Consider the following 72,089-nt stretch of genomic DNA (forward strand, 5'->3'; position numbering starts at 1 on the left):
AGTCTGTTTAGAAGACTGCATTTATTCGGTCCATTCGATCGGTTTCTATGTCAGAGTTTTTTTACGAGTCGAGCAACTTTTTAACGAGACAACGCGAATCCTGCGATTATGACCGGCTCGTGAAATTCACCATTGCATCAAGATTCGATTCGAAGAATCATCGAAATTGCTTTCGAAAGGTTCGATTAGTGGACGGAAAACATTTTCCATCTCGGGGAGTCGCCTTTCGAATAGATTTTCGAGCGATCCTTAGAGAGAATCGGATTAGGTCTTCCTCTGATTTTCCGAGATACTCCCATTGGCCGCGTTCGACGAGCGACCCTACGGATCCCGGCAGCGTCCGCAGAACCAACGGCGGGCCGAACGACCGTCGATGGTTTTCCTCGGCGAGATGGAGAACCTCGAAGCTCGGTCCGGCGACCGAACGATCGACTTCCGGTCTCCCGCAGGCTCCCCGGTTCCCGTAATGGCGACCAAAATTGGCCGGGGGACGCGGAACGATCGCGCGGTTGCAGCTTCAATTTCCTCAAGATCCGCTATCCGTGCGCTTGTTTCCCCAGTCAGCTAGCAGGATTAATGGAGCAACTTTAATGAAACGGGGCTCGCGGCTGCCACTGCGAAATTAGACTATCGCGTCCCCTGTCGTCGCAGTTAATCTTTAACGCCTGGCGAATTTGTAACCGACCACCCTCCCCGGCCGTCGAACGGGCCGGCCGGCCGCGCGTCCCGTCAAATATAAGTGCGCGCGAATTGCGAATTTCCCGAAAAGAACCGAGGCGAATGGAAACGAGACAAAGAAGCTGCGAAGCGGCGATCGCTGCGGCGTGAAACCACCGCGGCATGCCGACGCGCGTGGACGCGTCCGCGATGAAAAATGCCGACGGTTTTTTTCTTTTCTTTTTTTTCTCTAAATTTTATTAATCCGTCTCGCCGCGCTGTGGAAACGCCGCGGCTCTCCGAAATAAAACGATACGGCGATGGGAAAAGCAGCCGCAGAAATTCCGACACGCGAGGCCAGCTCTCGACTCTCCGGCGATTTCCTAGCGTGACCGGAAACGATCGATACTCCTTCTCTGGCAATCAATTGTCTACGCGCTCGGAAAGGCAACAATATCCATCGGATAAAAAGTGGAATATGTTCGAACCGGCGAACGACTCGATAAATTGTTTCATTTTGAATCGAGTCCAACGCTAGACCTACCGTAACTAACGCGTCTCACTTTCTAACGATAAAACATTCTATTTGCTGTACGGTAAACACCCCCATGACGCAGCTAAGCATCGTCCGTTCTTCCTGTCAATTTGACACACTCTTCACGGACACGGAAGAAATAAAGTGTTTTACAGATCGTTTTATTCCTTCCGAATATTGTCAACGAACTCGTGGCTTTTACGGCAGCTTCGACGAAAAGACGCGGCAAATTGAAACAGAAATATGTAAACGTTGTCCCTATTTTAAAACTTATTAGATCTCGAAGCATGCAATTAAGGAACGTCTGTCCGCGGCTTTATCTCGACCACGATCGCGACGCGCGGAAAGAAGACGCGCGCGTACGGCGGACCCGAGTGTTAATTATTCGCTGGAAGAATGGCCGGAGTGTCCGACCTTTCTGGGTCCACCACCGGAGACCCCATTAAAGTCGTATCAATCATTCACGGACACGGGAGGATTTCGAGACGATGGTTGCGCAGCACGGAGACTCGAAATTCAACGATCGTTGGGCGCCGGGCTTAATATCTGGTGGACCGATCGTTCCAGAGAACACTATGATCGATCGAGCCTCATCACCGTGCGACGAAATTCACGCGGCACGACCGCGTACAGGATTTCGCCAGGATTTCTCGGTCGTCCCTGTAAAATAAACGCGCGGGAGCATGTGGACCGCCGGGTCGGAGCAGAGCGGTGTACAGAGAGAGCCGGGTTTCATTGAAATTCCCGGTAATTTGGTTTGGTGCGCTGGTCATGGGAGCCCCGAAGACCGCTCGATCGTTCCGGCGACGGACGTGAACTGGGCATCGCGTCGACGCGAGCCAGCGATTTCCACGATACCACGATCCCCGATTCCCACGGCGCTGCGGCGCTGCGGCGCTCGAGGTCCGGCGAGCGCCTCGCCGAGGAAGCTCGGTCGATCTCTTCGCCGCCGAGCGAAGCAACGAGAACGAGGAACAACAGTTTTCTAGCCACCGAGAGCCGGTGTTCTCGAGACAGGGAGCTGGCGAGAGCGAGTCCGAATCGGCTGCCGGTTGTTCAGCGTATGCGCAGCAGCCGCCTGAAGGCTCTCCTGTAGTCGAGGTTGAAGATCGTGTAGATGAGCGGGTTCAGGGCGCTGTTCACGTAGCCGAGCCACGTGATGAAGTAGACGACGCGGTCGGACGGGCAGCAGGCCGGGCAGAACGGCACGATCACGTACATCAGGAAGAACGGCAGCCAGCAGACGACGAAGACACCCATGATCACCCCGAGGGTCCTCGCGGCGCGTCTCTCCTTCGACAGCGAGATCCTCTGTCTCTCCTCGATGAACTGGTAGACCGTGGTGGTGGTGGGTGGCGCTCGGCTGCTGCCGGCCGTCCGCCTCGACGAGGAGGTCGTCGCGTGTCTTCTCTCCTCGCCTATCGTCACCTCGGTCGGCTCGTCGTCGATCAGCGAGGGCTTCGCGTGGGCGCGCGGCGTCGACTTCTCGTTATGATTCGTCTCGGAGCTGACGGACTCCTCGTTGTCGTCCGCCTCCCGATGCCTGGTCGACTGGACGGCGCCCAGTCTGCTCTGCCTGGCCCGCTCTCGCAGCCTTCTCCTCGTCGCCAGGAAGATCTCGAGGTAGACCAGGCTCATCAGCAGCAACGGTATGAAGAACGAGCCCAGCGACGAGTAGATCACGTAGCCCTGCCTCCTCGTCAGCTGGCACGGCGTGCCGGGCTCGAGCTCCTCCGGCCAGTCGTTCCAGCCCGCCAACGGCGGCGAGCTGATCGCCCCCGACAGGATCCACACGCCCGCGATCGTCCCCAGCACCCGCTTCAAGGTGCGTTTCTGCGCGTAGTTGATCGGGTCCGTGATCGCCCAGTAACGGTCGAGCGCGATCGCGCACAGGTTCAGGATGCTCGCCGTGCAACAGAGAACGTCGCAGGTCAGCCACAGTTTGCACAGGTGGATCCCGAAGATCCACTTGCCGAGCAGCAGGTACGCGACGTTGAACGGCATCACCAGGATCGCCACCGCCAGGTCAGCCACCGCCAGAGACACGATGAAGAAGTTCTGCACGATCCTCAGCGGCCGGTACGTGAACACGCTCAGGATCACCAGAGCGTTGCCGAGGACGGTCGCCAGCACCAGGAACCCGAGGGTCAAAGAAGCCGCCGCGGCCTCCCACACTGGCAAGTTCGAGCCCGTCTCCTCTTCCGGAGGACCGCAGCCGGTCACCTCGTAGTCCTCGGTCATCGTGCCCCCGGACTCGCCGCTAGAATTCATGTTGTCCGACCCTGGAACAATAGCCGTTCGTTAGCGATCGATCCACCGCAGCCAACCTCCAGACGATCCCCGCTGAACGACGATGAATATCCTTGTAATTAAACGACCGCGACACTGCAACTTCTACCACCGAACGCGGGACGCGCGGCTAACGATCGCCACCGATATCTCGAACTCGAAGTTCGGGCTGCTCTTGATTAGCGAACGAGTGCCGCGCGTACCTTGGAAACGAAACAAAAAGCTTCGCCAGAATTTCAGGATATCGCGACATTCTTCTCGGCTGGAAATCGGCTATTATTCGGAAAGTAGCGCTCTGTCCGGTACATCTTTGGAAATTAGTATCGGCAAAGTGATTCCGCTACCGAGCTTCTTTCGATCGATTAGGTTTTACAGTAGCGAAGTATCGGTTAAAGAATCTAGGATTTTAAGCGACGAATTTCCCGCGAAGTTTGCCGATGTTATGCCAGGAGCATACAAAAAGAATTAACAAATGCACAGAAGAAACGCTTACGATGGTAAAACCTTTGCTTGCGAAAGGAACCGCGGCAGCTGACATCCCGAATCTCATGAATACAATAATGGTACCAAGAACATGTTGCATCGATCCAATTCCTTTTATCGAAATCACTCACAGGCCGACGCAGCCTTGGGCGAATCGATTGTAGGCGAAAAGAGTGACCAGAAAAGAGTGGCGTGGACTGTACTTTAATTAACAGCACGACAGACAATACAAGAGCAAAGAGATGAGAAGGGTGACTGCAAGACCTATCGACGGCGTTGTTTGCTGCAGTCTTCATAAATAAGTCATGCGGGAGTCACGTAAAAATCATGGAGACGTCGTCGAAATGCAGCTGGAAGGATCAAAGTATGTTTGTGCATCCTGGCTCTGTCATTTAATTGAAAGCAGGGTAGCGCTGATTAACCCTAGAACGACGCCCTTCTATTCTTTGGTATAAGTAACATTGAGCGATCGCGGCTCTAAATAAAATCTTAATAATTATTCCTATATGTTATACATATATCAACTCCTTGCACTATGATTCCTTTCACGCTGCGTTGGATGCCATTCATTCATCCTTAATAATTTTCATAATAGGGCCAGACAATTTTTCTTCATTTTATTGTTTTTGTGCACTTTCATTTCTATACTTTAATAACAAAAGAATCAAAGATTTCGATGAAAAGGAGATTAATAGTATCCATTAGGCAACCTAATGATAAATGTAAAAGTCTGAATGAAATCGTTGAGCCCGACTAAGGCTTTGCAGTTTCCTCGTCGAGCATCTTTTCCGGCATAATTGCGTGGATAACCTGATTCGGGACAGTGCTGGTAATTTATGAATGGTGTGGTTCACGTATTCATAGCGATCCGAAACATCTTGCGAATGGAGCAGACAGCGTGGAACTTACATGGTTGTAATATAGAGGAAGCGAATGCGGCAGAGAACGATTTACGAGTGCGCCACTCGCAGTAGCGACACGTTAAATGGCACCGGTGATGTAAACCGGACATAAATCCCGCGGCCGAGAGAGCGAGGGAGAGAGTGAGAGAGAGAGGGCGCGCGTGTTTGCACGTGTGTTCGAGAGAACGAGAGGGAGAGGGAGAGAGGGAGAGGGAGACGGAGAGAGCCGAAATTCTGATGTCACCCCGATCAAGGATTACGCGATTCGGGGCGGCTCGGCTCGGCTCGACTCCGCTTTGATCTCCGCGCGCGAGAAAGCCCGTGGCCTTGTACCCGGAAACCCGAGAACGGATGCGGCCGAGAGGGCTTCATGAAAGGAAAATATGCGGCCGGGACTTGCGTGGCACTTAAAACCCACCAGCCCCCCGTCCTATTTCCATTATTTTCCATGTAACTCCTCAAAGCCAGCGTCTGCTTTGCGGCAACGGAAAATAAAGGTTCCTTCCCGCTCGCGATCAACGCTGGAAATTAAACGCGTTCCTCGCGATTAAACGACAGAGCCTCGCCTTTCGTCGAGAAAAAGAGTCCCGCCGGCTATCCTGCTATTTTAACCCTCGACCGTGTCCCATCGATCTCTGCGCGATATCTCCTTCCATCGTCTTGATAATAAGCCGAAGGACAAGATTATGCTCGTCCCTCCGTTTAGGCGAATCGTCGTCCCACGCGGATTTATTTTACGCGAATGAAAATCACGTTAATGGGGATCTGTAAGTCCAAATTACCATTTATCGCTCGAAGTATCATTTGCGAGCTCGATTCCATTTTCATTGCCAACGCAAATATTTTCGAATGATCTTTTCTCGGTATATTTTTTTTTTTTCGAAGTTTCGATTTTGCTGATATTTGCTACGGCAACATTTAATTAAATTTCATCGAAATTTGAGTGCTTCATAAATGTTTGAGCCAATGCCTGTAATGGAATTTTCCAATTTTGTTTTTGCTAAAAGTTTCGCAAACATTTGCCGGGCCGCGCGCATTCGGATCGCGTATTAAAAATACTGTACAAAAAGGCGGCGGGGTTGTGCGTCGTTTCTTCGTTCATTTTCTTGTCAATCAGCCGGCTTTCGAACGCCGCGAAGAACGAGAGCGCGTATTTTTAATCGTCGGCAAATTATTAATGAGTCTGTTACAAGCGCGAGAAGATCGTTGACGGAAGGAAGACACGCATGGGTCAGATGTTCAAGAGATAAGAACAGGTCGGGGAAGAGACACTAAAAATGCATCAGCGTTAGTGCCTATTGTGTTCTAGAGGTGGAAAGAATCTCCAGTATTTTCGCACCCCTGCTGCCTCACGCTTCGCCGGAGACCTGTCATTTCTGAAGAAGGGGCGGTTTACGGGAAAATTGATGGCCGTTTCGAAGCAGGAGTTAAAATTCCATTTTATTCAATATATATATATGGGAGACGGGGACTTGGAGGGGAAACATGCGGAATTGATTGCGAAAAATCGATGGCGTACAGGATCGAATAATTCACCTCTTAAGTCGCTCGATCCCGAGTTAATGGAACGTCGAAAGACTGTCCTCCGCCGCCTAATTAGCCCGTAGGAATATAATCGCGCCGAGAATAGCTCACGGAAACCATGGTTAAATATTTGTTCTCGCTACAAACGAGCTTCTCCGGCAAGAAGCAGCTCGCGTCGCAATAGATTCTGTAGCTAATTCGTTGGACGAGCTCGAAATTCCTCGACGTTTTTCCATGGGGCACGCGGTAGCCGCGATGGCGATTCTACCAGGACAAAAGACGTCCGACGATACTTAAAATGCAATTATTAATTTTAGTCGCTAAATTAAATCCGCTAAATTAAAAGAGAAATTGACTTGGTAATAGTAACAGTGTAATCATTTATTACACGGAATAATCGGGTTACAACGTTAGCGCGTTATAAACGGAAGAGCGAATGAACACGGGTATCGATTAAACAAGAAGCGAACCAAAAAGAAACAGAATCGCCGCGCGGCGTAATTACCAATTACACCGGACAATATTAATCGAGTTTACTTTTATTTCCCCAACAATAAGATTATATCCTCCTTCTCGTTACAAATTTAAAGAAGATCGCGCTGCTGGGATCCTTAATTAAAAACTAATGCGGCTATCGACAGCCAGGTGACACCACCCAACGTTTCGCTAAAAAATAAAGTAACGTCAGCTGTAATAGAAATGACTGGGGGGGTGTCGACGCGAGACCGTGGGGTCCATCCCCAAGTTGAGAAACAGCTCGTGCAGTAAATGCAATAGAATTGATTTCGCGAGATTTGTGTCGCGATCGGTAGCACACGTAACCCAGAGGCCGAAGGATATTTTTGCCGTTGCTGCTTAAGCACGGCCTCGTGTAATGCGTCCGTTCGAGTGGGGCCGCTAATCCGGGGGTGCGCGGGTACAATTAACCGGGAGCCGAATAACCGGACTGCGAAATAATGCAGGCGAACGAGCGGAGAAGAAGAGAGAGAGAGAGAGAGAGCGCGGAGGAGGAGATGAGGAGGATCCGATGCAAAGGCATTCTCTCCCGCGGGGGATGCCGTTCGACCGGGAACAGTTCGCTGGAATAATCAGCTTTGAAAAACAAAAGATTCGAAAGCGCTGCGCGGTGTTCAAGGGGGATTAAACGATTGTCGGGGCCGTTTCAGCGTGCGACTGCTCCCTGTGGTCTCGCGCGCGGCGTAACACACAGTGGCGCGGCGCAACCGCCAAGCGGTTACCATGAAATTCGTGAGCGCCTTATCGAATGCCTCTCCCTCTCTTTTCCTCTCTCACATTTCTTTCCTACTTTCCCACTTTCTCTCTCTCTCTCTCTCTACAAACCGGCGTTTTTTCCACTCCCGTTTCGCCTGCAACGCGGTCTGCTAATGCTGCGGGCAAACATCAACTTATTTTCTTTAATAAGAAATTCACGCGCAGAGAGAAGATTTACAAAAACGAGATTGTTCGCGGCTCTCGCAGAAGAGGGAGAAAATTCAATTGAGTCAAGTATTTTTAATAATATAATTTTCTTTTTTTACTTCCGCGTATCGGAATATTTGTCATAACGATTAACGTGAAAAACCGTGCGTCCATATTTTGATGTTTGCGAGCGCAGTTTGATTTTTCCGGAAAATTGAATTCGGTGCCGTGAAAATTCCGCGACTACTCGGCACCGAGGCTCCGCTCCGCGCCGCTCCGCGCCGCGCGAATTGCTACTCGCTCACACACGCCCCCTTTAGTTATGCAATCTCTCCGCGTGCGCGATACTCCCTCGACCGCCGGTCATTAGAAATTTAAATCAACGCCGCGGAACGATAGAAATTTCTGGATAAACCCGCTCGCGCCCCGAGCATTCCGTGTTCCGTGCTTGTTCTTATCCGCCGCTTGTAAAAAGAAGAATTTACCGTTTCCACCGATTAAGCGGGCGCCCCTCGAAGCGTGTCCGACCGCCCTTCGATTCGCCCCGTTTTCACCCCCGTGAATATGTTAACGTCGCCTTCACTCGCGGGAACGCTCCACGCACCGGCAACCCAAGTGTTAAAAATGAAATTTTATTCGTACGGCGAATTTCATCAATATTTTACACTAATTCGACCGTGCGCCAAAGATGCGCGACACGTGTTGCTTTGAAACAATTACAAAACTGAATTTAATAGAAACATCTTGCTGATTTATTTAACTGTGAAAGATACTCCAGAAAATACAATAATTTAATTATAGGAAATTCCGAACAGATCATTCTGATCGGCGTGCAATATTCTTTTCCGTTTAAGGAAATATCGTAATCGGAAAAGTCTAATCAACGAAACCGGGAAGAGAATGGCGAGAGGTTAATTAAGGCTTTAGATATGTAATCTAGTTCTTCGAGGAAAATACTGTTATCGCTTCGAAGAAAGCACGTTCGCAAACGTTTGCGACTGTTCTCTATCGTGTTTAGAACGGTTTGATTAATAATGTATAAAGATAAGAACGAGTTTGTGGACGTTCGTCGAGAGCGCCGTATAGCCCGGCAGCATTATAGCATCGATCGAAATGTAACGCGGCACCGTAGTCCATTAATGTTTCCCACGCGATATCGTATTCTCGATCTTAAAGCCAGATTGAATTCCCCGCGTTTCAACGAGCCCCCGGCATCTCCATTTCGATGGAAATTATCGCCGCTAGTTGTTCTCGCCCTCGATAACCCGTTCTCGGGGATCGCTGCACACCATTTCAAATCGAGAATAATCCGTTCCCCACCTTCCGGGCTTTGAGCGGCGTCGGGCGGCGCGGCGCGTCACGGCGCGGCGGACGACTTTCGAAAAATAAAATATATTTCATTCGATTCGCGAGCCTCCTCTAAAACAGTATTTCTGCGCGTCCAGCTCCGATAACAAAATCTATTTTATTCGGCGAACGCGAAGCTTGAAAATAGTATTTCTACGGGTCGCGCTTCGAATGTAAAATATTCCATTCGACGTATAAGCTTTTCGAATATTTCATTCGATAGAAAAACGCGCTTTTGAAATAAAGCTTACCCGCGGGGAGCTCCGAATGGGTAATCAGGGTGTTGTACGTTCTGAAAAATCTTTCGAGCAGCGCTTTATCCGGCGAATACGAAGGGTTTTCGCCGCGAAATCTTTCACAATTAATTATAATATTATAATAATAATGACAACAAGAACAGCAACGATACTATTACCAATAGATACTCTTTGCTACCTGAAGTAAGTTAGCAAGTTGAAATGACGGAGTATACGGATGCGCTTTACTATAATTCAGTAGATCGATCCGATTTCGTCCTCTATATGGACACTATTTCACCGGTATACATACGCGGGCGTTTTCATCGATGTTCTTATTTCACTGGCAACAGTTGTCGTCGACATTCCATTTTCCTCGATTATTGCGCTCTACAATACATTATAATATACGATACGTTGCATTGTACGTCCAATAATCGTATTTATATACCGATAAGATATAATAAATGCCGAGTCTTACAAATAACGTCGAACATAATGGTAACGCGTGAAAATATAATAAACCGAGAATCGATAACCAACGTTTCTACATGAAAAAATATATTAACAGCGGAACGAACCATTTGGAGCCACTCGCCCTCTTTCCCGTTCTACACATTCGTACGCGCATCAGCCGCGTTTACATTAAACAATTATACGGGATAATTCGGAGCTAAATTGTACAAAAATGTACAAAATTGTTCCAGAAAAACGGTAACAATGGAATCGAACATGTCGTTGGCATATATTAAACGTGTATTATAATATATCGTGTATCACCGTAACCGACTACGACAGAACGTCGGCGAAAGCGGATACTCTCCGACCGAGCATCGTTGGAGTAAACATTATCGAGGAACTCGTTGTCCGTCAGGTGGCACGAACCCGGTCTAAATAACCCCGGGCTTTTCCAGCGGTACAGGAGTTCAGCGAATGCCCGAACTAGAAGGAAATTCTGTTCGATCGTTCCCAAACGCAGAAATAGAGTTTCAGGACGGAAGATCAATCGGACAACGGAAGCCACTTCCGGTTGACTGATAAGACGGGAGAGGGTAATCCTCGGATATCACCGTCAGCAGCTGCGTCCGCTCGGAAGAAGAGATCCATCTTCGAGGATCGCATAAACACCGGGCGCCGCGCGATCCGCCCGAGGAAAGTGAATTTTTCGAGGAACCTCCGGAAGATGGGCGAAAAACGAAGTTTACGGCCGCGGTTGCGGGAAAATTAATCGGACGCTTGGAGCGGTCGGGGGTGGCCGTGGATCCCGCGGTTCCGAGATAAATCGACGCGAGTAATCCCTGGACAACTCCGAATGCATCTCCATTTCGATGGAATTTATCGGCGGCAGTTGCGAACCTGCTTTCGAATCGATCGATCGGCCGGCCGGCCGGCCGGCACCTTGCTCTCAGCAAGGACCGGGGATCAACGGCCAAACGAAGACAGGGACGGAACGGGAACTTTCGCCGCGCGGAGGTCTCGCTTTCTAACAAAGTTCTCGATTAGAGAACGATAAGGGGCGGCGCCGAAACAATCGGACACTCGGAATCGCTTCGTTAACCGTGCGTTATCTCGCCGAGAATAAATCGCCGGCCTTAATCGCCGGATAACGCCGCGGCAAGCATTCCGCCGTAGATCTTGTCGGTTATTAGAAACTGTACATTAGGTTGTAGCGAACCCAGTCGCTGCGAGCTAACCTTATTAAATGGAACTCGTTAGAAGCCGAATAAAGGGCAGCGTAGTCGGCAAAATAATATCGCAGCGTTAATTAATTAGTCGCGTCGTGAACGTGTTATAAAAGAGCCGTCAGCTACGACGGAGGTATTGTGGCAAACGAATTCGTAGTCTACGAATTCAGTAGTCTAAATTATTGCTAGCTCAACAAGATTGAGAAGTCCTGCTCGTTTCGGAAGAAGTGGTTTTTCGCCGGGGCCCGACTTGCTCGAGACAGAGGCGCGAAAGAATAAGGAAATCCCTTTGCTCCCGGGAATTTCACATTTAAATCCATTCCTCTGCGAGCTTCTGCCGGAAAACCGACTGACTTTGGGTGGTTGCGGTACTGACGAAATCCATCGAGCTCGATGAATAATCGATTTTATTCCCGTTCCCGTCCGACTTCTGAACGATATCCGATGGAACGCGGTGCGGTGCGACGCGACGGTTTGCGAAATCCGACTACTTTCGAGTTAAGTTTTGCATCGAGAGTTATCTTTAATATTCCCCGTCTCGCGGCGTCGGTCGTTAGCACGCGTCGGAGCGCGTCGAATATTCGAACACCGCCGGGTGGCATCTTTATCCGGCAAATATGCGAGGGGAGGAGCGCGCGCTTTAATGCGCTGAAATGAGAATTTGCATAATGATCCGCGGTCCAATAATCGTTAATCGTCAATTATTCAATGGACATTCATTTAACTATTTAATGAACGTTGGCGAGCAGCCCGCTGCGAAAGTTGCGGAATTCTGTCGGGGGAAAATGGGCTTTTCGGCTGCGTCGGGGACTCCGGCGGCGGCGGCGGCGGCGGCGGCCGTCTCTCTGTCTGGCACGTTTCCCCGCGCGAACTGTAATGAATAAAAATCAGCGGAAAAGCCCCGGCGTGTCGCGGCGCGTTTTACGCGTGCTTATCAACTTTATTTCATCTGGCATCCGAGATATCCGCCGATAGCGCGGCCAGATATCCGGAATTTTCGAGGCAATATTTATACCCGTCGAGCGCGCCCGGCTAAATTCCATCTGTCGTTCGTTACACGTTTCGCGGCAATATTCGTGGGACTCGGCGGAGTGCGAAAATGAAATACGCGATTCCCTGGCCCGATCGCGTCCCCGGCCATTCGAAAAATTCATTCGGCCCCGGCTTTGCCCGACCGAGCGCTGCCAAAGATCCCACGGAGAGATATGTACATCGACGCGATCCCCGACGGATTAATACCGTAATGGTCGCCCAGAGACTCCGGGAAATCCTCCCGCCTATAAATTAGAGTCGCCGACGCTGCATTCCCACCGCGGCATTTATTTAATGAGCAATTAAACCTAACTTATCCGACGGAATCGCCGTTTTAGTCCTGGACAAGATGCAGATGCTGCTGGGGAGCTTCGTCTGTCTCTGTCTGTCTCTCTCTCTCTCTCTCTTGGCTCGCTCGACTGTCTCTTGGCTTCTAACAGAGTTAGAAAACGCCTTGGAAAATCGCAATGCTTAATCGCGATGTAAATTAAAGTGTAAACCTTTAACTTTAAGAATCCAATCAATTTTTCTCCGATAAGATGGCAAGTAAACAAGTTATGTAAGTTTATGGTTCGGTCAACGGGTTACATAAAACGTCGCGGAAAGGTTAATCAATTTTCCTTAATTAATTCTACGGCGCTTTTTATCACGATTATGAAATCACTCCGACGAAGATGGATATATACGAGAGCTCGATAAAAATAGTATGAATGAACTTCCTCGTTCACCGGTCCTATGACATCGTGATTTTAATTCGCTGGTAGACTGTAGATTTGTATGCGAAATAAAATTGATCTACATTAATTGCTACATGCTCCGGCTACACAGATATTTCTTTTTGTTCGCGATCATTTTAACGAGTTTCAAATAACGCAACAGTGTTTGGAAATTTTTCAAATATTTTCTCCGTTTTGTACGTTTGATCGACGGGTTTTTATCGTAAATATATAAAATTCCCAGCCTAGTCGCAAAGCGCTGTCATAAAAACCGAAAAACAATCGTTTTAAGCGAGAAAATTAAGGTCGAACGTTGAAAGCGATTTTCGAAGACAACGACATCGAGCGAATCGCGAATTATTAATTTCCGTGGAAATGCATTTTGTCCGAAATAAGGTTGCGATGAATGAAAACGTTATGATGCGGTGTATGTCAATTAACTGACAACATTCATAATGCATCGCGCAATAATTAGCGGTTGAAAAACGTTTTGAGCGTACGCGCTAACAGATACTCGAAAATCATCGTTAATTATTAAACAAATTCACGGCGCGCGGCCTCGCGTAGGACAACGGCGCCGCGAAAGGCAAAAGCAACAAATTAAATTGCGGGAACTGGTTCCAGAGTCCCTTTGCCAATTAAATTTCAAGCCTCTGCTTTACTCGGCCCGATTGGATCAGTCTCCGGGCGTCCAATTAATTCAATTTTAACTGTACTTAACCTGTCGAGTCTGCAGAAAAATTCGTCAAATTTTGACCCTCGGCGGCGACGGCGGCGCAAGCCGTTCCGCAAAAAGTAATCGATGACACGTTCGCGGCTAATTAAACCGTAACGCGTTGATTATACCGTCTTTGGTTCCGCGATCGTGCTCGAATTCGCGAGAATTAATCGCCCCTTCCGCCACTTGTTTCGTTGAACAAATTATTTACCATTTTCTGTGATCTACGAGACTGTATAATTTCAGCCGAATAACGACTCTCTTAAATTCTGACCGTCCCACTTTAATTATACGCTAGCGGACATCGCAGGCTTCCAAAAACATCGAGCTATTTTAGATTAATTCGCATGCGAACGTGCGACTGGTTATGATGCCGCTGCAGTATTAATTCAAATAATTTATTTCGGCGCTAGAATATTAATAGTCGTTGTTGTAAATGGATTCGGTATGGGCTCTAATCAATATTATAGACTAATGCAATTATTCTCCGCGTTCAATGAATTATGCAATGACCAAGAAAATTGCGATGCTACTACTCGGCAGCTTTCCATAGAATCCGAAACGTGGAATCATTGGCGGAACTTTCAAGCGTGCGCGTGTATTCGAAATTTTATTTGAATTCGCGATCGATGCCCCTCCGATTGATTAATTATACAGAACCCGTCAAGTCGCAAAGCTACTCAAAAGCTTCCCGAAAATTCTGCAATATCGTCCAAAATGCGACACGATTGATCCAATTTTCAGACGCGTCTCGCTCGCGGTTCAAATCTTCTTCGAGTCCACGCGTCGCTGTTCCACATCCAAAGAATAATACGGTAACCGATAAAGTTGCAGAGCTGTCTAAAAGCTTTCGAAAGATTCCGCAACAATGCCGAAAGGGGAACTCATTAGTTCGTCTTCCCGAGCATTTACGCTGCCGGTATTTCAAGTTCTGCGCGAATTCGTGATTACTATCTACGTTCCCGCGACCTAAAAAGTTGCAGATCCGTATAAAAATTCGAGAGAAATTCTCTAAAAATGTCCGCAAGTGGAACCGAACGTATTATAAATTTCCCTGAGTTCGTGTCCCTGATTATTCTCGCGCATTCGACGCATCGTGAGGCGGCCGAGAGAGAAGACGGATATCTATTGGAAAATTGTCGAAAAATTGTCCAGCAACGATTTCGAAAAATGAAATAGGTTTCTCGCGACGTCGACGGATTCTAAATGTTGCGTTCGAATTCGTGCACGTCGCCCGGCGAGACGATCAAATTCCGGCCAGAAATCCAGCGGCCAGCGGGTGGGAAGCCGCGATATCATGGACAGGGCGTAGTCGACAATTTTCTTATTAGAGGAAGGAATTTCGGTGCGCCGATCCGGTTCTTCAATTATACTCGACACACGGTTACGATCGCGGGCGGAGATGGCGTTTCGACGTGGGGGGTTCGGTCCGTTCGCAGCTCGCAGGAAGTACAGGAAACACGGCCATTCGGAGGAGGACAGGACACGTCGATAGAGAGACTGTATCTCCGAGGAACCAATCGACTCTCGTGGAGCGGGCAAACGGGCAAACGGGCAAACGGGCAAACGGGCAAACGGGCAAACGGGAAAGGGTGAACAGGAACGAACGACCGAGGGGTCTCAGAGATTTCCCCCGATTCGGGAAACCCCGTCCACGGATCTGCGAGGGGTCCGAATAAAACGGATAAACCCGGGAACAGCCTTTCTGTTTCCCGGAACCAATGACCCGAGGAAGAGAGCCGCGTTACACCGCTCTCGAATTCGGCCGGATCGTTTCGTCTCGAACCTCGTCGTTCGCTCTTCGGAATTGTCCGGAGCATAACTCCGCCAGCTGGTTAACTACCCTAAACCGAACGATTCGCGCGACTCAGTTTTACGAAGTCGGGTAACAGCCCGCCTTTACCTCGGGGATTCATTTCACTAATTGTTGCCTGCTTCCTCGGGGGTAATGGCTCCCCGTGTACAATAGTTTATCGCGACATGCCCTCCGCGCTGTTGTTCGCCGGCAGTAATCGCGACATCCGGACCACGGCGAACAAATGATCAGGATTTTTCTCCACGTGTACGCGGCGCTGCAAAAACTTTGTTCCGCCTTGAATAAACAAACTTTTCACGACAATGTTACACCGGTAACGATCAAATATAATTTTTTCCTGGATCAATTTTTCAACGAGAGTGCAAGGATGTTTTTTTGAAGAATGCTACTGTACATGGAGTTTTAAGGTCACCGAAAGCGGTGAAGTTAGAGAAACGCTGTATCGTCGCTCGATTTATTTAATTAAATGCTGCAATTCAACGGAACGCCTGGCAAATGTATGGTCTCCTTCAATTCTGGCGCTGTTGTGTTAACAAACAGTGTTACCGCAACGAGCGGCGAGATAGACGAATGCAAACATTCTGGGAATGTGCAACGTTGCGTGAATATCGGTAGTTAGTATCAGTTGATCGCAAGGGATACTGTGTTACAAACAAGACGAAATTTTGGCGAGTTTGGATGGCCAGGCGGAGCACTGTTTCGAGGTTGTCTCGCTGGCGGCTATAACGTCGTAGCGAAATCAGAACGGTATTCTGTTCGAAAGACCATCCGCGACCATGAAGTCTCATTAAAAAAATGACCCCAATTAATAATATTTTAATAATTAAGATATTGTGATTAAAAATAATATTTTATCGTTACACGTGGTTACCACAAAGTTACCGGCGCAACTTTGCCCCGTGCCTTCCGTTTTTCTGCCGATCGAACCCTCAACAACGTGTTTGCTGTATCTTATTGAGACAGTAACGAACGAAAGAAAGAGGATGTACGAAGAAGAGAGGAATTACGGAGCGTAACAGCGTCAAATAAAATTGGAATCGCCGTGGGCTGGACCGAGCGGAGGAGGCCCGGGCAATCAGTCGCGCAAATATTAGTCGAGCGGCTCGAAATTAACCTTCTCGGAGACTGCTACAGCAGCAATTTCGATCGAGGATCGATATTTAGAAACCGGTGGAAAATTCAGCAGCAGCGATCGCCGTCGATCTTCAACCTCGATTCACCCGGATTCTGCAATTCCTCGGCAAGGAGAACCTGCGTTGCATCAATCGTTAGACACAGTGTTCTCCAAAGTCTTTCACCCCTTTGCTACTCGCGCTCCCATCCCGTCGAATAAATTTCTGCAAGGATGCAAAGGAAGCGGAGGCTCGGAGGAGAGGATCACGCGTTGGAAAGGAACGCGCCGAATCCGATGGCTCGGCGATTATTTAATTACGGAGATCGCTGGTATTTGGGATTACGTAATTAAGCGGATCGCCCGTCGGCCATGGGCAAGGCTGTCGGCGTCGGGCCAAGTCAAAGGGTTCGATCGTTCGCCTCTCGCGATCGAATCGAAGGATTCGGCGGATTCGATGCACCGTGGGATTAAACGTCATCGGTTTTTCCGTCTCCGGCTAGATGGTGTCGCGCTCCTGACAATACCGAACGCACTAACGAGTGCTAGGGGGTGTGCCGGGGGGGACGGGGGTGAAGCACTTAAAATGGTAATGAGCAGAAACAAGCGGTTTCTCGATATCGATCGAATGGATGCGCGCGTTACGAACTTGTATAGCCGGCGAGCCGGGCCGGGCCGAGCCGGGCTTGATAGGCTGATTCGAGTTCGAGGAACGGGTAAACAATTGTTTGGAGCCACCGAAAGAGCGACACGGGGAGGGTAAAGGGGACGCGGGTGAAATCGAACGTGAACGAGTCGCTCTCGCGAATGCGGGCTTCGAACAACGTACAATTAAAAGAACTTTCCGCGTGTGTCCCGGAGCTGAAAAGGAACCTGTCGTCCCCTCTTAATTCACGGCTGCGGCGACAGAGACGGTATATAGGCCTTGTTAAAAATACATTCCTCGGTGGATAAGAATGTGACCATCGAGATGGAGGGCTTTCGGTTCGCCGCGACCAACGACGAGAATTCTCGGGGAACAACAAATATTTTCGAAACGGAAGCTGTTCAACTCCTTAAGTGGAACGACGAGTCGCTTCCAAGCAAACATTTTCCGTGCCAAACTCGAATTTGACGGGACACGCCAGCCGCATATTTAAATGTTTCCGACCCGTACAGATTTACACGTTCTCCTGACTACTCTTGCTCTGTTTGGAATTTCAATTGCACGAGAATGACAATAATTTCAATTGTGTTAGGATTTTCTATAATCTCGTTGTAACTTGGAAGGGATATTTTTATTTGATATTTATATTGCGGAGAAATATTGAGGCGCCACGTTAAATTGAATTATCTGTACACGTTTCTTTGAAAATAAATGGCAAGGATAAGGGTCAAAGGGGAGAAGAAGTTGGCAGGCTAGGAGGGTCACGGATCGGCCGGAGCCTGGGGGTGCTGTAACAAAGACGCTGGTTGAGAACGGAACGCGCGTTCTCGTAGTTCCCGTAATGTATGCATTAAAGAAGAAAAGATAAAATACAAGGTGTGGGTAGAGAGCTACGAGAGGTCTGGCGAAGAAAGAAGACTGAACGGGTGAACGGATTCTGGGTGGAGAGCTCGCGAAAATTCGTCTGGAGAGGTATCGAGCCGAGTGATAGCGGATCGGCGTGCAATGAATACGGAACGCCTTTAAAAAACTTGAGGAATTCCGGGAATGACCAGCTAGCCCGCCGAATGCCCGCGCATTCTTCAACTCCGCGGATGCTAAATCGACTATGGTAGCTCGCGTACTTGTTATTCGATCGGGTCTCGAAGGATTTTAGTCGAACCTAATACCTTGCAAATTCTTGCGAAAAACCTTGGAATCGGACAACGCGGGCCTCTTTTTAACGGGAAAGGTATTTACTGTCGGGTTCTTCGGGGCTTTTCATTGCAGAAAGAATAAGCGCCATGCAAATGGCTGTAGAACCCTAACAATCGAGGACAACGATTGCCTTTTTGCTCACAGAAAGTCGCGCAAAATGAGATCCAGTCGTTGAAGATGCTGAAACAACTGTACAAGATACTTGTTATTGGCTTCTTGGGGGTCTTTAATTACAGAGAGAACAAACACCATGTAGATGGTTGTAGAAACTATAGAACGAACGTCAACAATTGTCTCTTCTTATAGGAGTGCGTAAAAGACTGAAGCTCGGTAATAAACATGCTAAAATAGCAGGAGAAGATATGTACTCCTTTAATCGTAGAAGGAGCCAGCAGCATACCGCAACTTCAACAATCGTGTCGTTTCAAGGAACAAGCATCGACGACGAACCCAAAGTTAATTAATGAAACTTTTGGTAATATGAAAATGACTTTGGCAGCTCGCGAACCCGTAATTCGACCAATTCGGGCGAAATTTCAGTCGCGGAAACAACAAGCACCGCGCAAAGGACAACCGTCCGCTACAATTTGGCGAATCCTGAGGGAAGTTCGTGCGTCCAGGCTTGGTCGTTTCGGTTGTCATTGGGTCGGCATTATGTTCGGCGAGTCAAAATTGTTCCGTCGCCGGACGGCGGCTAATACGCGCGTCTCGAAGTAGGACACGACAGGTACACACACCTGTTATCCAATCAGTGTCCGCGCGATTCCAGCCGCACGAGCAGCCAATATCTTGAGCCAACTTGCAGAAATTTCATCAACGATCCTATTTCCACGCAACGATACACCGTCGACGAGCTGCGTGGAAGTTTGCGAGCCTCTAGAGAGAATCCTCGGCGGATTTCAACGCGACGACGACGACGACGACAACGACGACGACGAACCGAATAACAAATATTCTCGCGAAGAAACTCTTCGGAATTCCGCGAGCGGCGGCGACGAGAACGGCGGGACGCGTCGTCGATGAGCCGTGCTCGGATTCAGGGCTCTTTGAAGAAACTCCGACAAACGCGCGGCCGCTGTGCGCCGTTATCTGATCAGTCGGCCCACTGCACGGCAGCTCACGGCGGCTCGCGGCGGCTCGCGGCAGCTCGCGGCAGCTTGCTGCAGCGCGATTCGAGTGCACGCGAGTGCCGGAGATCTCGAGAGCGTAATTGTAGCGGCGCCGATGATACCGTCTGCACGCGACCCGTTGTCGATGCCTCGTGCCACCGGCAACTCCGTCGAGATCCGATAAGTGCATGCGAACGATGCATCCGCTATCCGAACGCACCACGGAAATCCCTCTTCGAGCGAAATTTCAACGAACAGGTCAACCCCGTACTATCGACGTTTCAACCAATTTTCTTCTCAGCCGGCTGAAGTCGCGCGGAGAAGACTTCGTTGCTTCGGATTCGACGAGTCGAGCAGCCTGTTTGGAATTCTAATCGAACATCTGTCTCCTCTTTTCACCCCTATTTTTATCGGCGACTTTCCGTGCGAACGCGACGACCAAGTAACTAAATAATTGCAGGTTTCGTAGCTTCCGCAAAGACCCGGGTCAAACGAAACGGGTGCGGGACGTTTCCGCGACAACAAACGGCGCGACTTGTGCGATGACCCAATACTAACAGTCCGATCGCGTTCAGAGCCGTGTCAACCGTTCCAAATTTCAGATCTGCCGCTAATTTACTGGCGTTTCGGTGTACTTCCGGGGTAAATAGCTCCGGTGGGCTGTCGCGTAACGCGCTGGCCGAAGCGGTATCGATCGAGCAGACGGTATCGACGGCTGGGATCGCGACGGCGGCGGCGATGACGAAGGGGATGACGATGACGCCGATCGACGCGACGGCCGCGACCTGAAACGAATCCATTACCGCAGGATGCAGGATGCAGGCTGCAGGCTGCAGGCTGTTTCAGCAGAAGTGGCAACGAGACGCGCGAGAGGCGGTCTTGCTCTCTCGCGAGAGCAGCCTCTCGAATCGGGAAATGAAATTTCGACCGGTCGAAAACACGAACGACTTTACACACCGCCGGGAAATTAATTTCTGATGCGAGGCCCCATTTTCATCGTTATTCCAGAAATAAACGGAATTTCCGACGGGCCAAAGTGTACCCGGCCCTGTCGTTCCATTTTCGACCGGGAAATTAGATCATTGTTTCGCCGCTGGATCCATTCGAGCGAGAGACTTCTTCTCTCGACACGGAATATTCCGAGAGACGTTTCGTCGTTCTTCCTACCCGAGCTTCGTTTCTGCAACTTTCTCTGTTCCGCTATTTTTTCTAAACTTTACAACTTGTACACACTTGTCTACAAGTGTGACTGGTCCGCTTAGTCAATTCTCTGTTACTTCGATATTTCTATTCTGTTCATAGAAACGCGAATTTCCTTTTTCTCTTGGAAAACGATTAGAATCGAGATGCTCTCTAATCGTTGCAATTTTAAACAGCGAATCGTCCACGAGACGAGAAGGGTTTATTTTCAGCAATATTCTGTCACTAATAGCTTGGTTTAAAAGATTCGCGGAACGCAAGGGTAAAACGTCGTACGACTTAACTTTTCAACTTTAATGTGATTAAATAAAATAGTTTAATTTTGTGCAACTTCTGAGACGGTTGGCGCGACAGTCGGAACGTAAACAGCACGAACTCTTACAAAATCTTGCGAAATGATATCTCTCCTCCTCCTAAAAAAAGAAGCACGGTGGACCGAGAAAGTTTCCGCGTCGAGATTTCGGGGTCTTAGAATTTGTCTGAGTAGACGCGTTCCGCGAAAGCCTCGAAGAAGCCGGCAAAGTCGCCGGGGACCTTTAAAGAGCTTTAAACGACCTAGATGCTCTTCGACTGTTTCAGAAGATCCTCCGAAGGATTCCGCCGGTCCTTGGAGATCGTTTGCGAATCCTCCGAGATCGCTGCGCGCTATTTCAGATAGCTTAGAAACCTGTCGAAAGTGCGCCAGCCAACAGGTATCGGTGACCTTTCGAGGGTCCCTGCCTGCTCATCGGTGACCGATAAAGAGTCGCGGTTTGACTCTCGACGCTCTTCGAGGTCTGTCGAGAGGACCCTCGAAGCCGGCGCGGCTTCTTCGCACTCTGATTCACACCTGTAGCCAGAGTCTAATTATTCCTGCATCCGGTGGATCCTATTCAATTTCGTCACGTTTCGCGCGAAGCGTGGCTTAGCTCGTCGATAAAGGAATTTCATGTATTTACGATAAAAATGATTTAGCATTCGATAATTACCGGATAATTCAAATAACCGCTTTGAAACTGAATTAGTCTATTGAACGATGACTACGAGGCATTTTCGTAATTTTTCTATTGTTTCGAACGACAAAACGACACGAGGAACTCTCGCTTTTTAAAACCTATTTTCCTAAAACAATGATGAAAAGACGAGTGAAATAATTTATAGAGTTACGCCAAGATGGCCAGCTGCTGCGTCTGTTTTCGAGCATAATCAAAGAACCGCGCCGCACATTCGTACTATAGAAGAACGAACGCGTAGCCGCGACTGGACAAGACAGGCGCGTATTAAGCAGGCCCAAGAGTTTTTTCGTTATCACGAGTCGCATTCCTGTTTACGACGACACTCGGCGACGATCCCCGACCTCATGAATCACCAGGCATTTACTCCGAGGAATCGCCTCATCTGCCACCCCGGCAAGGCCGTTTGATTTATGCCCGGCTCGACTTCGCCCCGCGCAAATCCCAAACAAATTGGCCCGAATTCTTGCGCGGGCTGCGTCGCCGCGATCGTCGCGCGTCCATCGCTTTCGCAGACAACAGAGTCGAAATCGAGGCCGCGACGAAAAGAGAGACGGAGACGGAGATGGAGAGATTCGTAGGGCAGAACAATTGGCTCCGCGAGGATTTCGCCGGCATCCCCGCTGATCCGTCGCCGCCGGATCGTCGCTGAAGAAGCAAGATCTTCCGACGAGTTTCGTCCTCCTCCGCGTTCAACGGAACAGACGGAAATGAAACGGAAGTTCGTCGGGGACGAACTTGAACGCCGAGGGGTGGCAAACTTCTGCTCGCCAAAGCGTCGCTCCCACTTTAACGTCGGCATAATTGCGCCTTCCGGCCGGGCGACGCGAGCGTACTCCGATACTCGAGCTCTTATTGTTAACCGTGTTGCCCGGTTTTTAAAGCGCACGCCTAATTGGACGTCTTCTTCGAATTTCGCTCGCGCGCCTACCCGATCACGGACCTGTTCCACTTGTCTGACCATGGCGCGCCGCTGTTCCCCTCTTGGAAATCATATTCCACGATCGCCTGATCTATTCGTAGCCACACGGAACGGATAGGCTGTCCTTGCTTCGCTTCTATTCCATTTGTCCGACAGCTGGAATAGGGTCTACAATAATTCAAAGTTAAATTATTTTTTTAATCGAAGCTCCGGTTTTCGTGGATTATTTGAGCGCTCGTCGGAAAATTTCGTGCACAATGCGCACAATTTTCAGCGAATGAATTCAGACCGGTGAAAATAGGCGAGCGTCGAGCCGGCGGAACAAAAAACTGCTGCGCGTTCCTACTGATCGATGTTTATGCAATTCCCGGTTTTTAAAAGCAAATTCCCGGGGCTCCGTGCTCAGCGCCAACTAATTTTTCGCCACGTGCACGATTTTCGCATGAAAATAACAGGCGGGAATCTGAATGCGGGTCAATCCGACTCGTTTCGAGAAGCGATCCGCGAGAGCTTCTCCGCCGATTACGCGGAACGCGATCAGCGGTGATTAAAATTCTTGCAGACGGAGCTTTCGAAACGCCGAGAGACAAAATTCGATCCCGTTGCAGCCGCGTATTCTTGCGCGCGTTCCTTCGTTCGCGAGCGGAATATTTATGCCGAGCGTTATTAGCAAAAATAAAAGCGGGCTTTCCCGATGCTGCAAGATTCGCCGACGCGTTGAAAATGTGCGGCTGTATTTCTTGTTTTTAATATTCCCTATTTTTTTGTTTCCGGGTCGCGCGAATAACGCGGCCCATATTGCGAAGCGCGCGCCAATTTTCGCGGCGGATTTCGCCACGGTTCTCCGCAGCGAGTCACGCGGTCGAAGTTACAAGATTAAAAGTTGGGGAGGACCGGCGTCGATCGAGGGAAGAGAAAAATCGCATCGAATCGAGCCGACCGTTCGACGTTCTATTCGAGGTTCCGTGCGCGCGCTGCCGCCGCCGCGAATCAAAGGTCCGCTCGCGTGCTCCGAGCGCGTTACTTGTTTACCAATTGGTCGAAACGGGCTTCCGAATACCGTAATCGAAGCTTTAACGGATATCAGATTATCGAGCACGATCTCCCCGGAAAGTTTCCTCGCGCGCGATCGCGTTAAATTCGTGATTCGCGTAATTAACCGGCTCCGCGGGTTACCTCCGCGCTCGAACTTGCTTAATGGAGGGCCGAGGGGCCGCGAGACCGCGTCCCCGAATCATAATGAGCGGGTTCCCGATGATACAGCTCTTCTTCCTTCGGAATAATTCACACTCGTTATCGGTGCGACCGGATTCCCAAAGATAATGGCGACCGCGACGCGAACCGTGCCGCGTTCAACCAACCCCTGTTCGTGCCAGCCGAAATTCAGTCATATTTGATTTGGACCACCGGGAATCTGCCGGCAGTCGAGTTTTAATTACTCTGCTCCTCTGAAAATAGGTTGCGATTTTCTTGCTCCTTTTGGTCGCCTCGACGCGATCGCTCTCGACGAATATCGAGATCGTGGGAATTCGACGATCGAAATTTTCAATGGTAAGATCCGAGGGAACGAGTCGCTCGCGGATATTGATTTAATAAAGCGTAACGTTGTCTTTGGCGACGCGACGAACAAAAATTGTTAGCGGCTGGATATTTTCGCCGGCTAGCAGTGCGTCGTCATCCGGCGTCGATCCGGCCGTGCAACGGCTGTCGATACGGTCACTCGTGCGCCGGATAAACCTATTCAGAAGCTGCGTTTGCAATTCTTTTTTAGTCAGTTTACATTAGTCCGCCCGCTCTCTGCGTCCTCGCGGCTGTGAAAGCAGTCCGTTCGAGCATTTTTTTTTTTTTGGTGCTATCTGCTTCTCCGTTTGTTCCGCGGCTTTGTAAGTTTCGCGTCGGCGATGGAAGTGCTGCGACCGATGAATAAAATCCTCTGCAATTTTTGGTCGCGACCCAAGACCGGAGAAGCGGACCGACCGAGTGACCGTTTCGCCGAGAAAAGAGAAAATCGCTGTCAGAAAAACATGCCAAAGAATCCGCGCAGCGAGGAGAACTCGAGCGACAAGAATGGCTTGAAAAATCGCGAATTCGAGGCAATTTTCTGCGAGAAGCTCCGAGCCAGCGATATCGCGGCGACTCAAAGACGTTCTCGTCCGCGAGGGACGATTTTCCAAAGGCGGACAAATCGCGCCGCTTAGAACCAGATCCACCGTTCTCGTTCGCGTAGGATGCGAACAAAGCGTCCGCCATCGGCGAAGCTCGCTTTTCTTCCGGAATTTCTCGATCGAACGATAATTCCGGATGTTAATCAAGTTACCTGCGGAGTAGCGTCGAGTCGCGTCGCGTCGCGTGCGAGACAAACGCGACTCGATTTGCTGGCCGGGCCTCGAGAATAAACGAGCGCGGACCGGTTTCCCTCGATTTCAAACGACCTCGGCAATCGAATTGGAAAACTTCCGGAAAATTTCAGACAGGGTAATCCATCGAGCTACGACCGGCGCTGCCTCGCGATTTTTCCAAACGGTCGGAAAATCCTTAGTCCGTGGATAATTGCTTCGTCGAGGATACTTGCCCTCTGCCATAAATGTAACAAATCTGTGACCAGTCCGCTGCGAACTTTTCTTTCGATTCGACTGGGTGCTATTTAAAAAAAGCAGCCATTAAAATATTCTCCGCCGAAAAAGCGACTACAGCCGGCCGTATTAATTCCGGTCGTAGAATTTTATTTTCGAACCCGACGCGCGAGATTCGATAATACCAAAAAGGTGGAAACGGGCCTCGGATGGATCCAATTTTCTCCTGTGCTCGCCAACAGTGGCATCCTCTGGCTCTCGCAAGAAGGAAATTATGAAAAGTAGCGTCGCTTGTTCCTTTACGCGCACCTTTTACCGGCAGAACTTAAACTATTTCGCGTAATACGAAACAAAAGGAAAAGACCAGAATGGGCTAAGAAGAGAGAGAGAGAGAGAGAGAGAGAGCGCAGAGATCGCTCGCAAAGAGTCCAACACCCCGTTACATCTTGGCGCAATGGTTGCGCGCTTCTAAATTATTTAACGTTATTACCGTCCTAAAGAGCAATAAACTGCGGCCGGCAAATGATTATGCATGGCGCGCAGAATGCAGCCCCATAGCGCGCATAACATCGCCAACTTTATAAGCTCTTTTAATTCGCCCCTAGAAAATTACGTCTTCTACTTTCCTCCGAGTGCTCTCGTTCGCAATTAATATTGATCAAGCCCGCGAACGATATCGGTTCGCGTACACGGCGCTCCTCCGCGACACTAAATCGAAACCGGTCGACCGATACAATGATCTCGCGCGTTTGTCGGCGCAATAAAATTTTGTTTACCGCGCGCCGACCCGCCGCCAAATAATTGAATTTGAATAGCACCCCATCGTCCGCTGTTTTAGCGATCCGCGGCTGATCGCTATTTACCGCTTCTACTTATCGTAAACACGAGCCTCGGTCGGATCAGTGATGCTACGCTACCTTTTTAAACACCGCCCCTCCCCCTCATACCCTCGATCTTCGCGAGCGCTCCATTCGTTTATTTATTATTTAATCGGAAATGCTTTGTTTAACGTTTTATAATTTGCGAGGCCGCGATTGGATTATATAATTATTAAAGGCAGTTATATGGTAACAACCATAGATTATCATAGGAATAATCAATCGTTCTTCGCGTAGAAGGCTTGACACGCGTTTCAATGAAAGTTTCGATAATTCCCCATTAGCATCGATCGATGAAATTCGAGATCACGGCATCATTGTCTATAGTGAGATGCTAGCTCGGTTCAGATTAAATTCATCGCCGTCGTCTACTCTTGCATACGCGTGAATCGTATCATATTAAATGTTAACAATTATTGTAAATCGATCGACGTATTCTGTTCTATTCGTCTGTAATTAATTCGTAACGAACCGCCGCGTGCTGAAGGGTTTCTGTCCGTGAACAAAGAGTAAATAGAAATGACGGGTAGCGCTGTTAACCGTAGAGAATACAACAATTGGCAGAGTTTTCTGTTTGCCCGCTGGAAACAATGATTCGCAAGGGAGGAAACGGCGTATCGTTTCTCGAGGTCTGTTCCATTAGCTTCGATTTCGCGAGACGTTTCTTCGGCGGAGTTGTTTCGCTTGTAGATAAACACTGAGCGCGCGGGCTTTAATTGGCACGCAATTAAGTCCGCGCGAGTGGAAGTTATACTCGGACGCGGTCCCCTCTAAACAGAGTTCCGGCGTGGCGTGGCGAGGCGAGTGACGGAATTCATCGGGACAATGACAGGCTGAAAGTCACACCTTAAATATGCATTAACGGTGTCCGGGAACGGGAATGGTTATTCGAGCAACGGTTTCAACGGAATCGACGTCCATCAAGCGCAGCGGAGTGTGCAGCCCGAAATCATGAAGCCTCTCGCCGCGCGAAATATTCATTTGTATAATCGATGGATCGATCGGAATTTGCGGGCGGGGACCGTAATTGATCGGAGCACGACAATGCCCGCGAAAACCAACAATGCGCCGCCGTGAATGCCGCGAGAACGATACCCGAAAATGAACAACGCGATCGAATCAATGGACCGGATTAAATCATCCCTCTTCGCAAAACTTGCGTTGCCACGCGCGTCCGATTCGAGTCGTCTGTCGACAATGACAACGGGAGAGAAAGAGGTGTGCGGAGAGCGAGAGAACGAGAGAGAGAGAGAGAGTGAGGAAGAGCATCGAGTGCTCCGCGAGCTATCGCCCGCAGGTATGTCGACCTTTGAATCGATTCGAATTCGAGAGCCGCGCGAGTCACGCAACTTCCACTCGAATTTCCTCGAATTTCCTCGAGCACCGAAAACCGTGTCCACGGAGATGAAAGTTCAATGGATCGGGAGATCTCGAATCTGCTACGCGTGTCTCGATTTCGTCGGTTCTGGCCCCGTTATACCATAATTTCTCGAATAATTTGAAATTCTACTTCCGGCGGAACTCATCCCGATACTTCGACGAAGGAATCTTCAAGAAGAAACTAGTTCGCGAGGGATTCTCCGCCGAGACGTTACTTGTTCTAGTTTTGCTCCAACTCTCATGATTGAAAATCGCGGCGGCACAGATAGTTACCCTTCGACCTTCGCGAACAATCTCGACGCTCCGGATTAAAACGCTTTCCAAATTTTTCACAACAAAGCCGCGATTACGCCGGGTAAGCCTTCTGGTAGCTAAACAGACCGAGGAAAGTTCTCGCTGCCGAGGCTTTCGAGCGTAAGCCCTGTCCTTCCGGAATTATTTTCCTAACGTTCCGCCGGCATTGTTCCCAGCATCGTCCGAGGCTCGCCGATATACTTTGCGACGCTCCTCCGTATAATTACTCGAATCGGCTCTCACTCGGATTCGTTGCACGGCAACCGAAACATTTTTACCGTCCTTCCCCGTTCGCTAGAAAATTCCACGCAAGTGCATTTCGAGACAACGTTGTTTCGCGTCGGATAAATCCCTGATTAAACCGGGAACAGGATAGCCGTGGGAAGTAACTCCGTCCTGCGCCGGGTACAACGATCCGTCAACGCCGCGGTGGCCAGTCGGCGTGGCACTTGTTAATCTCGTTAAGCAACAGTCTCTCGGATTTTTAAGCGGCCGACGAAACCGCGCGCGCGTTCCGCGTTCCGCGTCCGAGACGGAGACCGGCTCATTAGCGGAACCTTTTTATTCGAGGCGTGAAACGACAGACGACATTCGCCGCGAGAAAATGAACGCTCGAGGGGATACACGCTCTCTGGGCACAGGTGCGCGTGTAGTCACCTGTGCATTGGTGTCTACCGTCGTCTGCCGTCGTCTACCGTTGTCTACCGGCGCCGACGGGAAGCAACCGACAACGCGGAGTCGCTACGAATTGTTCCGAGATGGAAGTTCCAGGCTTTCAGCGCTGGAGCACGCGTCGATCCAGCGCGAGCGTTGAAAAGAAGCGGCGCGGAACATTGCCGGAGGCTGGGAGGGCTGCGCGCTGTAGATCCGTCCAACGCGTGTACGCGTCGCGGTACCACCGCGGTTCCGCGCCATGGGACCACCGAATCGCGAACTATTTGCAAAACACGCGCAATTAAACGGAGCGCCGTTTGTTTGCGTCGATCCACCGCGGTCGCGACGAATCAATCGTGCTCGGCCCGGACTCGGAGCCTCGCGATGGATCGGCTCTATAAGCAGAGGTGCGGATGTAAACCAAGTGGTAGAGGGGTGGCGGCAAAAGTGTAGGCAGAGATGGAGCTTCGCGCGGCCCCGCGATACCTCACGGGTCCTCGCGAACCGGAAGCAGACGCACGGAAAAGACATACGCTCCCGCAATTGACTCGTCCCCTGGTAATAGGTGTCGCGACGAGGAACCGCCGGCGAGTTTTAACTCTCCGAACTCTCGGAGCACGTTAATCCGGACTCAGTGAAATTTCAAGCTTCGCGAGGATCAAACGAACCCACCCCGCTCTGCCACCCGACCTTCTCCCTCTTCCATCCTCCCTCCCTCTACCTCTCCCTCACCCTCTCCCTCTGCCGCCCTCTCCGTCCTATCGCCCTCACCCCCCTCACCCCCCGCCTCTTTCTGTTTGTCGAGCAACGCAAGTCCTAAATCTGTTTGTTTTGCAGGCAGCAAATATTCGGTGTAATCTACTGTTTTGAAACGCAACACAGGATCACGTGTACACAACACTCTTCCGCGAACGTCGGAACATTAGATCGGTCGATCCCCGGGACGGGGGGCTGGGGGATTTATTTTTACCCGGGCGTCTGCGGGTTTAATTAGCGGTATTTGCTGCCGGGGGGGTCGGCAAGTTTGGCCTGGGAATTCGAACGTTTCTCAATTTGTACGGATACCGCGAAACTCGCGCGAAACGATTCGACGGCAACTTGGACAATCGCACCCTTGGGCACTGTTCGGCTGGCGAGAATCGACTCCATCTCTCTCTCTCTCTCTCTCTCTCTCTCTCTCTCTCTCTCTCTCTCTCTCGATTTCACGAAGCCACGATCGTCGAGAAATAGATCATGTCCATTATCTTCGATTTGACGAGAATTTGGAATGTACGCGCGAGATAAATTGGAACGGAATTGCAGATTTATTTTCACCGATTAGCAATCCTCGAGGCAAGCGGCAGGTGTAGCGCGTGCACGCCTTTGTTGCACTTTCCTCCGTGTTATTTGATCTTCGAGTTTTTTCCCGGCGCTCGGTATCGTTCGTGTTTCTACGTTTCTCGCAGCGCCCGCGTTTAGAATTCTCGCCAGCCGCTTTAAATTTCTTAAATACACCGTGAAGTCGTTAACGGACTGCGAGAATCCCTCTGCAGAATTTCTCGAGGCAGTTCCGAGAAACTACCGCGAGACGGGCGTTTATTTCTAAAACTAACACGGTATCCTCAAATTCTCGTAAACATTGATCAGAATGGACACCTTTCTCCCCTACGGTTCTCGAATTCGAAAACCGCGCGTTTCGGGTTGAAATATATCCCCGAGAAGATTAACCTAATCCGTTGGTGCTCGTAAACTTTCCAGAGGTGCCGTGTGACATGAATCTGCATAAGAAATTGCCGGTTCGCGCGTTTAAAAGTGACTTTAACCGAGGCAAATTAGAATGGACACACATTTCCCTTTTTATGCGCTCGCCGACCGCTTGACCACCCGACCCCGATGATATCGGTCTCCGGCTAGGAGCGGAATAATGTTCGCATCCAGCAAATTCGATTTAAATTCCGTGCCGCGTGTCCTCGGCGGTGCTCCCGGCGCGAGCCGAGAGGGCGGTCGAGTACGAAAACAAGCCGGCGCGATTCACGCAGGAATAAAGAAGCCGGGTCGGCCCCGGGGCACTTCGGGTAACGCGCGCGGGCCGGTCCTCGAGGACGCGTAATCGCTTCTTCGATAGACGGGGCAAAACGGCTCGAATAATTGCAACGCGCGGCAGTTGCTCGCCGCGGAGAAGTGCTTGCGCTTTCTCGGCATTCAGCGACACTTAGAGTCGATAGCAGCCGCGACGGTTTAGGCTCGAAATTGCGTTACACCCCGCATAATCGAGTTACCGAGCTGAAATATATATCGCGACCGGATAATTTCTGTACACGCCCCGCGCGGAGAGGAGCTCCGCTTCGGTCGGTCGGCCGCGCGGAGCGGCCGCGCGAGCGCACGCCGACGCGGTATAATCTGACTGTTTAATTAAGGAACCGTAATTTCCGAGTTCGACCGGCTCCCATCGATAACTAAATTTCACGGCGGCTGAGGCGACTGCTACAGGAAAGCAACCGCGGCCCGCGCGATTCCTCCCGAGATTCGCGGAAACTTTGCCCCGGAACAAATGAAACGGAGCGACCCGCCCTCGACGCTGCTCCGTATTTCTCCTGCGAAACTTACCCGGAATCAAATCGCAATAACGATCAAATTGTCCTCCGCGAGGATCCTCCCACTCTCTCTCTCTCTCTCTCTCTCTCTCTATTCTCTTCTCGACACGTCTACGTCGCTCCATAGCAAATATTTTTACGATCGGACAATCGAAATGCGATTACCGTCGCAATCTTCTGCCCCTCCCTCAATTTGTACCAAAGGCGGTACCGGCGAGTTAATTTGTCTCCGCGCACGGTATCGCGTATATTTCAACATGACGCGCCGGAACCCAACCCCTTCGTTTTCACGTACGGTAGCATTCGCGTATATTCGTAGACGAGTATCGAGTATTTCGGCATTTTTTTCGAGCAGCCTCGCATCGTGTCAGATATTAGTATATTTGCATATAAAGCCCTTAATGGTGTGTTTGCGTGCTCTCAGATTTTATCTTCGTTTCAACCGCCAACCTCTTTTCTTTTCCAACGTCGACTGGCCGTATTCTTCTACCGAACAACGTGAAACTTCATACGACTCGTTTCGCTGTCTCTAATTGGCCGATCGAAGCGTTAATCGATTCTAGGAAAACGCGAGCTCGGCAAGGGCGCGAGTTATAATTGAAAACGGACGAATTCGGCGAGTCTGGTTTGTATAAATGTTACGCAACTCGACGTCGAAGGTTGGAGCTGAATCGACTCGGACTCATTACCTTGGGCTTCTTTCAGGCTCCTTCGGTGGGATATTATTAATTTTAATGTTTGCAAATGGCGCAGGAGGAACCTCTCCTCTTCCATTAATAACTGGATTGCATCCCGTCGAGGCGTAGCGGAGAAGTCTCCTTCGATTAGAAAGTAATATTACCTGAATGGATTAAGACGCCCAAGGGGCTGTCGGCGGGGACGTCCGCATCGAGATTGATTACGGGAAGAGGACATTATTAGGACGGTTTTCTTTTCGCCGGAACGCCTGTCGGCGTAATGGAGATGTCGCTCTCTCTCTCTCTCCCTCTCTTTCCCTTGCCCCCTCTCTCGTTCTCCATCCCTATCGACCTCCATTCCCGGCGACACAAAGGAAACGCCGCGGAACTCTTTCGCAGTCGTGGAAATTAGTCGTCGACGCGCGTCGTCCATTTAACGTAATTTCAGGGTAACGGCTCCGCGCGCGATCTATCACAGTTGTTGCCGAGTAAAAGAAACCCTGCGACTCGCGGGGGCAGTTTGCTAATTATCGCGTAATCTCATCCGGGGGACTCGCGTGCCGAGCAAGAACTCGCCTAATGAGTCCCTTGGGAAGCCAGAAAAGATTCAAGGACGATCGTTTCGATCGCGCTGACAACCTCATGCTCGCGCCGACTTCTTTTCCTTACTTTCCCTCGGCGACCGAGAAATCGTCATTCACGAGAGAACGAGGGAGAAACGTCATCGCCGCCATCTTCGCCGCGAGCAAAAGTCCGCTCGCTCCATTAATTGTTCCGGGTGCCGCGGAGCCGGCCGGTTAGTCTCGATGGAAATTCGCTTTGACGTGCACCGTTCAGAAAGAATTTTCTCAGCGCTTAATCAGTCTCCTATTCAGCGATTCCGTTTATTCGAGGATTATTGGCTCTCGCCGTAAGCGATCGGCGAACGCATCGTTTGCCCGCGGAGCAAAGATCCAGCTTCGACGGAGCAGCGATATTTCGATGGTCGCGCAGCAATCGGTTCCGTACTACATATATGTATATATATATGCGAGGCGCGGAACGGTTGGAGCGCGGAAGATTTCGGGGTTGATAACCGCGGTTATTAAAACGAGAAGCCACGGGACGCGAACGCGGAGCGCGAGTGGCTGCTTTAGCAAAATTTTCGTCGGCTTTGCAGGAAGAATCGCGTCGGACGAGCAACGGGCTGCTCGCAGTTTGCCACGGCGCGGCGCGGCGACGCGAGAGCCTTACGGTGTCAACCTGTCTTTGTGTTGGTAATCCTGCGGGGTGTCAAAGCCGCTGCTCGCGCCAAACACAGCGGCTCCGGCCAACTTGCCACGTTCCACGATTACAACACACAGATTAGCCGGAGACCCCGAACATTTGCTCGCATACCGCTATTAGGGTACTCGGCGATGCGCCGGGTCTTTTATGCCGCGAGCCCCCGAAATGAGAAGTCCTTCCTATTACGGGAGGATATCTTCAGAAAGGAGAGTACAGAAATAATTGCGCGCCTCTTTGAGTCTTCCCCGGCGAGAAAAGTCTTTTATACTGTTAACCCCTTGCCTTGCGATCCCTTTGCCGGCTACCCTCGCTCCGAGCCGCTCTATTTTTAACCCTTGCCATTCCGAGCATTTTTTTCCTCTTGCCATCGACGATTCCGACTTTTCAGAGAAAAATCTGCGCGGGTAGAAAGATGAATCCTCGTGCGATTCGCGAAACGATCGCGTCTCGATCAATTCAGTAAAATATTTTCGAATATTTTCTTAACAATGCAAGTATTATATACCTTCGAATACTCGCAACAGAAGAATCGTATCTATTCGAGTCGCTTCGACTCGACTAGCGAAGAGCAGAGAGTAGCATTTGCATGTGTTAATTCCGGTTTGGAATCTCCGTTACGTAGGACCGGTGATTGCGAGGCGAGATGTAAATATCTCCGGTAGCAAAATTCCGTCGTTAATATCCTGGGCGCGCTAAGACTCAAATTAGCTATTAAAGCCGGCGTTAGATTGCCGCACGCGGAATGGGCTTTTTGAAATTCCCGATTCAAACAATCTGTGTCAATTTAAACGGGGGCGTGCGCGCGCGCGCGCGCGCTGCGCCGATGCCGCTTCCAAAGAAATAGGATTAGAGACAAAGGCGAGCGACTGCCGCGACTGAAAAATAATGAATTTGCACAAGCTCGTCCCGGGGGATTATCTGCGCGAGCCGTGCTTTCGCGTAGGAAATAATTAACCTGCACAGGCGGTAAATTTAAATTGCGAGGAACGGCCGGCACCGTCCGCAACTACCGAATATTTATTATCCAATCCAATTATCGCAAGCAGCTGGAAATTAGAGGGAGCATTGTTGGAGGGAAACGGCGAGCCGAGGACTCGTCTTTCGCCTCCTCGTTTCATAGTTTAATGCTTTGTTACGCCGCGGAGATCGATAAGGTAAACTAATATCTTTCGGCGGGGCCGTGGCCGCGTCGGCCGCGTCGGCCGCGTCGGGAACGCGCAACGGAAGAAGAGCGAGGCTGACTCGTAATTAGTTCTTAATACGACTTGCGGAGCGCGCGGCTCGGCCAAATCGGCCCGGGATTCCAAAGTTTCGAGCAGTCCTTGAAAATTTCAGCGCGCTCGCGCGAATAGAGCGAGCCAAGAGCGGACCAAGTTCTCCGCGTGACCCTCGCAGCCGGCCCCGGAATCACGTTCAAAAGTGCATGAATGCAGAAACATACCCGGCCGCGTCACGCCATGCTATGCCATATCACGCCAGGCCACCTCAAATGGAATGCATTGATTATGCAGACTTATCTCACGCTCCGCGAAGCGTGCCCACCTTTTGCAACGTTCCACCGATCTCGGAATAATTGAGACGGGCGAGCCCGCCCGCGAGTCGCGAGACCGCCGACTAATTTACCCCGAGAGTCTCGACGTTGCGCCCAACCGACCCTGTCGCGACCCCGAGCCACGTCGCGCCGTTTTCCCCGACAATCTGGACAAATTTCTTTCGACGAAACGCCACCGGATATACCCTGAAACCGTTTTTACCCCAACGACGATATTTAGATCGCATTTGGGGACGGAACAAATTTTTCCACGCTCGTATAGCTCTTTAGGGGCCAAGCAGCGTTCGTGTAAAAAATGTTCCAACGTCTTGGACGGTTCAAAAGGTATATCGGTTTCGAGTTTGCGGGCCACTGAGCCGGCTCGCGTGACCGAGTCGTGACCACTCGTGACGTATCCATGACCGCGTTTCTGCGTCAGCATGACCGGCCAGAACCCAGCCCAGCGACTTTCGAATCGGGCGAAATATCGAAAAATTGTTTAAACAAAAGTTGCTCGGTTTCGCAAAACTAAGTAATTATTATACTAAGTAATTCTTCGGTAGATGTTCGCTTTACCGGAAACCGAGATTAACCGAACGCCACTTTTCCTCGGACGACAGACGTTGCGAATCCTTCGTCTAATAAATATTTAATGGCCGAGCTACATCCCGCGTCGCTTGATTCACGTTTTCTTGGCGCGGCAATTTTTCCGGTCGCGCGCGCTCGATGATAAATTAAACAAAAGCGTCTGTCCGCCGGCATTGTCGCGTGAAATGGAAAAAAACCGGGATGCCGCGGCGTTCTCATCCGCTACCCGGACGACTGCTGTCGGTTATCTCGGCACGTTTACATTTTACGTTCGCCGAATTCGGCGATACGTCGGCGAGAATATGAAAGCGCGGCAATGTTTTTCGGCGAGCTGTCGAGGACTGGGGGAACGCGGGCGTCTTATAATGGCAGGCGGGGAGCGGAGAGCGTCGGAGCCGGGGAAATCGCGGCGAGATCGACCGAGGTCGCGGAAAGACAACATCCGAAGACTAGAGCAAGATCAACTGCGGAGAATCGCAATGGCGGGAAAGCCAAATATACGGAGACCCCGAGGAACAACGGGCGACACGCTGCCGCGAATGTTGGATATTGACTTCCAGCGCGCAAGTCGAACGCTACAGGACTCGATGCAGCGCGCGGAAATAGAAGGGGCGAGCTAACCTACACATGTTAGAGCCATCCGAATCCTCGGGACCTTCTCTCGCCTTCGATTCGTCCATGTGTAAACTTCTAAATCAAATCCTCGTCTTCGTCCGCCTCGCGACCAGAATTTTTCGTGCGAGAAACTGCAGCCCTCGTCGAACCCACGAACTTCCAAAAATTGGCCAGGTACCCAAATACCTCTCCCAGCTTCTCACGGAAATTCCGTTCGGGCTGATCCCCCGGGAACGATTTCTATCAACTACTCGATCGTTCCGGTATCTTTCACAGCCATTCGCGTCGCGAATGTCTCGAAGTCTTAGCTCCGGCGCGCGAAAGCGTGCTCAACAATCCGGATTGCACGGACGTCGTGTCTCTCGGCAAGAAAGGGTTCAATTCTGACGCGAAAAGAGCCAACATTCGCGTTTCAAAGGCATCGCGGAGACGAAAGAAGGAAACGGCCGAGATTCCGAGGCGGTCCCCCGAACCGCAAAAATTTGTCTAAAATTATGCGCGAGGAGTTACAATGGAAAGAATCGCGGCGAGTAGACAATGAATTTAAATGAACCAGGAGCGCTCGCTGTCTCGCGAGAGGGAAAGTTCCGCGGAGCGTGGGAGGAGCCGTAAATTCGGCCCTCTAAAAAGCAGAATAGAAGTTATTTACGAGCGGACGTAACAGCCGAACAAGCAGCCGAGAGAAGAAAAGAGGGACGTAGGAAGCGGAGAAAATCCGGTTGAAAAGGGAGGATACTCCTTTCGCCGTGAAATTTCGTTACTCTCGATACACACGCGATCCTCTCCGAATCCTTGGACACTCCGCGTCCACTGTCCTTTTATTTCCCTCTTAGCGCCGGCTCCCGTTTACTCTTTACCGAGGCGCGCCCCCACCCCTTCCCCGTTCGTCAACAATTCACGTTCCACCGGCGCGGCGTCGACGTCGACGCCGACGTCGACGTCGGATCGTCCACGTACACACGGAGGGACGCGGATTTTTGCAGATCCCCGGGAACGCTGTTGTTCCTGGAGAGATCCTTCCCGGATCTTTCCCTGGACGTTCGAACATCTGTGCCTCGCGCGCTGTTGCGCCCGGGAATTGCGGTTGTCTTGTGCAGTTTATAATGTCCCGGCCAAGTTACCGAAGTTCTTGCAGCTGCCGGGGACGTCGTGATTTATAGTACTTTTAACAGATTTCGCGTGTGTCGGCCAAACTTTCCGTATCGCGGCCGGGCTTTCGCTTGTTTGTTGCTACCCTCGTCCAAACCCCGCCATGTCCAGCCGTGCCGGATAATTTGCATGCTCGATTCCGCCGAGCAAGATAGCGCGGGAGAAATTAAAAGTTCCTCCTCCGGAACGCCGACGAGGAAACCGCGCGCGGACCATCCTCTTTTAACCACCGTAGCAGAGTCGCCTCGGTCGTTTAATCATAGGATTGCCTATGTTGCTGCCAATATTGCACCGTATCTTGGAGAACAATGCACACGTCGCAAATACAATCTGTCTTGCGAATCGAGTCGGACGAAAGAGAACCGTCTATTCTCGAAAATACGGCACAACATCGGCGGTTCCATATGTCAGGCAGTCTAAAGGTTGCAGCGCGCTAATCGAAAAATTATACAGCAAAACGAACGTTTGAAGCGGCAGGAGGAAGCACGAACGGTTCATCAAGGATTGCCGGACTCCCCTTCATTTGCATCCGTATCGTCCGCGCTAATTCTCCGCAGTCGTTGCATTTGATCTTGTACACGAATCGCAATCGAGAGAACGAAGAGCGGAGGGAGCTCGCTAAACACCGACGAGCAAACTCGCAGGAGATTTACCGGGCGGGGGACAGACCGAGCGAGCGGGGCGATAAAACGAAGCAGAGGATCGACGATCGACGGCCGTGAGATCGTAAAACTCGATCGCGACAATGGCTCGGGATCGGCGGGACGTTTCTCTCGGCGGATGTCTCATTTTCTCGCGGTAGAACGGCGGCGAAGCAACCGAATAATAGCGGCGGGTCTCTCGCAACGAGCACGCTTTATGAATTCCTCGACGGGGCGACTTTCATAAAACATTCACGTTCTCGGAACAGCCGGGACACAAGAGGGGGCAGAGAGCGAGGGAGAGAGAGAGAGAGAGCGAGAGCGAGAGAGCGAGTCGGGGCCATAGGTCGCAGCGAGTCGGTGCATCGCCGCCACGCGGACCATAATCTTTTCTTTTCGTATTCTCGACGGGTCCGAGCCGTCTCCGCCGTTTCGAAATTACGCGCGGCAGGAAAAACCTCGGGTTTCGTATTCCTCGTGCTCCCTCGGCCGTAAAAACGGAGACCGGGGACGGAAAAGTGCACGCGCTCGCGGGACCAGACTCGGCCCCGGCTGGGCAAACACGCGGAAGCAACAATTTTTTACGAGAGACACGCGGACCAGAGCGCGCTCGAGAGTTCTCTCTCGATGGGAGAACCGGCGCCCCGCCGCCTCCTGCCGCCTCGTGCCGCTTCGAGCCGCGTAGCCGGCTTGCACCACAATGTTGCGTCAAAATCAAGCGACTCGTGACAAAAATCAGATAAACCGACGCTACCTTTTTTCACGTGAAAGCCGAATCGTAAAACGAGAGAGAAATTGAGAGATTTTAATGCGAACATTTTTTTAACCGGGATTCGTATCAAACTGGAAGCGTTCCATCGATATTCTGATTTATTCAATTCCGCGTGCACTTGGATTTTTTGTCACACGTTGTACATCATTTTTCCGTAGATTTTGATACGGTGTTTTACAAATTCCGTTATCAAAAAGAAACGAACGCGACAACGTTCACAGGGAACAACGGGGAGCGTGCAATCGAAACGCCTGTGGTATTCTACATTTTGTGTTTAACGAAAGAAAAAAACTTTTATCAAAAGTTCTTTGGCTTTTCAGGAACTTTGTAATTTCGCCGGAACGTGTGTCGTCGCGACCCGGATGATCCGCCGGAAACGATCGTCCGCGGACGCTCCAGGGAAATGCATTCGCCGGCCCGCAATCTTTTCTAAAGCGCCACCCCCCGCCCTCTCCCTGGCCATGCTGAACCCCGTACGCCAAGTATCTGTCCACTCTTTTCGGGAAATTGTGTATTATCTAAATTGCGTTTGCGGAGTCTGGCTGACGGGCCGCCAGAAAACCGGCTGATTCCGCCGACGACTCTGGCTTTCGTTATGCATAGGGTGCACGAGGAAATAGGAATCTCGGCGATGTGCTTGGAACGGTTCCGAGAACGGCCCCGCGAACGTACTTCGCGAACATTTCCTCGAGAAATTTTTGAAATTCGAGAAGATATCATCGCTATTCTCGAATTCGGAAATCTTTCCTGCTGATTCCACGGGATAACGTTCAAAGATGTCACTTTCATGGATTCTGTATATCCTGCAAAAACGAAGTCCTCGGGAGCTGACCGCAACGAAAAAGTATGGTGGAAAAAATATTTCTGCTATATTCACCCTATAAATCTTGTATAAATTAACACCGGCTGTCGCGGAGGATTACCAACGTGAGAGCAAGTTTCAGAAGTTCAGTCTACAGTTTGAGCATCGCAGGATATATCTCGATCCATAATAACACCTCGGTTTTAAACAACTTTTAAACGCACATTTTTCACCAGAAACTACACAGCGCGGAAGGGTATGATTCGGTTACGCGCAAGATGTATTGTTCGCTTGCCCCATTATTTAAGTTTACGAGCGGTTAAAGCGTCTCCTCGAGCAGGAGATCGTTTTCCTAATGTAACTTTCGTTGGTCTATGTATATTAATGCTCCTCGAACCGGACAAGATTCTGGGGCCAATTACCAACGAGCGAGCGGGTCCGGGGCACTTCTGACATTATGTTTAAAGACTATAGAAATTGAATAGGCGGCCAGCTAGAGTATTCCATAAATATGAGATGGTCGCCACGGATCACGGAATCCGGAGTTGGAGGGTCCGAATGCCTGCCTCCCTAGGATCCTAAAATAATACTGTGACGGCCCAGGCGTGAGTTTCGAGCCCGTATCTTAAGGTCAGCGTCGAAAGTGTGCGTCGGTGTGCTATTCATTTTGCGAAGGATCCATTCCGCTCGGTAAGGTACCGCCGAAACTTTCGGGGATGTTGAGCACGGTTCGCAGTTGCAGCGCCTTAAGCCGCGCCCGCGTCCGCGTCCGCGCACGGTCTTCGGTTTTTGTCGGGCCGGCTTTGCTGCTCCCCGGCTGGACGGCAGCTTTTCAGTGGCACGCGGCGTTTTCAGCAGCCTTTCGAGCCGCAAGGCCGAGCCGACGAGCACGCGGCTTTAGAAACAAGAACATTGTTTCGAGATGATCTAGCCACGCGACGAGGACCGACGGGGGTTGTTTTTTAACAACCGAATGGCTCGAATCTAACACGAATCTCTTCGTCGACTTTTATTTCAATGCTGAACTGCTCGCAGGCCGATCCGTTCGCCTTCAAATTCCGATAAATAACGATTTTGATATTCAGTTCCGCCGCTGATAACGCAAAGGACAATTTCGTGTCGCGAAAAGATGGGAAGTCGGTGAAAATGACTGTCTCCGTGTTCAGAAGGGTGTCGCCTAGTTCGCGAGCCGCGACTATCATTTTGAACGGCGGAATAAACGCGACAAAGCGGCGGACGGATCAGTCGTCGGGCAAAATGGTCCACGAGGCATAGAATCCTTAATCGTTCCCGATTCAAAGCTTCAGCCTTTCATTCTACCGATTGTTTCTCTTTTACGCGGATCCGGTAGAATGATTTTTCAGGAGAACGATGACGATGGTCGGGCCGCGGTAGAGTCGTCGGCGTGTCATTTTTCAAGTGTCGGGAACGGTGAGCTGAATTTTTCAGCAGCCCTGACGAGATAGATAGGTAGGGGCGAGGGTGAGAGAGCATCGGTTCGGATCACGCGCGGCGCGGCTTATATTTCTACGCGCGAGGATCGCCGTAAACAACAGCCGCAGCCCGCCAAAGACCGTTCTACCGGAGCTTTTTATTTATAAGGGGATCGATACAATGTGTTCCGTCGATTACATGGAAGGGCGAACGGCGAACGGCGAGCGGGCAGCGGGGCTGCCGCGGCGGAATCCGTGCGCCGACCGAAATACTCCTCCGCCGTCGCCGCCGCCGCCGTCGCCGCCGTCCCGTGTACATATTTCCTTAAAGAAATTCAATTTACCCTTTCTCCAGGTTGTCGCACCCCATTCCGTCCCCTTTAATACCGGGTCGGGGAAGAATATTAAATCGGATAAGCTGCATTCACCGCCGGCGGAAGGAGCGGAAGCGAGAAAAGAAGAGGTAGAGAAATATAAAGGCCGGGAGGGGCGGGGAGGGACGGGGGGGAGACGGGATGAGTCGAATGGAAAGTCTTCCAGTTAAAAACTCGAAAGTCAACGTATCGCCGGAGAATTAGAAAGCGGGTTGCGCGGGGCAGAAAAAAAATGGGACAAGGCTTCGAGGGTGCGCGCGAACTCCTCCTCCTCGGGGTGCGGGAGCGAGCACGCGACCGCGCCGCGACCGCGAGAAACCCTCTTCGCCGCCCCTCCGGCCGACGCCGTTCCTCTCCCGCGGCGGACAAAGACGAGAAGGAAGACGGATGAGATGGAGGAGAGAAAAAACCGTAAATGCGTTGACCCGCCCCGACGGCACTCCATTGCTTTTCAACGGAACGCCGGCGTTGAAACGTCAGCGTTTCTCGAAAACGGTCCTCCGGCGAACGAAATTATGACCGACTCCCGCAAACTGTAACACATTACGGACGGCCCATGGGCGCAGGGCGACCATCTCTCCGCCCTCATCCGTCCCACGTTCTGCGAAATTTCTCGCGTCGCGCCGCGCCGCGTGCAAGAGGCTCTCGTGCCGTGACGCTCGCCGCGCGCTATTGTCCGCGTCCGAAGAGTAGTCCTGACGGCGAGCGTAAAAAATGCACGGCGACTGCTAGACCGCGGAGATTAGATAGAACGAGGAGTGCGGGACTAATTCGTGGCATAGTTCAAAGTCGGTGAACGTTGTCGGAGCGCAACGAGGACAGAGGCATTCCATTAGCGACGTCGACGCGTCGGTTTGAAATTTGTCGACTAAACATTTCTGGCCGCTCCTGGCTCGCGCGGTCGATAAACGTCCCGAGACTCACCTCTCGTGGCCGGACATGTGCGCGCGTTAAGACGTTGACGCGAGGAAAATTCGACGCCGCGTTCTCCAGGTATAAGGAAGAATGCTATCGATTCGAACGCGCCGCGAAAATAACGACGCTCGATACCTGGTAAACGAACAGGAGCACGGCAAATGAAAAACAAAGGTAACGAGCAGCGTTCGTCGAACGGAAGAAAATCAAATACCGATACTGGGAAGTAGAGAACGGGATAAAAATCAAATAAAAGCGAGCATGATAAGCGAATGGCTCAATTAGTCGGCAAACAAGCGACGGGTAAATAAATCGGCCGAGCTTTCGGATCGGCCCCGATATATGTAATTGCTGCAGGCAAGAACGGGGGAAAAAAGGTAATATCTCCTGTTTTCCAAAAATTCAAATCGACGATTGCCACGAGAAAAAAAATTCCCTTCGCCGTGGAAATCGATTCTAATGAGATTACGTTTGGCACGATTTACCCGGGGACTCGCGTACGATCTAGCCAAGACTAATTAATTTCCCTTTCCATTTGTCGAGCGCAAGATAAGCCGTTCCGTGGGTTCTGGCATTGTTTGGTCTGCCATGGCATTAATCCAGGCCGCGTCTCGGACGATAATTTAAACTGGCCGGCACGCGGCGTGGCGCGACGTGGCGCGACGTGGCGCGGCTGGTCCGCGGACGCAGCGACCGTTGTTTCGACGAGAGCGCGACGCGGTTTTGCGAGTGGGAACAATGGTGCTCCACGAGGGCAGAGAACGAGAGGCGGCAGAGGTCCCCGTGATTCGACGCGCGCCTTAGCTCGCCGATCGATTCGTTAATAAAGCGACAATGAACGCGACCATGTTCACGGCGACGGTTCCGGCAACCCGGCTGCCCCCCCCCCCCCCCCCCGGGTTTGTCTTTATCGCTGTGGCAATCGATAGAGCTTAATTGACTCGAACATGAGAGAGCATTCGTACGTTCCGCCGTTACATCGGTTTCCTCCGGCCCTCCCACGCCGAGCGACGAACCGGGTCACGGTTTCGACTGTTCCGAAATTTTCGAGGGAAACGTTCCGTGGTAACTGGATCGCGCGCGCGGTTTCCATCACGCTCCGGGGCTTTCCCCGGCGAAGAATCCACGGAAATCTGATCGTTCGTAGAAAAACGATTCGACCGAATGTAGTCCGTCATGCTTTTAACTACACGTTCGACGAACTGATCGCCCTTTTTCCCCATTTTTTTCCGCTACACTCGAAATTGCGCGCATCTATTAACAATCTAGGAAGCAAGCGTCTCCCTTTCTCGTTCTCTCTCCATTCTCCGTTTCAAATGAAACAATTCAACGTCTGAACGCAATCTGGTACCACGTTTAGGCAACGCTAACAGCAGCGTTTCGTGTTTCCTTTTATCAAAGTAAAAAGCACACGGGTCATTCTGTTTTTCAGCGATTTTCATCGCCGCGCACGTCCGACGAATTTTTACAATAATCTCGCAACGTCGATAATTGGAAGTTGAAAGATTTGCTAGACGTCGATTCAACGCGCGTTACGCAAACCGAGTTTTTGCAATTATTTTGCAGCGAACGCGTATCGCCCGTGCCAAATTGTTTAATTTCGATCGGTGAAATTGTAAACTTTATTGCAAAAACTCATCGGGCTCGTATTATGATGAAAATCGCAACAAATTTGGACAGGTACGTTTTCATTCGCGTTGGGATGATGCGCGCGATGATAAACGATACAGTGTTTAATAAGTTCGAGAAAGAAAGATACGCCTCCAGCGTAATAACGAGGCGAATAACGAGTTTGTTGAATCGTCGAACGGACCGAATGAAAAGTCGGGGAAAAAAACGGCTGGGCAGATAACGCGTTAAAGGCAAGATAGAAATGGACGTTCCGCCGATGCAACGGTTCGCTGTATTTTCCTCCACGCTGTTTCGAGGAAATAACACGGGACGAAAGGAAAGCGCCTCATTGATATACGGGGAATAATTTCAATAATTTGTATTACGTATTTTTCCCGGGCAAAACGCGCAGCCTTTGCTTTCCTCTCCGCGGAGCTTCTTTATTTGGAATATTCAGTTTCGCGGGGCTCCGCAGTTGCCCAGCTGTTTCATTTCGTGTTTACCTTCCCGCTTTGTATTCCGGGAAAATAACGCGTCCGAGAAGACTTTCATTTATTTCATTCCATTTCATTTCGTCGTTTATTTATTCTAGATCGCGTCGCCGAGCTGCAACTTCTCCTTCGGATCGAATCTTCGGAATAGAAAAAACGAGGGAAACGAGAGGCCGGGACGAGTCCGCTAAACGGGCCGAAAAGCGCCGGAAGTGGGTAGAGACACTTCCGCGTCCGCGAACAGAGGAGGAACGCAGCGCGCCGGCTCTCGGATAGAGACGATTGGTTGCACAATGGGCCGCGTAAACGGGTTACCGCGACACGGGTGTCCCGTGATTTAAATCATCGAATATGCAACGGTCCATTATCCAGGCTAAAACTGACGAATTAAACCTCCAATTACGCGGCCGATTAATGACCGTCCGGGCGCGGTCAAGCATCGGGGGAATTTTTCAACCGGGCCGTCGCGCCGCGCCGCAACGATTCCTCTTTCTTTTTTTTTTTTTTTTTCTCGTTCGGCCGACGCGCGTGGCAAACATTAAACCAAGCTCCGCCGGAAACGAGAAATAACTGTCGGCGATTAATCATCCGGTTTGAAAAACCCAGAAACATCGAATTCCGGCGGTCGACGGCGACGAACGAAAAAAGAACGGCGAGAGAAATTGGAACATCGACGAGAATCCAGCTCGAATCGTCTGTTGAATATTTCAATTGTGCCGGCCGATTCTCTGGAATAATTTATTCGTGATCGGTGGGCGGCTCGCGCGCGCGCGCGCGCTCTCGCGCGGTGTTTCGACTGCCGCTGGCCGTACGGCATCGCCGAAAACGTTACGGGATCGATAGTCTTTTCGACCGGCCAGGATCGGCGCGATACTAGAAATAGAATTTTTCCGGTGGCCTGGCCAGCCGATTTGTGACAGCCGTCGGCCGTCCGACAGCGAAATATCGCGTCGCCGATAATGATACACGGCGCGGCCGTGTTTTAATCAGAGCCCCGAACACGATTGTAATCCTTTGATCGCGCCAAACCCCTGGTTACATCGAATCGAACAAGCCGGGCAGATTTTGCGCTGCGCTTGACAGTTGATACGCTGTTCGGCCGTGCTTTGGGCCATGTTTTTGCGATCGGAAGTTTCAGAGCTGCTCGCAAAACATCTTTGCATCGGCGCGTTTATGGCCGACAGTTGCGGCGACGACGACGACGTCGAATTAAAATTCTGTCGTGCCGATTCGCGACGATCGAGCGAATCGATCGGAGCTTGGCGTCGATCCTGTGTCGCGAGAAATAAGAGCACGCTGGAAGAAGAAACAGCCAACGTTTAATCACGCCTACTAATGCCGTCGATTAGCCGGACGATCGGTTTTGCATATTTATGAGAAGAGCAACGCGCGCGACGAGCCGAGCGTCTCGCGTGCCGGGTAAGAACGAGGTTGCCGGAAGATTGAGCGATTATTACCGCTCGAAGATCAATCGCCTTTAACCCCTAATTTCGTTGGCGTCGTAACTCTCTCTCCCGCCGAGTCCCGTCGAATCTCGTAGACTGCGGACATCGTGCCTTTCCGATAAAAACCAGAACACGAGCCGATCGAAGCAGAGCGTCGGAAGATCAGAATGTTCGCTCGTTGGTCGAAGACAGGCCCAGGGTTAAAGTCGCTTAATTGAATTTACAGCGACGCTAGTCTATTTCTGAAGATGCCTAAATCCGTTTAAGCCTTTAACCCCCAATTTCGCGGCAGCCGAACCTAGAGCCGATCGAGTGAATGCACGAGCGTGGCATGGATGAACCGGATTAGCAAAACAGGGTGGCGGTAAATCAAAAAATGAACAGAGTCTAACAACCCTTGGTGGGGAAAACCCGAGTCCGTGAACGCTCCATTAAATTTAAAACCGGACTGGGCGGACCTCGCGCATTGATCAGGCAAAATAAATACGTTGGCGCAAGATAGAGTGGCGGAGAGTCAAAATTCGATTCGACGGTGCTTGCCGAACGTTTAATCGCGTTAGCAACGAAGGTGGACTATTTTCGAGGAGCCTGTAACCTCGATCTCGCGACAATCGCAAATGGTTCCAATTGGTTCCAACAGACTCCGCGGTTTCGCCCGCTTGCGAGAAAAATGAGCAAATGGCTTTCCCAGACGGGTGAAACGGAGTGGCAGAAAATCAAAATGCGAGAGCGGTCCTCGGTGGAGGACGGACGGACAGAGGGTTAACAGACACCAAAATGAATTCACGGCGAAGGTCGTCTATTTCTGAAGAAGAGAAGTCGAGTCTCTCTTGTCACCATTTGCGTAATTACAGGGAATCCAGGGACGCGCGGGGGCCGACTGCATTTCAATATGCGTTCGCGAAACCCGCCTATCCCAGCGTCGGACACTTTCTTTTCAAGAACGGCGCGCGGAGTCTTTTCGCTGACAGGAAATCATTTCGCAGACAATACTCACGGTGAATCCAGCGCCCCGCTTTCAATAGTCGTCCAGTTCGCCTTCTGTTCGAGCGGCGAGCGTCGCGTGTCCGCCGCGCGTCACATTTTTGGTCGTCCGTTCCCAGTAATCGGCCCTTCGATCGGGTCAGACTCCTTGCCCCTGGCGGCTCATCAATTCCTATCGTTGATTATGTCGCCTGCGCACACCGAAAACAGAAGGAGGGAGGCCGTCAGAAACCAGCCAAGTATCTACGCGATCACGAATATCTTGCTCCGTTTCGTCGCGTTATTATATGTATTTCGGGGCTTGGAGAACGCCGCGATATCTCGGCTTTGGTTCTGCAAAGATTATCGGAGCTATCGAACTGCATTGTATCGGTTCGGTACCTGGCTATTTCCCCGGTTCAAGCGTATCCAACGTTCCCAAGGTACTGCAAAGATGCGATCGTATCTTTGTCGCATTAAACACGGAATCCATGCATGCAACAGCTAGAGAACACACGTGCTACCTATTTGTTACGTAAAATAGAAATGTAACCACAATGCGCGTACAATTCCCGAACTAGAAAGATAAATGTTGTAGAACCGAAACCAATGTTATTTTCTGTTTTTTTTTTTCATCATATTAAAGGTCTGAGATTTTTTTCAGCTCACGATAACTGTTGTCATATTTCATCGCTGGACCAGCAGCCTCCGCGGCAAAAATTCAGCAAACGCGTAATTGAAATCTGTCAATTTTGAAATTGATACGCCGCCGAGGAAATGTTGACGGGTTGTTTGAAGAATTTTTCGCAGCGAAGATCGAGCTGCGGTGCATTAATGATATTTGCCTTTGTAAACATTTCCTGCAACTTCGACGATTAATAGGCTCCCGTATAAAATCTAATATCGCGGGGAATACTCGTCGGGCCATCTGGAAATATCGGAGCGGCGCGCCCAGACGATATTTGTTCGGGCAAACGCTTTCTACAATTTTAACAAATAGTACACTATTTTACGAGATCTAATACCGGAGGAAATATTCATCGGGTACCCGGAAAAATTGCTCGCGGTGAAAATCGAGCTCATACATTACTGATATTTGTTGATGCACACGTTTTTCCAGCAGTTTGAAAAATTCATGGGTTATTTCACGATCCCCGATGAAACCGAGGAACATGTTTGCGCATTAATGTATATACTATTTCACGGAATACGGTATTTTTGTTTGGGATTCTTTGGCCCACGGTCTGCTCCGCTTTATCAAAATTTGGAAAAGAATTTACGCGAAAATGATAACCGACTCTCGAATCGAGATAAAATTCTAATCCTTCCTTGCCAAAATGGAGAGTAATATTATATAGTTAGTCGGTCTATTTGCGACACGAGCGTTCGTACTTGTAACCGGTTATTTAAACGGGCCTCGTTCGCAGTTTTCTCGGAGAGTAGTCGCGCATCGGAGGGAACAAGCGCCCGAAGATTCTGTTATCAGACACGAGGTTGCAGCGTCCGACCGGGGTCAAGTTTACCCAGGCGATTGGTTTAGCGTAGTTCCGTATCGGCCGACAACGTCGTCCAGCTGTTTCTACGCCAGCGGCTCGGAAATTTCGTTTCGCCTTCGGCTCCGGTGCAACCGAATAGGATTTCGTCGCGGCCGAGACAGGGCGGGTCGGTGCCGGGCCGGGTCGGGCCGGGCCGGGCCGGGCCGAGCACGGAATCGGAAAACGGGACGCGGAACGGGCCGAACAGGGGCGAGGGAAAATTTAATTCGGGTCTTAACCCAGTTCCGGAAGAATGCTTGCCGAGTAGGATTCCGAAACGACCGTCGATACGGTTTGCATCCGGCACGAGGACGTGTCGAAGTGGCTCGTATCAGCAAACTAAAAGCACTCGAGGCAGAAGGATGGAATGCGACTGTCTCTCCGAGGCTGTCTCTCGAGGCTGCGCAATAGTCGTCGGCGAAATCTCGTCAGCCACTATACTTTTCATTTCGCGGGGAAAAGGAGCTTCCGGCGAAGCTATAACCGGATCGGCGCAGTCGAACGAGCCGCCGAACGGGGACCATGGATCCCCGACCATCCGAGCACCGATCTGCCGTTTAATCCTTGCGTCGGCAATCGGAGTCCTCGGCTACCGATCTATTTTATTTTCAAAATTCGCCCCCTTGCGTTCCCTCTTCTTCGTTTTACCGTCCTTTTCCATATTCATCATTTTCCGGCCCAATAATATGAAAAAATACCGTTTCAAACCCTTCGCTTCGTACGCCGGGTGTATGCCGGCTGCACAACGAGCGTGTAAGCAGGTTTGAAACGTAAAACTTCCTTAAAATGATTTCCATAAATATGTTCCCTCGAGCGTGCGTGGACGCAAGAGTAGCTTAAAAAAAAAACGAGGATTTGAAACGTTTCCGCGATATCATGTCAGAAAATATAAAATGAAAGCATAAACGAACTGGAAGCGGCTACCCGGAAACCCGGTGTCCACGAAAGGGTTAAACATTTTTGAGGTGCTTCGACCTAGCTTTTCCGAGAGGAAAAACATCGCGGACGCGGGCGTCGGAAATTTTCACAAATTTTCACGCAGCGGAGGCAATTTGCTCGAAAAATGCTCGGAGTGTTTTCAGTTTTTTTAGTTGTTCCATTTTCTTCGTCGGTGATCCAACTTTCTCGGATGAACAATTTCAAGCGCAACTCGGCAAATCTTAACCGTAACGACTGTGGGGGGAGGGGGCTGTGCGCCACAGACTTTTGTCGTTCCTTCGGTTTAATTTGTACAATTCGTACCGGAATCCGCGTTTCAAAAGGCTGTTGATGGCTCGGCCAGACGAAACGTATGCAAATGAACGTAACAGCTGGCCACGCGCAGTGACAGCTGCCCTGGCACGAGTCGGACGAGTGGTCAATACCGTCTTCGCCACGGATTTGCGCAGGAGACGGCACCGTGTCGAAGGGTTCGCGCGGCAGCTGTAATTAGCCTCGCGGGCGAAAGGATTATAAATAAGCCGCGTCCCCGGTATTTATAAAAATATAAATCCATCGCGCGATCCACGGGGGGCCGCCGTTCCGCGGTGCTCTGATCCCGGGGATCCGACGCACGGCACTCGCCGAATAAGCAATCGCCGTGCAGCAGCGACGGGGACCTGTTCGAGCGCGTCCATAAAAGCAGAGAGTGTATCGCCGATTCCACGTTCTCCAAAGTGAAAGAAAGAACGAGTCACGGGTACAGAGATCGCTCGGCGGATAAAGGATCGCGAATTAAAGAAGGCAAACAGTTCGGTGAACGAGGGTCTTAAACAGGATCCTACGGGATCTTAGATCCTCCTCCCCCCCGTGGCAAATGGATCGCGAAGGGCCGATCTTTGGAATCGTCCACGATTACGTGCCCCGGCAGTATCTTTCTCTCGCGTTTTACAACCGTCGGACTCCGACGGTCCTGCTCCCTTTACGAGCGGACACGCGGCGATGCAGCAATCCGACGTCCGATCGGATCCTCGTAAACCGTTCGACATCCGAGTGAATTCGATGGACGATGATGGTGAGTCAATCATTCCCGCGAAGCTTTCTGCGAAATAATTCTGTCGAGCAGAAGTCGCTCTAATTCGAGCGATCCACCTGATATAAAGTAGTTTAAAAGGATCTATCGATAACGATGGAGAATATAGTGGAAAAAGAATCGAGAGAAAACGACCGATCCGTTAACGATGAGTTGGAATTCGGCGGGAGTGACATCGCGAGCAAAGTGGTCGATCGATGCGTCGCCTGGACTAATTACACGCAAATAATCCAATTTGCGGGGGTAACGGGCTGATTATTAATGCTCCCAATTGCGGATACGCGGAACGAATACGCGTTGTTCGGACGGGTCGTCGCGGCAAATAAATTATCAAACGGTGACCGGCGGCGGAAGGTTTGTTTATTCGTTTTGTATCGGAAACGCGCGGCCGGGTTTACGTACGAAATTTTCTATTACCGTCGTCCTCGATTCGATTAATCAAAGCGGATCCGCGGCATAGCCATAAAACGAGCAAGCAAATGGAATTTGTTTCCCGTTGGCGACCGCGTGCCATGGAGCCATCCTGGAATATCGACTGGCTTCGGCCGAATTCGAGCGGGCTCACTACTCGGCTCGCGCCGCGCGATTCGACGCGCCGAGCCGCGGCGACGACGACCGAAACGTGTCGCGGAGCTCGCGAACCGCATCACGCGGCCGTCCGCATCGCTTGCCGGATAACGCAAACATCGCAGCCGTGTTTACGAATTCGTCGGGCGCGCGCGCGAAACGTGCGAAATCACTGTGTTTCGACGCGGACGAAGCGTTGCCGGTGCGAGCAGGATCCCCTCGAACCGGACCCCCGATATCGCTCGCCGTACGATTTGTCAATTTGCCCGGCTCGTTTTTTCCACCGTCCTTTTTGTTTCAGTCCGTCGTCCATCTGCCGCGCGCGTCCCGCAATCACGATCCCCGAAATGAATGTTGAATACCCGCCGGGAATCACAGTTTCACAATTTTATGCGCGCGTCCAACGACCTGTCGCGCGCTGGCCCCGGATCGAAGAATTTACGTTCCGTCAAAAAGTCAATCCTATTTTCAGATCGATCTCCATCGATGTTCTGCTCGCCGAAGGCAGAGGGAATCCCGGGGCGGGTCGTTTCGCTGTTGCAACAGCTATTACACGGCGATGCGTTTTTCCTTCGAAAGAAAAAAAAAAAGAGGCGACCACGGTATCCGTGCTCGGTCGGATGCAACGCGCTGCTTACGCGTCTCTTTGCTTCTTTATCGAGTAAACGGGGAAAGCTCTTTGAAACAAGCGTTCCAAGAGCTATTCGAAGGTAGATAAAGCACGAGGCAATTGCCGTTTTATTCGGCGCGGAGGATTAAACCTCTCTCGCTTCGAGTTTAAGTTGATTCGAAAACCGAGCCAAGATATTCGCCGACTTTGCGTGTTCGCGGCCGGTATCTCGTTCCCGAGAGAATCTCCGCAGTTTCGATAGCACGACGACCGACGCAATTAGCCGAAATAACTGTTTTGAAACGCAGAGGAAACCTCTCCCTCTCTCCCTCTCTCGCTCTCTCTCTCTCCTTTCAGAGGATTTTCCGGCGGAAGGTTAGAATTGACCGACGCGTTTCGGGAGCGGGACAGATCAAAAGGGCCCGAATCCTCTTAGCCAGTCGACGTTTCGGGGCGCAAGACGTCCGCCTTATTTCGAAATTCTCTTTGATATCCGGGACGTCATCCCTCGGACTATAGCGCTGTCACACGGACGCGCGCGCGCGCGCGTCTACGTGTGCTCCGCAGAGGTAGGTCGCGCGAGGGCGGCGGTTTCCGTCGAGGATAATTTCTTCTGAATTCGTCACGCGAAGAGGAACCGCCGATCGGCCGAGGCGAAACGACCGAAAAACTTCGAATTCAATTAGCTTCTTCGCAGCTGGCAGCGCCCCTCTTTCCCTCTTTCCCTCTTTCCCTCTTTCCCACTTTCCCACTTTCTCCCTGCCTCGCGCCGTCTCTGTGTATTCTCTGTCGCGGCAACATTTCCGTGCAAATGTAACGCTTTCATTGGCGCCGGGAAGCCAGACTGTAGCGAGGTGCTGGCAGCAACACGATAAAGCTATTACGCGGAACGATGTCAACCTGACTGTGTCCCTCCGCGATGCATTTGAACCCGGTCATATTTGTCGCGCCGGGTCTCATCGCGAAAGGCTAACCGTTCGCCTGTGTGCGCAACCAGTCGGTGCGCCGGTCTCAATGCGCTTGTGGATTACCGCTGCCAACCTGCCTACCACCTGGCCCACGCTCTGCCTGCCTGCCTGCCTACTGCCATTCCCGGCAAGACAAATTCCGATGACGATTTCCACGTGAAATAGATTTTAATCGGCGCCGTGCAGCGCCGCGCCGATATTGAATCCTCGGCGTGGTCGCTGCGGCAAATGGAATCCTTTTGACGATTTTAAAGCCGCGCGATTAAACCGCAAAACGCGCAGCCGCCTTCCAATACCGTGGCTAATTCACCGTGAACAGAAACAATAACGTCGACCCGCTCCCCAAAACCACCGAACGCTCCTTTCACGCTCGAACCAATCAAGCGCGCACCATCCTACTCCCCTCGTGTCGAAACTTCCACACCTTCTCTGATTACTGTAATACGTTGGCGGATTTCTAAGGCGAAATAGAAACCTTCTGCGACAGGAAACAAGAATTATTTCTATGTTCCACGGATTTGGTCGCGCGTGATATTTCGATACTCTTCGATACTTTGGACATTTTGTCAACCTTTTTACTAGTTGGACGAATCTGCTCTAAGTTATTCTATTGTAGGAAAAGTAGAAATAACGTAGCTCTTCTAGCTGATAAAAGTATGCTAGATAAAATAAGACGGAAAATTTTCTCGACCGCAGCGCCAAGTGTCGGAGAAGAATAAAATTCACAAACACCGAAACCACCCTCGGCTCGACGTACCTGGTCGACGGACCGCCAACCACTGGCAAGCGCGATCAAGCCCTCGAACGACCTCCCCCCACTCCACACCGTCCACGAACCTGTTAAGAAACGATAAATCACGATCCGACACAAGTACGCGCGGAACTCCGACGCGAGTTTCGATCACTTCCGCAGCCACTTCGGCGAGAAACAATCCTAATCGCGCGGGCCAGCGTGGGGGAGGGCATGTTTTTCCGACGATTAGCGCCGGGGTCGGCCACCCGCGTTGTACCCTCGCCCGCGTAATAATGTAAACGTCCCCCTTTTGTCCGCGAAAGTACCAACTCCCGAGTTCGCTAACAATGCCGGGACCGAACGCTCAAACTTTACCATGGGAAATTACAAACAACCGCGACGATAAATTCCCCAGGAGAGAGAGAGAGAGAGAGAGAGAGAGAGAGAGAGAGAGAGGGGGAGCGGTCGGTCTGGCCGCCTTTATTTACGTCCGCGCGGGGCCGAGATCAGGATCGAGCAGATATAACGGAACCAATAAAGCTGATATACAGGTGCACCGCGTGGTACACGCGAGACCCGTCGACGCGTCTGGGACGAACGATCGCGCGGGCATCGCGGGAAAGGGTTGGACAGCTCGCGTCGTCCGTCAAACCCAAAGGACAGATGTTTGTTTCGGAAAACTGTTCCATATGGATATCGGCCACGGTATAGGAAGAAGAGACGGCCCGTCATCGTCCCCGCTCTTGCGATCTGAAAGCTTCGCTTCCGACGTAGTCCATTAAGTGCACTATGTAATTTTTGTGCCGTCGATGAGAATTTCTATCGCGCGTGCGTGTAAATACACCACGCTTATGCAAATAGAATTTAAGAATGGGAGTAATCGATGAGCACCGATGGAAACGTTACACCTCCCGCGGAAATTCCTGGATGTAAATCTTCATCGACGGTGAAATTTCGTGGCGCGAGGAATCGTTAGTCGGTCCACTTTTCGGTCTTAAGCGATGCTGGAGTAATACGCGCTGTGAAATTGAGACGCCCCGGTAAAAGCCATCGAAATTTGCGGCAGCATCGTCGGATGCGAGGAAACTGAGGGATTTCTCGAAGCTTGGCATCGATTGCGATGCATGCGCGACCAACAGGAATTTTTGTAGAATCGAGAAGACGCGGCGACAGCGATCTCTATAATAAACCACGTATTTTTGGCCTGGCTGGGAACGCGTTAATCAAAACGAAATGAAAGAGCATTTCCGTATGGTAAATTCGCGGGAGCGACGGAGCCCATAAATCGGCCCCGCTGGTCCCAAGGAGAAGATCTCGAAGATCGAGCACGCGTAAGTGGTGTTAAGCCGGGCCGACACGGGGGCCGCGGTTCTTCCTGGCAAACTTCCACGGGAAAATGAAATTCTTGGCTCGCAGCTCGCCGATATTGAACAGCGCGGGGTCTAATGGAAACCGGGGACTCTGCGAGAACGAATCGCTCTGGCTTGGCCTCGCGTTGCCTGTCATCCTCCGGAAGGGACACCGGCAGGAGCAGAGGAGCGTTGATCAAAAACGGTCGAGCCCGCCGGTGAAGGGTTCGGTTGGAAACTGCGGGGGTTTGCAGACCAGCGCGGGCCTAGGAGAACGAACCACGGAACAGCAACGTGTGCTCTGCATCTATTATTTGGGTGCGCGGAGGCCGGCTGCTCATGGTTGCCAGCGCGGCACGGCACGGATGTTCCCGTGGTTGAACAACGGACCGCGGTGGCTTCGACTGATGACTTGTAATTCGTTAACGAGAGACTCCGCCGAGGGATGAATACATTTTAATGACCGGGCTACGTGACTTGGCTGCCGGAGCGTGTCTCTCTTACCCGCTGCCACAGATGCGCCGGAATAAATTGAACGTGCGAGGTGCAATCTTACCGACGCGACGCGAAGCGACGGCCTGCGACATCCCGAATGGGACGGACGTGTACCGGTCGGATTTGATTCGGACGTTCGACGAGAAACGACGCCGCCTGCTCGGCAGTAAACCCGGCGGAGGCTGTAAACCGGACCGGAGGGCCACTACGGAGGGCTCTGGTACCTACGAGCCTTCAAAAATAGCCGCAAGTGGACCGGAAGGGAATCTAACGCGGATAGGAGTTGCAGCGAGCGCACGGACAGGTGTTGGCCTCTCTCGTTGATGCGCTACTCTTTGTTGAACGGTGAACCGAATTCCGAGTTGATGGGATTGTCGGGTACGCTATATACTATACGGAGCCACCGTAGCTTCGACCTATTTCCTCGTTCCGCGCGAGAAGCCTCTATCAGGGGATGTTTACATGTCGGAAATACGCACCGGCTGTCTTGCCATACGAAAAGTGGTTTTACGATGGCGGAAATGGCTCCCGCGGAAACAGCCGCTTCGTTACACAAGATGTCCTGAAACTCCTCCGTTACACGAGCGATTCCGCAACTCTCGTTACATTGTGATTCCAGAGGCGATTCGAACTTACTTTTTCCCCGGCGAAAATGTTCGCTCCGGCTCCGTTAACGAGCCATTAGCGAAAAACACGGACCGATCGAAGAGAGCCGGCACTCCGTCCTCTTCGTGACCGGTGGCCGCGTCGAGTTTTCTATCCCGCCGAAATTCTAACTCGTCCACCGATTGGCCCGTGTATCTCGCTAATGACTCGTTAACAACGATCGACAGCTTCGTCAAGGAAACAATTACCTCGAGTTATCGGACGAGGAAGAATAAATCTCAAGCTGCACGAAATAAGTCGACACACGGATAAAACGATTAAGCACGCTTAACATGTTAAACATCCAGGATATCAAGGTCAGTTTCCGAGCGCCTTTTTCTCAACTGCATTCGCATATTTTCCTAGCTTTATCTACGCGTACGCCGAATACGGTAAGTGGATGGAAACTCGAGCGAAGGACCGTAAGTCTCCGACCGGGAAGGACCGGATCGGCCTCTCTATCGGCGCAACGGTAGTTTTGCGGCGAAAATATCTATTCCCCGAAGGAGAAGCGTATGGAAAACAGCTTCCCGGTAGGGGAACTGTGGCTCTCTTCCGGAGAAGCGTGCTCCCTGTCGCGGAAAGTATCTCCCTGAGAAAGAAAAGCGGCCCGGTCAACGGGGAAAAGTATCTCTCGAGCCGCGGAGCCCATCCTAATTACAATGCTGGCAGGGATGACACGCGTAGACCGGGCTCGCGCAACGTCAATTAGTCAACGGTTGGGAGGAAAAAAAAATCCCGTAACGAGATTGCACGGCAGCTCGTTAAACAACGCGTGCCTGCGCACGAATTACCAATTAACCGAAGGACCCCGGCCCGTTAATAAATGATGATCGCCGGCATTCGGATCCGAGCCGAGAATAAAATGCTAAACGAAGACCGGCGGAGCAGGATCGAGCGAACAAGAGCAAGAAGAAGAAGAAGAAGACGAAGACGAAGAAGGAGGTAGAGCATCGGTCGGGGACAGCCTGTGTCGTTATTTATGCGCGGCAGAAAGACAGCCTGCCTCGCCATTCGATATCGAGGCGAGTCCAGGTCAGGGGAGGATTAAAAGCAGCGGGCATCGGGATTTATTACGTTCGTTCTAGATCTTGAACGAGGTCTCCGGGAGCCGAGGTACTTACGGGATACCTTCGATTTCCAAACGCGGCGTTCTGCCGAGACGAAAGAGACGAAAGCCGCAGGGACAGGAGAAAGAGCCGGCGAAGAAGACAAAGACGGAGGAGAAGAAGAAGAGAAGAAGAAGAAGAAGCGGAGGAGGAGGAGGCAACCGCAAATGAAAATAGAAGCTCGACTCGGACACCCTCGGCGAAACTTCTCCGAAAATAAGAGTGGCATAACGGTGGCAGACTAACGCCCGATTTATTATTTACGCCGCGAAACGGAGAGAGACCGGCAGAAACGGCGGACGTCTAAGACGTTCATTTACGATTCACCGAGATACGAGTCGCGCCTTTTTCTTTCTCCCGAAAGACGTCGAGAGATCGAAGAGGGGAAAAAAAAACGTCGGCGACACGGCGATGGAGAAGATAGAGAGGCGGGGCTCTACGAGTGTCCCAGCAACTGGGATCCCGGCGATGAGATTTCGTTAAAGGAGTTTCAGGAACACTCGTCGATCCGCTGAAAGGTCCGTAAACACCGGAAGCCGTAAGCAGCGCGTACGATTTCGCGCGGAGGACACTGGCTCTCGTTTCCGAAAGCTGATAAGGAACACCTATCGTCCGATAACGACGACGCCGTACCAAAAGCTTTCCGATATCGAATCTTCCGGCTCGCGCGTTACGCGAGTGATAACCTCGCTACGTGTAACGAGAAAACTATCCGGGGGCCGAGTCGATGGGAGAAGCGCCGCGGCGCCGAGGAATTCCAACAACTTCCGGCCGATGCCGGGCTTGATTCAACCGATGTAATTGAATCGTCTTCCTTGCGTTTTAATTAGCGTTATCGCTTCGGCGCTGCCGCGTTAAAGGGATCGGAGGGGCGGAGCGAGAAGACGCTGGTCGAAAGTTGGCCCAATCAACTGCTTCAATCTATCCGGCGCCCGTAAAAATTCGGGGCGAGAATTATGAGAATTATGCGCGTCGAAATGCCGAGAGCAGTCTGGGTCGAATAAACGTAGAGTCGGGGATGTAAAGGGTGGCAAAAGTGCGAGCGCGCGACACAGGCTTCTAATTGCCGTGTAAAGATCGATTACCGAATCCGCTTGCACGCGACGAAGAGGGCAGCTTCGAGGGCCACGCGAAGGGTTGGAAGTCCTTAAGGGCAGCTGGCGCGCGATGAGAGTTCGCAGTTTCGCTCCTGAGTGTTTTGAGAAAGAGCTTAACGAGCGTAACAAGGAAGCAAGAAAGAAAGGAAGGGGGCGCAGGGAGGTCGCGGGCCCGCGACAGGGAGGGACGATAATAGAGACCGATGAAAATAGACGCCGCGAATCTACGACGCTCGCTATCGATCCGCGTTCATTAAACCGTTCGCCCGGATTCGAAACACCTTGCGCGATTGAAAACGCCTTCGACGGTTTTAATAAAGAGCCGAGCCCGCCGAGAACCACAGCGAAAGAGAGATCTCCGCGGCGTCGCGGCGTCGCGGCTGGCGGTGTCGCGTCGCGCCGCTGCGCCGCGGGATACGTGGTCGGATATTTCCATTCCCAAATATTCGCGGAATCGCGCTCGCGCCTCGAATTCATCATCCCCCTGTTTGCCATTCGGGCGTCGCGCGCGAAGCGCGCAATCGCTACCTACTCTCCTTCGCCCTCTTTCTCGCTCTGTCCGCCACCTTCGACCTCTCTCGCCGTCTTCCTCCCACTCGGGGCTTGTTCCTCGTGCATATTTACCGAGGAATGTAAACGCACGCGCCGAATATCGGCGGCCACCGATGCACTTGCCTGAAATTCTTCCCCCGAAATGCAGAGACACAAGCGCGGCCCCGAAGTTACGCGACCAGCCAACCCGACGCGCAAACGCGCGCCGCTTCTAAAGAACCGAGTTTGCACGTCTCGTTTCTACGCTGTTGAATCATCCTCGCTCCGGAAGCAAAAGTTTGCCGCGAGGGGACACGTGTAGATGAGCGACGGAAAATAGACCGTTCGTTTGTCCAAATTATATGGAACATCTGACTTTAGAATATGAGAGGAAAGAAGTAGAGATAGCAATCCTGGCAGAAAGTATTCGATCAAATAGATGCTGCGTTTTCTCATATCTGGTAAAAAGTCTAAACCATTCATCGTTTCGTTCGCTCCCTCGTAAACATCGTTCTCGCGCTTTTATGATATTTATACCATCGTCGCTTTTCTAGTAATCGTATATTTTAACATTACTTCGAGGAAATATTTTCCGAGCAGTATTTAAAGTGTCGGCCGACGAGCTCAGCGACGAGTCTCGCTAAGAACATCTAGATGATTTTCTTAACAGCAACAAGTCTAGTTTCCAGACTTTTAAGCTTCTTTTCAAGTTCGCGAGCACGACTTTTTCATTTTCCAATAAAATGATTCTCGTTTACCGACAGGGGCACACCGCCACAAAAGGGACGCGAACTATCGACTCGTTTAATCCTGTCTCCGTGCGATAGCCGCAACAGTGACGAGAGAAAATCCTCTCGTCGGAAAAACCGAGCACTCGGGGGGAATCCGCCGCCGCCGCCGCCGCGATGATATTTTCGAGGTATTCCGCGCGCGCGGTACGGAAATGCTCGGGACACTCTCGCCGGCAATTCGGAAATCTCGCTGCGAGCATAATGGATACGGAATAGTCGAACAAACAAGTTGACTCCGCGACAGAGATCCTTTTCCATTCGGTTTCCTCCATCGAATTCCGCTCGCGACGAACGCGAGAATACGCTGCTGGCTGTCCTCCCCGTCCTCGCCTCACCTCCACCACCCTACCCGATACGATTTTTCACTCTGCCGGCGCAATTTTTCGTCCGATCGAGCGCGCACCTTGAGAAAACAGACGTTCGGGTCCTCGCCTATGCCGTATTTCTTCCCCGGCCGACCATAAAAGAGTCGGGATGAGCGTCGTCGCGCGAACCGGGTATCGCGGGTTTACCAATTTTTCGGCTCCTCGCGTTCTCGGCCCGTGCACGCGCGAGCCCGCCGCCCCTAATCCCTTCGATCCGCCCTCTGTATAAATATAGTTTCCGCATAGTTTATATTCATGGAACCCAACCCCCCCGAACCTCATTATTTCGTTAGCCCCCCTTGCGAAACAATTTTCAAGAGACCCCTGGGAAGATTGAAAAGCCGAAAGGAAAAACACCCCCTCCATTAAGCTTTGACGGCAGCCCGTCAAAATGTTAATCGACCTTTTTCCGAATTCACTTTTGCGACCGATCGACACGTTTCACGGGCGACGGCTCGCGAGAATGAATATTTCATTCATGGTTTTCGTGGATCCCCGGCTCGGTGATCCTCGAACTCGGTTGCGAAAATGCAGGCCATATCGGGTCTCCCTCGAACAATTACAGAAAACATTCGATCAACGATTAAACCGAACCAAAAGAATGTTGCTGAGCTGATTTCAACTTATTAAGATAATAGAAGAAGGAATGAAAATTATACTTTGCATACTTTGCATAGAGATCCACGGTTTCGCTAGAAGGTACATATATCGATTCTGCTTCGATTATGCGCGTTGGTTTTAGATACAAAGTAACCACATTCCCTGCGGATATTAAACTTACGGATTCCACATGTAATCGTATATTTGCAATACTTTTTGCCATCGAAAAGCCACGGTTATGATTTCGATCTATCAAACGAAATCGGAGCGCGGAACCGAAAAATAACAGCATCAAGACCCGAAACCGATATCGTAACTGTTTTTCAACCCCTCGAAAAAAGCCGGCGCTCGTACGGCCCGTGCTCGCAGAATTTCAGGCAGCCGCCGATCGCGCGTGATTTATATTCTCCGCCACCTGGGCATCGTTATTATAATATTAGCATCGGCGGGACCGTGGAAAACGGCGGAATAGTCTCTAATATTCGCGGCACGTTATTTAGGAGAGGACGCGGGTCGAATGAAATAGAGGCCGGCGAGAAGAAGGGACCCTCGTCGGATAATCGAACTCGGCCGCGTGCGATCCTAAAGAATGCAACAGCCTCGGGGATCCGCTGTCGCGCGGAGACAGCGGAAGATTGGCCTTTGAAAAATGGATCGGGCGTAATCAATTTCCCGCCGCGGCTCGTCGTGGCTCGCCGTGGCTCGAGCAAGGGAGCCGACAACGGGGGACCGTGTCCGCGGGAGCAACTGTTTTTCCCCGGCGCGCCCCATAAATCCAATTAATTAGTCATTCGCGAGTCGAAAAAAGGGGGTCGGAAAGCGGACAAACGAAGAAGTCGGTCGAAAGAGAGCGAGGAAAGTTCTGCCGGAGATTCCGTCGCGAGCACATTTCGAAACTCTCGGCCGCTGAATTATAAACTCTTCAAAGCGGGCCGCCGCCCCGTCGGCCGAAAGAGCTTCCGCCGAAGAGCGGACAAAGGATCCGGTGCAATAATTATTATCGCATCGCTCGTTCTCGCGATGAATTCGCGGCCCGTCTTCTTCCCCGTGAAATTACATCGCCGCGATGCGCCGCAACTTTGTTGTAATTGTCTATGGTCGTTTAGCGCGCCGACGGCAGTGGATTAGAACGATTCGCCGTCCCGCCGTTCCGCCGTGGCCGAGTCCGCGAAAGAATCGTTTTACGATAATCCAACGACATAACCCGGGAACGACGTCGCGCGATACGTCCCTCGACGACGCCCCGACGTATCCGACGTAGCCGCAAGCCCGGAGCCAAACGTCCGACATTGACGATCCATTACTACCCGCGTCTGACAAATCCCTTCGCCATACCGTGACTACTTAATGGCAGTCGCGCGTTCCGTCCGACGGGTAATTGCTCGATTCCGCCAACATTCGAGCACGGAGGAGGACCTGGACAACGTTCGTTGTCCCAAAATTCATCGTCGAACTGTCGTTGCGACGGACTTGGAATTCTCCGGGCGAAAACGGCCTCGTCGGCTCCATAAATGATGAAGGAGAGTCGAGAATGGGTTTCGTGCCGGGCCTGCTGGAGGACGCATCGGCAGACGCTGCATTAAGGCCGGTTCAGTAATTTAGTAGAATGCCGAGTAATTTAGTAACTTATTGTGGAGAGCGTTAGGATTTACTCGAGTAGGTTATTAAAACAATTTAGTTAAGCAATTCCATTTCCTTGGATTAAGCGCGCCGATCCGGACGCTTCTTTACAGCCGGTTCAAACACGGTCAGCAGTTTCATAGAATGCCGAGTTATTTACTAACTCGTCGTGAAGAGGATAGGAGGATTCGGTCGAGCAGGTTACCGAAACGATTTATCGAAAGTGAATCGATGTCGACGAGTCTTTTTTTTTCTGGAACAGCCTTTTTCCCGCCGTTCGTTAATCACATATTACACCTCCGAGCTGGTTCAGGCTCGGTCGGTACTTTGCCAGAGTGGCGAGTAATTTAGAAAATTGTCGCGGCCGTTCGCTGGCATATTATAGTCGAGTAGATTATTAAAACGATTTACTCGAGCAGAGCCATTTCGATCAATTGTACCGATCCGTGGTACCTTTTTTACGAATTAAATAAAATACTCGAACAAATCCTGGCGCGTCTACCGCAACAAGTTACCAAATTACTCGCCACTCTCGAAAATGGCTTGCTGTGCCGAAAGCACCGTTCTTTTTTTTGCCTTGACAAACTGCTCGACAGCTCCCAGTCGAATTTCGGTGCGGAGCTAAATTGCCGGTGAAAATTCTATCGTAAACGGATCGGCGAGGGATCAAGCAGTGGCAAGAAATTTGTTCGCTAATTAGCCGCAAGCCGCAGGGTAGAATGTCCGAATTGCTGGCGGTGCGATCGTGTTCTCTAATTCATCGGGGCCACCTGGTCGTTCTGCCAGTTCGAAGACAAATCGATTCGCCGTCGATTCGCCGAGGAGCCGTGACAAGTTTTTCTACGAGGAACCGGGAATAAGCGAGAGAGATGGGAATCGATCATCGTCCTTCGTTCGGTTTTCCTCGAGGCTCGAAGCCGCCCGGTTAGCCTCGGGACGGAGGCGCTCCCGATGCGACACGCGTAAATCAACGTTTTCGGTGGCTCCCGGGCGCAAACAGACAGAGCCGAATTTTCGAGGCAGTTCGGCTCGCTGGTTTCGTCTGGATCCATTATCAGATCTTCGATTACCGTCCATCGACGTCGTCGCGACGCGTCCCGACGCGTCGGATGCCTGATAAGCTATCGATGCTCCCCCTCGTTCACGCCACCGCCATTGAAAATAATCTCGAGAGAGCCTCGTAAACATTCGCCCGGCCACCCTGCAGTGCTATTCGCAGTCGCATCTCTGTTACGGTTGTCGGAGGACCTCGTAACACGAGATAATGCCGTTTTCGGGTACTCTCGTTTCTCTTGCTGGCCTAGCACCGACGCGCTACAGGTCACAACGTATGGACTGGGGAATGAAACACGCTGATCATGACACTGAAATATGACCGCATATTTTCCAATGCAGATCTTGCATTACGCGAGATTTAATTCAACCCCTTGCGCAAGAGGATTTTTATGAGAGATCTAATGTATTTCTCCGAGGACTGGAAACCGATTGGATGAAATTTACGACAATGGAAATATTAAGAGGATTATTTTTAGAGGATTATTAAGAGAATTATTGAAGAAAGTTCTTCGTCTCTTGCACGATATTGCAAAAACCTTTCGCGAGAAATGCTAGTAGATTTCGAGCAGTCGTTTGGAATCAGAATCGGGAAGACGAGGTCCATTGTGAACACGGTTTCCGTCGATTAACCCGCAAAAACACGGATTCCTACAGAGATTCGTAATATTTGTTTCAGCGAATATGAACATTTTTCAACGATATTCTATTTCGATTTTCCGTCTCGGCATTTTAGCAAAAAGGAACCGAGATGGCGAGTTTCGAAATTCAGAGCAGTTACCAGTTTATTAAAAGAAATAGTGGATTAGCCGTCGGCGACGGCGTGTTTCTTCCAGGGCTGTTGCGCCATCGTTTCGACGTTTATAAAATATCGCGTTTCTATGCCTATATTTTATTCCATAAAAGGCACGAGGACTTTACGTCGGTCTATAAAGTTGGAGCATCCTCCTTTTATTCGTCGGCCGATGGCAGGGACAACATTTATTGCACGGGCAGACGAACGAATAAAGACAATCTGTCCTCGCTTATTTCGCCGTGCAGACGCTTCCGGTTCGCGGCCGCGATTATCGCGCGCGACCGGAACCCTGCAATTCCTTCGAAAAATTAGAGCGACGCACTTCGAAAACACATTCGTGCCAGTTTTCATTGTCGCGCGAACACCAATGAATACGTTCCATGCTTCCCTCGAAAGCTCTCGTGGCTCTCCGCCGACCCTCTAAAAGGCTCTCTAAAATTGCTTTTTATTGTTATAGACCCGGTGAAATAAAGCTTTTAGCTCCCCCCTGCGAGACTGAACAGGTGAAACACATTAGCTCTAAGCGAACAGACTCCGCACGGTTGTCTAAAGCTGTCGCGAGGGCAGTGAAAAGATCGCGTCGGCGACGGTGGCCGCCGCCGCCGCCGTACAAACTCTAAACGCGCTCGAAATACTGATTCTTGTTTGACATTCTTTCGCAGGCTGCAGCTTCCTTCGGAAAAGTCGTTCCTCTTGTTAAGAAGAAAGTACATCCGCCCCTCAATTTACGCGACACTTTTTTACGCCGGTCTCTTTCTTCCGCCGTAAATTGTGACGCGAGTCACGCGGTATTTTCCATACGCGATCAGAATTTACGCAAACGGTAAATCTTTGTGAAGCTAAAAAGTTGGAAACTAGCGCCGTTGCGGACAATGAAAACGTTGAGAAAAAGTCGACCGAAAAGCGACAACGACTCCGAATAAAATTTATCCTTGTTTTCCGAGATGGCCATAATTAATTCGTTCGCTGAGCCTCGCGAAATAAATCTGCGTCCCTAAAACTCGCGCCAGATTTTATTGCCGATAGTGTTCCTTTCGGGGACTCTATCAACGCGATTTTCATTCGCGCGAATCGGAGAGCGTAAATTAAAGGACTGGCGCGCGGCAGTGTTCCTTCGCAAGAACTTCCGGGAATTTCAGTCCCGATCGATTGCGTCCCATTTTCGTGTCGTGTCTCGAGAATAAATTCTGCAAAAATGCCCGCCGTTTTTCGACGTCCCCGACGACTCAGCGGATCTTCCACGGCGCGTCGGTGCTTTGAAATCGCTGTCTCGAAGCTTCGATGATAAAACGCGTTGCGAGCTAATTAGCCTCCGGCTGTACTTTCGGTCGAATTTCTTGTGTTGTATCTTTTTACAGGTTGTCGACAACTCGACGACGACGACGACGACGACGACGCTCGCTCGGCGACGTCGGAGGACACCGGCGCCGTATAGAAATGTAGCGGAAGCGTCCGGGATCCGTGTATTTACGAGCTGCGCGCCGTTTTTCTGGTCACGAAGCCCATGAACTTTTGACTTTATAAGGTGCGGCTCGTTCATTCGTCGGAGTGCGTCCGACTTTATAGTGGCATCGACAGGGCATAAGCGGGAGAATAGAGAGGCGGGACGGGCGCCTGGTGCATCGAGACGGCTTTAAAAATAAAAGGGGGCCGAGGTGGTTGCGAGCATGTGGCAGCGAGAGGGTGGCCGGCCCCGTTCTAAGTAGGGTTTGTCGGTTTTTAACCCTGGAACGGCGGTGCTCTGTATTCTCAGCCCGCGAAGCGTTACGCTTACGATGGCCCCAGAAATTATTGATGCCAAGTCACGCGACAATGTACCTGCTTCTAAAGCTTCAAGTTTCTACCGTTGCTACGCACCGTTCATTTTTTTCCCATCGACTGACTAACATTAAACATAGAAATCGTGCGACACTCGAACAGCGCGAGAGCCTGCATATTTTTATTATTTCAAATCTGTTGGAATCCGATCAGGGTCGCGTCACGTCTGAACTACCTTCCATCTTGTACGCACAGCGTTACGATAGATATCTATCTATCTGCTTCCGATAGATTTGTTGTATTAGAAATGTTACACCATTTCACCCGATTCCACGTAACGTAGATATTAATATGTTTTTTAGAGGTGAACAGATGCCGATTTATAGCAAGATTAAACAAGGCAGGGTTGTCGATCGTGGCATTTCTCGCAACAAGGTGTAAATTTGACTAATAGGAAGCCGTTCGATTAAAAAGGAAAGGCTTTGTATCGCGAAAACATTCGAGAACCGATTTTTGCGCGAGATCCTGTTTCAAACTGAAACGCGCAAAGGTCGTGCGAGGAGGGAGGAGGGAGGAGGGAGGAGGGAGGAGGGAGGAGCAGGCCGCGGCATATAGGCGATAAAGCCGCGTGTGTAACAACATGGATTTTATCGAAACGAGAATCTGCCGACGTTGCCCGCCGATTGTTCTCGTTTTTCGAAACGGCCGACCCCCGTCGTTCCACCTGCGCTCGTTTCACCGCCATTTGCTTAAGTTCACTCTCCGTTGAATTAGTAAGCGAACAGCAGAGCCGGAGATCTCGTCGGCGGGCACGATCGCGGGTCGGGTCGCGGGGGTCGCGGGGGTCGCGGGGGTCGCGAGCGATAAGCGTCTTTGTTCGACCGAGTTCCTCCGAAGGAAGGCGTTTCGCTCGAGACAACGAAACGCGCGTCGCGAAGCCGCGTCGCGCGCATAAACACGCTGCCCCGAGTCTTCGAACAACAACCAGCGGGAATCGTGCGGCGACGCGTTCGCATCCGAGAGCCGGTTTTCCTGGAAACGAAGTTTCAAAATCCGCGGAGCACGCGCGGCGTTCAATAGCTCCCGCGAATTTTCAAACTCGATTTTCCCGGGAGCCGAGCATCGACGAAAAAATTTCATTGCGCGCCTCCCGGTCGTTCGTTTTCCGCCGGCAATTGCTCGGAGTCGCTCATCGATTCTCCGGTTACCTCGGTCTTGAACGAGCGCGACCGCGTTTCGCGCCGGCGATGCAATTGTTCTGGAAATATTTATACGATAATCGAATGTTCTCCGACGGCGACGAGGAAAATCTGGACGCGCGAGCCGCGCCGAAAAATCGCGGAACAAAGGAGGCCGAATTTAACTCGGACTTGGCAGCCGTTCGTCGTGCTCACGGAGCACGTACTTTCTATCCGGAAGCCTGGCTACGGGAGGTCTTTCGACGTCGGTATTTATCGACAGGATGGATTAACCTTTAATCGCGGCGAACATTAGCCACAGAGTCGACCAAGACATCGCTATCATCGGGGCGCGCTTGTTACGCGATCATCCGGCGCGCGCGGATGCATCGTCGTTTTTGTCGACAACAGATTCGGCTTCGCGATTCCATTAATTGTCCCGCGAACGTTGAACGATGCGGCGAAGTGGGTCAGACTTTTCTTCCGCGCAATAACCAGGCCGCTAGCGAGTTTTAATAAATTCGTCGTCCTATTCGGAGGAAATCCCCGAAGAGTCGCCGATCATCGATTCTCACCGCGGTTGACTCAATTCGCCCGAGGATCCTCGATCGTCGGATTTCTGTGGAGCCCTTTGAACGACTCGCGGAACGACGATCACCGGCGACTCCCCCGCGCAAGAAAATTATTCATTTCGCGCGCGCCCGCGTTTCAATCGAACACAGCTCCGTCGCGGTTCCAGTTCTAAAGAGAAGCGGGAACTGTCGCGACGCGACGCGACGCGTTGAACAGGCTGCCGCCACTCGTTACCGGAATTATGATTCTAATTACTGGAACGCATCGCTCTTCAATTGGACGCCCGGCAACGCGTTCGCCTCGTTCCCGTCCTCGTTCCCCCCCGGTCCGCGAGCGGGTCTTTCAATTCTTTTTTTTTATTTCCTTTCCCTCGCGTTTCGCATAATTGACGCGCGTTTTTCCGTCGCCCCACTCTCGTCCCCGCGGCTCGTCCTCCGCGGCTCCCGCACAAGGGAAGCCCGTTAACGACGTTATTGTTTGAGTTGCGGCGAACAAGTTTATCGGCGAGCGATGGCGAACCGATCGTTCGGAAGATCAACCCGCCTCGGAACTCCGTAATGGAAAGCACACGTTAACTTCGAGGCCACCGAGCCTCCCTTGTCCTGGCCTATCTGTCTCTAACGGCGAGCGGGAAAAGGGCGCACGCCGGATCCTGCGTTTCACCGGCGAGTGCGCTTCCCTGCCCCTTTGACGTTCAACGAAAATACAGAGATTTATCCGCGCTCTTTGATCATCTGCTTGCGTTTTTAATACGAAAGCTCCGCTCTTCGAAAATTCTGCCAAGAGTAAGTCCTCTGTTCAGGACCTATCGTGGCATGACTAACGGACCCAGTTAATCCAGCGTTCCATGGAAATTTCTCTTTCGTCGGAAGATTGTTCCCTCGTCGGAACGAACACAGATTAGATCCAAAGCGTTCGAGATAATACTAATTTTCCCAAATCCCAAGCAAACGTTTTATTGAATCCGAGGGAAAGATTGAAGATGAGAATAGCGACGCCGTTTTGGACCGTCTTCGCTTTGGAGTCGCTAGGGCGGCGAATTCTTTGGCAGAAGATGGTCTATTACACAAACCGGACCCCGTCGCTCGGCAATCGCGTTTGAAGCCGCGTTCGCGTCACATGCTTCCATTCGCCGAGAAATCCCGAGGGCCGAGGACCGAGGCAGCCCGACGTCGCGAATCGAGACGGTAATGAGCTCGCGCCATTGTGTTCTTAAGACAGGAATATCTAGTTCTCGGCCGTGCTCGGGGAGCACGCAAACGAAGTTTCGCGAGGACGATTTTCTCTCTCTCTCTCTCTCTCTCTCTCTCTCTCTTTGAAGACGAGAATACGAGGCGAGAGCTGCCGTCTGCCGGAACGAGAGAAAGAAAAAAAGATGAAATCCGAGAAAACGCGTGTGAAATTTGTCGGAAAATCGGCGGGACATTTCGCGCGAGTTTCGAAATTCTCGTTTGCGCGACCGGCTCTAGGGAACTCGGCATTTATCACCGTTTCACCGAGACGAGTCCCGCGGTATAATTAATTTCTGTGCCATTAATTTTACAAAGTATCCTTGTAATCTCACGCGCACGCGAGCTATTTCGTATTCCATAATTCTCCGCGGGGAAAGTATTTCATAATAGCGCGCCCGGGAGCGGCCCGATCTTCCCGGCGTTCCTGTCCCGCTCTTTTTCTCCCCTCGCGTTTCGCGCGTCAATTTTATCGGAGAGTCGTCGAATCCAGAAGGAAGAAAAGAAAAAATGGCCGAAGATCGAGCCGGTGCGGGGACCCGTAAGAAGCTTACGTCTCGGACAAATAGAGAAATGGGAGAGAGACCGGGAGGAATCGGGAAACCAGGCCACGGGAATCGAGATTGATAGCCGGATATAGAGTCGGGACTCTGCTCCATCGAAGACAAGTTCCTGATGAAAACGAAACGACCCCGTGTCGACCGACCGGGTCCACTCCACTATGAAAACATTTAACCATAATCCATGGGGTCGCGGCCTCTGATCCGTTCATAATTTCTTTCACAGAGCACGTACAACATTATATTTAATTATGCGCTTTGTCTCGATTTAGAAGAAACGACGAGTCCGGCATTGTAGGCAACGAGTCGTCTCTGAACCTACCGTCTCGGTCAAAATGATCGTTTTCGAATGTTTTATTTGAACTCGTCGAGGCAAGCACGGCAAGATGTCTAAATATATTCAGGGTTGTCGGATTTTGTCAAGACGAATATTGACCAGATATCGGATATCGACTGCCGGATTGCTAAATGAGAGTCGTTTAATATTGGCCGTCGGGGGGGCTTCTTTTGGCTTTGAATGGGCACAAAAGTCTGATAAGAGGATCTGTTTTTCGAACTCTGCCATTTATTGGCCGAGACCGGTTCGGTCGACTATCTGGGACAAGTCCTAGATATCCTGCAAAACGTCCGTCACACTCCTGTGAAATATTATTGTTCCGCCACGGAGGTCGAAGAGTAGGCGTGTGTCCGACGACAGGCGCGTTTCTCGGACCGCCGGGTGTCCAAAGTCCTAAGTCCCGACCGACGTAACTTGTTACCGTGACAAATCTTATCCAGCCGACGTATCTCGCTGTACCGTGACAAATCTCTCTTGGCCTGCTCGAGACCGAGAGCAGTCTTTCTATTTGGAAGAAGAAGAAGAAGAAGAAGAAGACCCTGCGCAGATTTCTATTTGCGCAAGATAGCGCTAAAAAGGATGGCGCAGTATCGTGGATCGCGACAAAGACGAAGAGGAGGTATTGTCGGCGCGCGTGCAAACGGAATAAAAGTTCCGCGACTCGGATTCCCATTTGGCAGCGGTGGCGTATCTCTATCCTCTCGTGGTTACGATCGAGGACACCGCGCGCGCGGTGTATCGACGACGTCTGTCCATTGTTTTGCTAGTTTTTCAATCGGGATCGAGCAGAAAATCGCGGAGGTCTCCGGCCTCGATCCGGTATTCACGCCGGCGAGCGCGCGGTCGCGAACCGTTTGCCGGCGGTAAACTCGTTTTTCCCCGGCTGATGACTCGCCGGGCTAATGAATGAGATTCGCGTAGGCGCACAAACGAACGAACGAACGAACCACCCCACGCACGCGAACCGACGCCGCGGAACTACGAGTTAAATTCCCTCGCTGGACCACGCACGGCCGGGCACGTGTCCTGATCGAGTTAGAGTTATAGAGCGGCGAGTTATTATCGGGAAAGTTTGGTATTTAAGTTAACCGAGAGTTCCCGCCAAATTCTGTCTGCGAAACGCGGCGCGGCCTTTAATTCGATCGATCCGAAATCTGGCTGCTTCCTGGGGAAGCGGCCAGATCCGAGCGTTCTTCGTCAAAGGGGAGCGGTCCCTGAAATTGACGAGCGTCCGCGACAACGTTCGTCGATCCCTCGCCGCAGCTCGAACTCGACGCTCGATATATCCAGTGCCTCGTCGACTTTTCATCCGCGGACCATTTCACCAGCCATCGAGAACGCGCCTCGCTGTAGCTTGTTAGCGGATATTTGCGCGGCGGCTGTTATTTTTTTTTCGAAAGTTGTTGCCGGGACCGATACTCTATTCAATAATTATCAACACGCGTCAGGCGGGCGGCAAACTTTCGCGGTGGAACGTCTCCTTAAACCGAACTCTGCCTGTCCGCGGTTCCCGCAACTCCGAGCAGCCAACTTCTCCAGCGATACGTCGCGCGAACGCGACTTGTAAGTCGATCGGTCTCCAACTTTCCCATTCTTCGTTCAAATTCATAACTGCTTCGCGAATCGATACCAGTCCGACGCGGTTCACCGGACGTGTTCGCAGACGAATTATTTCTGACCCTATTGCTTCCATTATTTCGCTGGCAGCTTAATCCCAGATCGGTACGAATTCGGAAGCGTTTACCCGGCGCGTCTTTCTTTTCGGGAAAATATTCCGCAGCACTCGGGGGACGCGCCGCTCTTTCCTTACACCTGACGTGTCAAAGTTAAATCCAGTCTACCCTTTTAGCGTAGGGTGTGTGTACATCGACGCTTTGAACTTGAGCCCCGAGATGTACGTGCTGGTCTCCCCAGACCCTCCTCTCTCTCCCTCCCTCCCCCTCTCTCTCTCTCTCTCTCTCTCTCTCTCTCTCGGAAGATAGCCAAAAGCCTTTACGTAATTAGAGAGCTTCGAAAACGATCCGGATGATCCGTCGCCCGCGAGGCGTCTTTTTCAGATCCGTCCGCTACCATCTTGAGGTATTTCCTTCTTGAAACCGGTCCGCTAATTAGCCGGCCACTTCAGAACAATTCAAATCTGCTCCATAGCCAACTTAATCGCTTCCATCAACTTCTCTGACCGTTTAATAGACTTTTTTTTCTCAGTATTTCTTGCGAAGCCATTCATCGACTTCCGACGTTAGAACTGCTAAAATGAAACCCACTGCAAACTGTTTTCGGTGTAGAAACAAGCTTTGGTCATTTCGTTCCAAAGTTAAACTTCTATTTCCGGAAATCAGCGAACAGCTTTATCCTTTGAACGCGCAAATATTTGCGCTTGTCCGTGCCATTTCGCGGGCGGCAAATTAATTTCAAGAACGTTGTCGCTCGATTGTGGGAAGAAAATTTACATCGTTCGTCCCGCCGCGTCGTGGAAGCTCTCGCGCATGCATAAACGATGAATCACAGTTTCAAGTTTAATAAAGTTCATACGATTTAAAACTGTTCTTTATTCATTTAGCGGCGTCCGTGACATACGCGGCCATGAACGTCGAGGGGTTAATCGTTCGAATGATCCGCGTTGCTTTCTGCGACCTTCTCTTCCTATCAGATAACTGGACCCATCAAATGTTCACTTTTCAAATCTCTCTTAACGATTTGGCGCGTGCCTCGATCTTATTAAGAGACTCGAGAAACGCGATGCAAGTAAACTCGACAAAAATATGAAGACATTGCTGTCCAAATCAAAAGAATAAACTATTCTATTTAAAGAGAAGAATTCGACTAAATCACAGAAAGAACAAAATGCGATCAATCTTTTAGATATATATTTTTCGTCGAGGTAATTCAGTAACTGAAACAAATTCATGTTTTGTTTCGATTACCGTGCACCTCTCGCGTCCTCGTACCTAACCACGGTACAGTAATCGATACGCTTTCCCTACATTCGATTTTTCCCTGCAAACACGAGTACCCTTTATTTATCGCGAATTAACTCGATTTAGCCTTTAGTTTGTACGGAAGAAACAACATCCATGGTCACGGGCGTGTCCGAAATATTTTCCGTACGCACGGGAAAAGAATAAATACCCGTAACGCGGAAGTGTAAGTATAATTCAACACACTATCTGCTTTTTCCCGCGTTTTAATTAAAGCGCCACGGCAACGATATCAGCCCCGGGGAAACGTTAACCCTGTAAAAATTGCGGAAAATATGAAAACAGGGGGGGGGGGCGGAGGGGACGGTTACACGGCGCGATCGTCGCGTCGTTAGTCGTTAGCTCGCGATGAACTCTCGTCGGTGGCTCGTTTTATCGGGCCGAATCGACGAGTGTCGACCCTTCTCGGTGGTGTGACGCAATTAGATTATCTCGTAGAT

The 72,089-nt window shown here is 51.0% G+C and overlaps 1 protein-coding gene across 1 annotated transcript; it reads right to left on the bottom strand.

Annotated features, from left to right (window-relative positions):
* Positions 1-2,248: 2,248 nt before the first annotated feature.
* On the bottom strand, positions 2,249-46,268 carry Oct-tyrr (Octopamine-Tyramine receptor). Its single transcript, XM_078192817.1, has 2 exons — positions 46,196-46,268; positions 2,249-3,474 (listed from the first exon to the last, which is right to left on the bottom strand). Exon 2 carries the CDS (start codon positions 3,461-3,463, stop codon positions 2,249-2,251), a length of 1,215 nt encoding a protein of 404 aa, XP_078048943.1. The 5' UTR covers positions 3,464-3,474; positions 46,196-46,268.
* Between the last annotated feature and the right edge of the window lie 25,821 nt (positions 46,269-72,089).

The sequence above is a fragment of the Augochlora pura genome, chromosome 10, assembly GCF_028453695.1.
Source record: "Augochlora pura isolate Apur16 chromosome 10, APUR_v2.2.1, whole genome shotgun sequence".
NCBI lineage: Eukaryota > Metazoa > Arthropoda > Insecta > Hymenoptera > Halictidae > Augochlora > Augochlora pura.

Excerpts from the sequence above, each read along its gene's own strand:
- Oct-tyrr (XM_078192817.1), bottom strand. The coding sequence starts at position 3,463 with ATGAATTCTAGCGGCGAGTCCGGGGGCACGATGACCGAGGACTACGAG.